The following is a 72089-nucleotide window of genomic DNA, read 5'->3' as shown; positions in this document are numbered from 1 at the left end:
GACGCCCATATACGGGACAGTTTCCCTACAGTGACCACCCTCCCCAGTGTTACTTACTCCCTCACGGAACCGCAATCCCCAGTGTGATCTCTCCCAGTGTTTGTGTCCCTCCCCTGTCCCGCTCTCCCCAGTGTACTCATCCTCCCCAGACTCTCCATCCCCCCCCCTTCCATAATGGTTAGTGCAAGGTAGTGTGTACATCCGTCCCCTGTACCATATGTGTTGAATAAGGTTAGCTAGGACACCATCGAGGCCATTCGGATGTATTATATTATCTCGGAGCTCATACCTGTCATGCGGACACCTAGACTTCGGGGTCAGGATATATAATCTTCCCAGGCGGTACATACCTGTCATACCTAGCGGCAGACATTATATAGCCTCTCCCCTATAAATTGTGTAAGGACTAGGACTAGCTAGGGCCTCGTAACTGTCACGCGGATACATTGTATTAGCTAGGATCTCGTAATTGTGATGCGGATACTTAGGGTTAAGGACCGGAGATACACTGTCATACGCATTAGAGAGAGGATACACTGTGTGTTGTCTGACATCCCTGTGAAGCTTTGCTTGTAACACTATGTATCAGGAAGGTGTAATTCCGTATAAAAGGTAAAGACTTGCTGAACTAGGTAGAGAGTAATTATTGTATCTTATTTTAAGTCATTGCAGTTCCTTTGTTTTAATCATAGAACCTTGTGTGTACTTGCCTTGTGATAATATATAAGTGTGCTTTTGACCCATGGTGTTTGTATTTTCCTTCCTTGCCAACACTGACCCGGTCGGGAATAAAGAACCCAGAGCCACACCATGTCTGGAACCGAGGAGTCGGAACCCAGAACACGCTGCATAACACATAAAAATACACACATACATATATTGCTGATGATTATGATAGAACATTTTTAATGTATAATAACTAGAGGAAAGAAACTGAAATCCAAACCAAGGCATCCCCTATACCGCCTAACAACAAGTATGGATAACATTGTTTTTGCCTGAAAATCCTGTACAAAAGGTGCTAGGTCCTTGAATGTTTTCATTTTCTTTCCCACTACTTCATTTATACAGTATTATAACACTCATCTATGCACGGAGTAAAATGCGGTGCAGTCTCACAGAGGGCAGCCCAACACTCCCAGAAGGAGCCTAGGGAGGGACAAATAGGGCGCGACCTGATTCCGGGTGACAGAGACATAAGTCTGCCTGGGCCACGTGCCCCTATGACCCGCCGCCACCATAGCAGGAAAGCGAGACTACCTTCCTGGCGAGCCGACCACCGACAACCACGGGGTGGGGCTATTACTCTAGCTCCAGTCAGAACCCCTGAGAAGGCCAGTAGCCGCTCAACCCTCCTACAGGAGACGGCCTGCAGCCACTCTGGAGGTAATAAGGAGACGGCCAGTAGCCGCTCCCACCTTCATCAGAAGACGGCCAGTAGCCGCTCCAAAGGTGCCCCTAAAGAGACGGCCTATAGCCGCTCGACCCTCCTACAGGAGACGGCCGGTTGCCGCTCTGGAGGTAATAAGGAGATGGCCAGTAGCTGCTCTGAAGGTGCCCTAACAGAGATAGCCTGTAGCCATTCGACCCTCCTGCAGGAAACAGCCGGTAGCCACTCCGGAGGTAATAAGGAGACGTCCAGTAATCACTCCCACCTTTGTCAGGAGATGGTTGGTAGCCGCTCAGAAGGTCCCCTCAAGTCGGCCTGTAGCCGCTTCCTTCCTCAGGCCACGGCCAGTAGCCAGGCCTTAGCGACAGCCGGTAGCCGCGCCCCTAGAAGGCCACAGCCAGTAGCCAGGCCCTACAGCAGGAGACGGCCGGTAGCCGCTCCTCTGTCAGGTGCTGACTCCTACTCACGAGACTACAACCCAGAGGGAGACCCCAGCCTGGAGGACTACTGGAGAGGCCCTGTAACTACCACTGGGCTCTTCTCACTACAGCTGGTTCCTGAGAGGACTCGCCTGACAGACCCCGACGTAGGCCGACACCACAGCCCACTCCTGACAGCGTCCTAACCGCTGGGGACCTCAGCCCATGGGACCTCCAGACCTCCCCCAGGACCCCCAGGCAGGACATCCCTACACCCCGACCCCGGAGATCTTTGTCGTCTGTCAGGCGCCTGAGCGAGAGGTTCAGGTAGCTGTTCGGCCCCAGCCCCAAGGGCCAGACTCCCGCCCCATGCCCCGAGAGTGTGGGACCCTTCACCACCAGCAGCCCCAGATGAGAGAGGACGCCCCTACGCGTGATCCCGTGGCCCCTGAATACGGAGGCCCCTGGCGGAACTCAGTCCCGTCAGTAGTGAGGCTGAGTCATTCCCACCGCCCTTGTACCTGACCGCCATTACGCCCAGTCCTGAAAGTGAGTGACAGTGAAAGCACAGTGTCAGTGATATAGTGAAACAAGGGTAGAACAGTGAATTATCAGAATATGGGAAGTCAGTGAGAAAAGCATCAGTAGTAATTTAGAAAAGAGGTGGAATAAATAAGATAACCGTGAAACAGTGAATACGGCAGGGCAGTGAAATAAATGTTGGCCTAAGTGAACACACTACCATATAGTGACATAGCCTCACCTTAAGATCATATGGAGGCCCCAGTGTAAGAACAATGATTAATGACACGACAGACAAACCAGTTAGACTGCCAACAGTGAAAACAGTGCCACGAACTCCACCCGATAGACAAAACCTAGACTTTCCCAAGTAATAGTGCTTAGCTTCACTGCCCTAAGACTTCTGATTGTAATGCTATTCACCTTACCGGATCTTGTCCCAAGTAGTATCCAGTGTGATACTAACACCCATAATTTAGACCTAAGGATAATAATTGTTCAGCATAATTACTCTTGTGACATCTACCTGTTCCACTGTAGAATTTAGCAATACACATGTAAGGTTGTTGCCTTGAGTTTTTGTGTCCTGCCTCTCTCTTATTTGTCTAAGCTCCGATCTAGAAAGAGAACCCAGGTACTCACTAGGCGTTAGAGGGACAGGAAGCCGACCCTAAAATACCTAGCATTATACGGAGTAAAAAGATTTATATACAGGACATACTATAACCTACAGCCTTAAAACAGTGTACGTTGAAGAGTTTTTACTTATACTTCTTTACCCCGAGACGTCCCGTCAACGTATTGATATGGTGCAACATTTTGCATTTGCCAGTCCCGTTGACGTACTGGTACGTTTTGCAATTGCGAGTTGCATAATTTCCACAATTTTCAAAATTCGCGCGAGATTTTTGGTACGTAGCATCACACGACCTTCCCCTACCTGCCACCAGGCGGGGACACTCGGCGACCCGCGCTCACCTGCAGCTCGGTCACTCACCTGGTAGCAACGGTCCTGCTCAGACATGGTGCATAGAGGTCTCTCGGAGGAGGAAATTCTAGCCGCCCTGGATGCCTTTACTGGCGATAGTGATTCGCCACTCGATTACGAGGAGATGGACAAAGATTATGTCCAACCAGAGGATGTGGAAAGCAGCAGCAGTGATGAGGAAGTCCCGTCCCCCAGGAAGTGGCGCTACGTGACTTATCGTGCTGCAGGAGAGGGTCAGGCTGCACAAAAACAATGTGCAAGATCCTCTAGCCAGCCCCTACGTGACGTGGAGCCCGATTTCGAGGATGAGGACAGAGCCGTGGGACGTGCTGCCATGTGGTAAGGCCGTGAGGTTATTACTCATCGCGGCCCAGAGTGCACACCACATCGTTCTAACAGGTACGGGCCTAGTGTTTCGTTTGGGGATGGCGGAAGTGGCGTTGAGGGAGTGGGGAGTGAAAGGGAAAGTGTTGGGAGGAGTGTGGAAAGTGAGAGTGGCGGGAGTGAGTCACGTGGTGGTGTGAGGCGGCGGGGCTTATCACTTGGGGCAGTTAGGGTGGGTGGTGAATCACGTGGTGTGGTGATGGAGCAGGGAGGTGAGGAGGAGCCACTCCCCAGCATGTCTTATGCTCCCCAATATTCCCGGGCTTCCTCCCCACAGCCCCAAGGCGTAAGGGTAAGGGAAAGGGGAAGGGTAAAGGCAGAGGGAAGAGGAGTGCGAGTCGGGAAGCCCTACGCACTCCTCCTCCCCAACCTCCCCCGCCATCATCTCCTCCCCACCCTGATGAAGGCGAGGATGGGACTAGTCTTATGCGTTCACAGAAAGTTCTTTTATTTGGGGGGACTTGGATAATTACTCTAAAGTTCATTCTCTGTCCTGCCGACACTGAGTTCTTTTGGACTACTGGTAACTGCACTGTTCTTCACTTAGTCACTGTTCACTGTTCTTTCCCCCGATTTGTTCTCGACACAAGGGGCGTCACTATTTACCTGTATCTCCTGGGTAATGTTCACTCCGTGACAAGGGCGTGAGGGTAGAGCCCTAGGGGGACCCGGCCTGCAGAGGGCAAGGGATTACCTGCAGGGGAGTCACTGCCCGGGTCACACTCGTCGGTGGGGTGCAGGGAGGCCCTCCTGTTTGGGGGCCTCGACCTGAGAGGTGGCCCTCGAGTTGGGGCCTCATCGGTGTGGTGCAGGGAGGCCCTCCTGTCTGGGGGCCTCGACCTGAGAGGTGGCCCTCGAGTTGGGGCCTCGTCTGTGTGGTACAGGGAGGCCCTCCTGTCTGGGGGCCTCGACCTGAGAGGTGGCCCTCGGGACTGGGGCCGAACAGCTGGAGCAGTCGGGCCTGTCGTCTCTGGCTCCGTGGAGTGAGGGAGCCGGGATCGCCTTTGTCAGGAGCCGGTGGGTCTGGCCTGGGTGTCCTGGGACAGCGGGCGCCTAGGGGGAGAGGCGCTGACAGGGCTGGGCTGCGGCAGCTTCTCCTTCGGGACTCCGGCAGGAACAAGGATCTCCCAGGCGTGGGAGGTAGGTCCGATATCGGGCCTTGCCACCACTCTAGTGTCACCTCCGGGGCTATATTCCCGGGTGGTGACAAAGGGCTCCCACAGGGGGAAGAGGCTGGAGAAGGACTCACGTCACTCATGTCCTCTCTGGTACGTCCCGAGGCCGGAGCCTTGGGTCGCCTTACCCTGGTAAGTACGCTGGCTGTGCCCGTGAGCTTACCCGGCATACAAGGAGCAACTGAAGGGCGTACAGGGCCGCTCCTTCCCCGCCACGTATAGGGACCGTCAGCACGGTGTTGCTCCCGTAGTAGGGAAAAGCTACACGTACGATGGCAGGGGCTCTTTACCCTGGTACGTACTCTGGCCGTAGCCGGGACCTAATCATTCCGACCAGAAGCAACTGAAGGGCGTACAGGGCCGCTCCTTCCCTGCCACGTATAGGGACTGTCGGTGCGGTGTTGCTCCTGTAGGGGAGAACAGCTGGAGAGGGATGCACTGGGGCAACTTTCTCTATGGGGTGTACTAAGGCCGGAGCCTTGGGTCACCTTACCCTCATAAACTTTATTAGGCCGTAGCCTTGAGCTTCCTGCCCTTGGGCCTCCTGTCCTAGAGGGTGTAACAATTGCTGTCAATACAGTGTTACTTGGGACTGAAGCTAGTTCAGTCCCACCCCTTTTCTGACGACGGTTGTTCCGCCCGCAAGGTAGTTGCCTTTCCCCGGTCACCTGGTGTTGGGGCAGTTGCGGGCAAAAAGGGCCCGGGACCGTAGTGTCCTGGTGACCCTCCTGATGGGGTCACTAACCCCACCATTGTGTCCTCCTGGGGTGGTGGTGCAGTGGCAGCCTGGTGGTGGGGTGGGGGGTGGTGAGGTGGGAGATCCAGCGGCGGGCATTTTACCACCCTCCGCGTTGTAAAAGTCACGATCCCGTGACTGGAGGTGGTAGGTGGTGGAGGTGGATGTCTGGTGGGCCGGGGTGAGGTGTTGGAGGAGGCTGACCCAGTGGGTGGTGAAGGTGTTAGGCTCCTGATGGGGTTGAGAGTGAGCCGGAGGGAGGATGGATGGTCGGTCCGACGTAGGAGTCGGAGAAGGTGGTGGGTCTCTCGGATTCTGGCATGTGGGCGGTCGTGGAGTAGACAATGTACTCTCGTCACTTTCATCCCAGGGAATGGTGCCTGGTGAGGAGATGAAAGCTGAATGCTGGAGAGTGACAGGAGATTGGTGGTTTTATGGGGGATGGTTCGGTAGAAGGAGCGTTGTAAATGGGGAATTGGGACCTGGGAAGATTCCATCGTGCTTGGTGGAGGGGGAGGGTTATGGGGGAGGTGTTTGGGGTAGGGGGGGTACGTGGTGGTGGTGGGTGGTGGGTTGGGCGTGCGATGGGCGGTGGTGTTGGGGTGTATCTCGAGGGTGGGCATGAGAGGCGTCCTGATCTGGTGGTGGTGGTAGTGAGGGTTGGTGTGGGTGGTGAGGGTGGTTGTGCACGTGGTGGTGGTGGGGGCGTGCGACTGTTAGGGGGGGAGGCGAGTGGGGATGTGGTGTGGCGCGTATAATGAGAATGGTCAAGGGGAAGGGGGGTGGTGGGTGTGCAGGTGGTAGGGTGGTGAGTGATGAGGTCTGCGGAGGTGGTAGCTTTGGGCGGTGGTGGTGATGTGGGCGGTGGGGGCAGTGTGGGTCGGGAGGTGGTGGGTGGACAGGTGGTAGGGAGGTGAGTTGTGAGTTGTGGAGGGGTGGCGGTCTCAGGCGGTGGTGGTGGTGTAGGCGGTGGTGGTGGTGTGTTGGGGGGTGGGCTGGTTGTCGGTGAGCTGGAGGGTGGGGGTGAGAAGGAGTAGGAGTAGGAGTCTGGGGGGTAATTCTCAGAAAGGTCGGTATGGACAGGTGTGCGGGAAGAGGTGCAGGTCGGGCGGGCGCGGGGATGGTCAGTGTTGGGTGGGTGGAAGGGTCGCACGTGGCGATTTCGGTATGTGTGGTGTTGTCCCTGTTGATCGATGATGACTTGGTATGGGTTGGGTACTCGAATAATTTTGAAGGGGCCATTAAATCGGGGGGAGGTTTTGGAGGGGGCAGGCAGGTGTGCAACGACTACGGACTGACCAGGTTTGTATGGGTTGGAGTGATTCGTGTCGGGCGCCAGGTCTTGTTGAGTGTGTAGGTGGTGGAGGTGGCGTTTGAGGTGGTGGAGAGGGTCGGTAGTGGAGGGTGGGGTGGGTGGCTGTAGGTGGTAGCGGAGTGGTAGGAGTAGTGGAGATTCCCCGAAAACCCTTTCATGTGGAGTTATCCCGTCTTCTCGTGGGCATGTGTTTAAACCCCATTGGATAATCTTGACGTGGGCAGGCCAGTCCTCGTTCCCTGTTTGCATAATGCGTGTGCGGACCTGGTTCATGAGGGAGTGATGGCTCCTCTCGCAGATGCTGTTACCTTGGGGCCAGTAGGGGGATGAGTGGGAGATGTGGTATCCAAATATGTTTGCCAGTTCTTCCCAGACCTTGCCAGTAAATTCTGGGGCATTATCTGAGTGCAGTGCTTGGGGAATACCAAAATACGGGAAGACATGGTGGGTGAGGGCGTCGGCGACTGATACTGCACTGTGATCTTTGGCGGGGCATGCGATGATAAACTTTGAATACACATCCATGAATGTGATTATGTATTTGTACCCTGCTTTGGGTGTGAGGGGGCCGACAACGCCTAAGGAAAGTAGTTGCCAGGGTTTCTGCGCTGTCAATTTTCCTGAGGGGCCGGGTGTACAGGTGATGTCCTTTTCTAAAGCACAGGCTCGGCAGGATTGTATGATGTTCTTGGCAATGGTGGATGGGTTAGGTGTCCAGTACATGTCGGTAAAGACTTGTAGGAGTTTTTTAGTTCCCAGGTGGATGCCGTTATGGGCGTGGAGGTGTAGCATAGTGTCGTGGGCGGTGGTGGGGCTTAGGACGATGTGTCCGTTGGGATCGAACAGGTGCTCGCCGTGTGGGTGGAGTTTAGCGAATGAGTTCGGTGGGATCCAGGTAGGGCGTTGTTTGTTGTGCCACATTTGGATTAGGTCTGGCTCTGTTGAGATTGCATTGATTGGTAGACGGGACAGGGCATCGGCGTTTGTGTGGAGTTTGCCTGGTCGGTATGAGATCTCGAAATCATACTCCTCGAGTGTTTCTCCCCATCGTATGAGTTGTGCGTTGGTGGTGTTTGACTGACATAACCATTGTAGGGATTGGTGGTCCGTAATGACTACCACATGGGTGCCTGAGATGTAGGAGCGGAAGTAATCGAGGGACCAGATGATTCCCAGGCACTCTCGTTTGGTGGCCGCGTAGTTTCTTTCTGCAGGATTTAAGGTGCGGCTGGCACAGGCGATGATATGTTCGCGGCCGTTTTGCACTTGTGCAAGGACAGCCCCTATGGCGATGAGTGATACGTCGGTATACAGGCGGAATGGGAGGTTGTAATCTGGGAAAGCGACGACGGGGGCAGAGGTTAGCTTGGACTTGAGGGTGGTGAATGCAGTTTTTCTTGGCTCGGTCCATACGAACGGCTTGCCTTTTTTTGTTAGGTCGTGTAGGGGTTTGGCGATATCTGCAAATCCTTTGACGAACCGCCTGTAGTATGACGTTAGGCCTAGGAAGGCTCTAGTTTCGTGTACGTCACGAGGTAGGGGAATGTCGGCGATCGCACGTAGTTTTTCTGGGTCAGGGGAGATGCCTTCAGCGTTAATCAGATGTCCAAGGAAAGAGACTGATCTCTCGGCCAAGACGCACTTTGTCAGTTTCAGTTTGAGCCCTGCCTGGCGGATATGTTGGAAAACTTGTTTGAGGCGGTGGAGGTGGTCGGCCCAGGTATGACTGAAAACAATGACGTCGTCTAGGTACGCCAAACAAGTCTCCCAGGTTAGCCCGCTGAGAACTGACTCCATCAGGCGGGAGAATGTGGCAGGGCGTTGCAGAGTCCGAAGGGAAGAACGTGGAACTCATAATGCTTCCCATTCGATGTTGAGAAGGAGGTTTTGTGCTTGTCGTCAAGGTGTACAGGGACTTGCCAATAGCCTGATTGCAGGTCTAGGGTGGAGAACCAGGTCAACCCATGTAGGGAGTCAAGCGAGTCATCAATCCTGGGTAGGGGCATAGCGTCTTTGATAGTAACATCGTTGACTCTGCGGTAATCGATGCAAAAGCGCATAGTCCCATCTTTCTTTCGCACGAGTACAACAGGCGAGGACCATGGGCTAGTGGAGTTGGGGATAACGCCGGCATCGAGCATATCCTGGACCTGCCGGTCTTCTTCTGCCCGTTGTTTTGGATTTTTTCGTCGTGATGGTTGGCGAATTGGAGGTCCGGTCATGTGTATCTCGTGGCTGAGATAGGTAGTGTGGCCAAGGTCTGTTGGGCCGGAGGAGAATAGGTCCTGAAAGTCCAGGAGGAGTTGTCGGAGGCTGTTGGTTTGGGAAGCTTATAGATGTGATGGTAGGTCGGGGAGAGTGGGATGGTCGGGGGGTGGTGCTTGGCATGGTTCTGCTTCTTCCGTGTCGCCAATGATGAGTCCTCGTGGTAGGGTTAGTGGGGTTGTGGCGAGGTCAGTGATACAGATTTCATGGGCATGGGGGGGGAGGAAGGTGGGGGATACTAAACAGGAGGAGAGTGGTCCGGTGGGTATGGATGGTGAGAAGAGGACGGAGGTACCTGAAGGTCTGTTAAGTTTTACCCAAGCTTCGTGGTGGGGTGGAATGGTGATTGAGGAGGCGATAGTGGCAGGAAAAGATGGGGAGGGGTCCAGACGATGTGTAGTGGGGGGTGGTGATGGAGGGGGATGAAGTGAGGCGTTGAGTGAGGTTGGGTTGGGGTCAGATGTACAGGTGGGTTGGGGCAGGTGAGTGTTCGGGGATTGTGTGTGTCTGCGTGGTGTGGGGGGGTGGTGTTCTTCTTGTTTCTTCTACCAGGTTTTTTTTTCTTGTTAATTGATGCTTGGTTGGGGCGGGCTGGACTGAAGTGGAGGCGGCGCTGATGGCAGTCAATGGTGGCGTGGAGTTTTTGGAGGAGGTCCAGCCCAAGATATCCATCATATTGATTACATGTCGAATCGAATATGATGAATGGGTGGTTGGTGGATACTCGTTGGTGAGTGTTGGTTTGAAGGGCCCGTGTTTCCCCACGGATAGGCAGGGGGCCATCCCCCACGTCGACGAGGTTGGCTGAAGTGGGGAGAAGGGGGCCGAAGGCAGAGGTGTGGCGGGAGTAGAAGTGGGAGTAGAGGCACGATCTGGCTGCTCCCGTATCTACCAGCAATCGTGCCTTGACCCCGTTCAGCCAAATCTTGTCGTAGACTGGGGGTCTGTAGCTGTGTGAGGTGGCCCCCGCCACCGTGGGGAGGTGCGGGGACGGGTCTAAAAATCCATCTGCTGAGGTTGGGTGTGGTCGTCGTGTTTGTCGTCGTCCGGTCCCGGGTAGAGTATTGGCGGTGCGTCGTTTTCTGGGGCGTCGTCATCTAAGGAGACTTTCTTGTGCCCCTGGTGAAAGTTTCTGCGCCTGCTTGCCTTGAGCTGTTCTCTTATGTTGTGCAGGGGGCAGGTGCGACTGCAGGCCGTGAACTCCCAAGGATTAATGGTAATCAGGTTGCCTTGTTCCTTGGGGTTGAGGCGTTTTTTCTGTGGGTAAGCCCTGGGCACAGTAGGAGTCGGCTCTGTAGGTGGCTGGTGAGGCGGCGGCTTAGGTTTAGGTGGAGGGTTGTGGTTCGTCGGGAATCTTGTCACTGCGTGGAGTGGTTGTGGTATGGGACGGGCGGCGAGGAGACGTCTGACGAGTTGCAGGTCCTGGTCCATGTCCCCTGAGGGATCATAGATCGAGAAGTGCTCCCTGACTGTGCTAGGGAGAATCCTCAGCAGGGCATTAAATGTGTGTATATCTCAGGCATTTGTAGTTGCCTCGGGATAAGCGGCGCTGACGAGGCGCCGAGCCTGGACGAATGTGTCATCTAGGTTACTGTCATAGGTGAGGGCGTCGAGTTGAGAGAGGGCGACAACTCTGCCTATGGGTGGCGTGAAAGCCTGTCTCACGATTTGTGAGAAATGGTCCCATGTCAGTTCTGGGACGATTTTCGGTGCGACAGTGGCAATTATTTTTCCCAGGTTAGGCAATGTGATTGCAATTTTTTCTCTGTCCGAGTCGAACCCTATGTCTAGGAGGGGTTTGACCATATCTAAATACACTTCAATGTCACATTGGTCGGGGTTGAATCTCGGCAATTGGATGTGCGGTTTAGCTGCCATTGTGCAAGTTTCCTTTTATCGTTCCTCCGTGCGTTTACTCGGATCCAGAACCACCGCTTCCCACCAGTGTTATGCTGGTGTTTTTAAAGCGACTTCTCGTCCTAAAAACACGAGCGACTGAAGCGGGGTCATCTTTCTAGACCGGATGTAAAGCACCAACAAAGGAACAGGACATAAAAACCAGGCAGTACACCTTAACACATCTATTACCTTAATTCTAACCGTTACAATACAACACAGAGTGATATTTGAGATACAGGGGAATAGCGACACAGAGTTAACATTCAGCACCACAAGATATAGTTACACTCAGTACACACTACAATGCTCATACAGGGATATCTTGAATTATATATGGTATTGTCTATGTGTCACTTTTAGGCAGGATATACGCTGAACTGATCACAAAGGGGATAAACAAGATTGGGAGTCTGTAGGGGAAATATTACTATAAATAAGATAGGGTGCGGATAGCGACACTTGACACAGTCACCTGGTCACGGCGACACTCATACACAGGCTTTTGACCAGCCCACGCACCCTAGTCTTATGCGTTCACAGAAAGTTCTTTTATTTGGGGGGACTTGGATAATTACTCTAAAGTTCATTCTCTGTCCTGCTGACACTGACTTCTTTTGGACTATTGGTAACTGCACTGTTCTTCACTTAGTCACTGTTCACTGTTCTTTCCCCCGATTTGTTCTCGACACAAGGGGCGTCACTATTTACCTGTATCTCCTGGGTAATGTTCACTCCGTGACAAGGGCGTGAGGGTAGAGCCCTAGGGGGACCCGGCCTGCAGAGGGCAAGGGATTACCCGCAGGGGAGTCACTGCCCGGGTCACACTCGTCGGTGGGGTGCAGGGAGGCCCTCCCATCTGGAGGCCTCGACCTGAGAGGTGGCCCTCGAGTTGGGGCCTCGTCGGTGTGGTACAGGGAGGCCCTCCTGTCTGGGGGCCTCGACCTGAGAGGTGGCCCTCGGGATTGGGGCCGAACAGCTGGAGCAGTCAGGTCTGTCGTCTCTGGCTCCATGGAGTGAGGGAGCTGGGATCGCCTTCGTCGGGAGCCGGTGGGTCTGGCCTGGGTGTCCTGGGACAGTGGGCGCCTAGGGGGAGAGGCGCCGACAGGGCTGGACTGCGGCAGCTTCTCCTTTGGGACTCGGGCAGGAACAAGGATCTCCCAGGCGTGGGAGGTAGGTCCGATATCGGGCCTTGCCACCACTCTAGTGTCACCTCCAGGGCTATATTCCCGGGTGGTGACGAAGGGCTCCCACAGGGGGAAGAGGCTGGAGAAGGACTCACGTCACTCGTGTCCTCTCTGGTACGTCCTGAGGCCGGAGCCTTGGGTCGCCTTACCCTGGTAAGTATGCTGGCTGTGCCCGTGAGCTTACCTGGCATACAAGGAGCAACTGAAGGGCGTACAGGGCCGCTCCTTCCCCGCCACGTATAGGGACCGTCGGCGCAGTGTTGCTCCCATAGTAGGGGACAAGCCGGAGTGAGGGGCACAGAGGCCACACTCTCTCCAGTACATACTGAGGCTATCTTCAGGGGCTTCTCTACCCTGGTACGTGCCACGGCCAGAGCCGGATGCCTACCCGTCTTAGAGCAACTGAAGGGCGTACAGGGCCGCTCCTTCCCCGCCACGTATAGGGACCGTCGGCGCGGTGTTGCTCCCGTAGTAGGGAAAAGCTACAAGTACGATAGCAGGGGCTCTTTACCCTGGTACGTACTCTGGCCGTAGCCGGGACCTGATCTTTCCGACCAGAAGCAACTGAAGGGCGTACAGGGCCGCTCCTTCCCCGCCACGTATAGGGACCGTCGGCGCGGTGTTGCTCCTGTAGGAGAGAACAGCTGGAGAGGGATGCACTGGGGCAACTCTCTCTCCAGGGTGTGCTAAGGCCAGAGCCTTGGGTCGCCTTACCCTCGTACACTTTATTAGGCCGTAGCCTTGGGCCTCCTGCCCTTGGGCCTCCTGTCCTAGAGGGTGTAACAATTGCTGTCAATACAGTGTTACTTGGGACTGAAGCTAGTTCAGTCCCACCCCTTTTCTGACGACGGTTGTTCCGCCCGCAAGGTAGTTGCCTTTCCCCGGTCACCTGGTGTTGGGGCAGTTGCGGGGAACAAGGGCCCAGGGACCGTAGTGTCCTGGTGACCCTCTTGATTGGGGTCACTAACCCCTCCATTGTGTCCTCCTGGGGTGGTGGTGCGGTGGCGGCCCGGTGGTGGGGTGGGGGGTGGTGAGGTGGGAGGTCCGGCGGCGGGCACGGCGGGCATTTTATATAGCAAATAAATTGCTCAGGAAAAGGTACTAAAAATCCTTCCATTTCAACGACATAACGGCTTTATTTTCAACCCCGACTTGGGAGGCTTCGTAAGACCTCTTCCTCAGCGATTTATTGTGCACATTACACCTTTATATTCTATATTATGTAACTGTTGCAACTGTGCCGACATTTAAATTAAGCTGTAATCTCTCATATAGGAGATTTCGTAACATTTCCTTCTCGGCGAACTATTTTGCACACTTGACCTTAATATCCTCTTGTGTGTTTTTGATGCAAGCTATGGCGACATTAGCTAAGTATAAATATCATACAAGCCAACAGAAAGGCCTAATTTGCAAATAAATCGCTAAGGAGAAGTGGTGTGAGGGCCACCATTCCAGCGATATTACGGATTAATTTTGAATTAACTCTGATCATTCCGTAACACTTCTTCTTCAGTGATTTATTTTGCACCATGCACCATAATATTCTCTTCTTTGTTACTCTGACTTGCAATTTTGCCGACATTAATGCTTCAGCCGAAATCTCTCAAATAGGCAGGGCCTTCGAGATTCCGTAATGTCTCTTCCTCGGCGATTGCTTTGCGCATATACCTTAAAATCCTCCGGTATGTTATAAATGGAATCTACGCCGATACTAAAAGTCACAGATTATATGAATAATAATATTAATGTGTATTATGCAAAATAAATTGCCGATGAGGAGGTACTACGAAATCTCGCATATTACGGATGATATTAATTATTTCTGTTTGCTTAATCAGTACAGTAGCCTGAAAAGCAAATCGTTAAGAGGAGGTGTTAGGAAGCGTCCTCACAATTTATTTTTAATTCTGCTCCGTTACTATATTCTTGTGTGTAATTCATGCAATCTATGTCGATATTGACAACAGATAAGAAGCAAACCAGGGGATATTAATGAGCAGTTTGAAAAAAAAAAAAAAAAAAAAAAAAAAAAGTTAAGGAAGAAGTCCTTGGGAATTTCCTTGTCCGACGAGAATGCAGACCAAAGATTGTCATTTCCAGGAGGATGCAGTGCTAACAAACATTCATACGGGTAAGGAGACTCCCTTACACCTCTTCCTTAACGATTTATTTCCCAAACTACTCGCTAATATCTGACACCACCTTAGCATGGGACAATATCACCTTGGAGAAGACGGACAGTTCGTAATGACGGCACTCCACGCTGCTGGATCTCTGGCAGCCTCCCTATTCAGTCCCTTACCCCTGAGGTCACACTCTATGACCTCGTCCCAAGTCTTTCTCGGTCTGCCTCTCACACCCCTACCGCCAGCGTTTACACTTCCCATCTTCCGCACCCACTTGTCATCCTCCATCCTCTCCACATGCCCAAACCATCCCAGTCTACCTCTCCACACCCAGATGGAATCCTCCATCCTCTCCATATGCCCAGACCATCTCAGTTTACCCCTTCAGACCAAACTGTCATCCTCCATCCTCTCTACATGCCCAAACCATCTCAATCTGTCCCCTCTCATCATACACACCATTACACTCCAGTCCCATCCTTCCTCCCAAACCATCTCAATCTACCCCTCCTCATCACAACACCAATACACTCTAGTCCCATCCTTCTGCCCAAACCATCTCTATCTACCCCTCCTCATCACAACACCAGTACACTCCAGTCCCATCCTTCCTCTCAATCCATCTCAACCTACCCTTCCTCATCGCAGTACCAATACATTCCAGTCTCATCCTTCCTCCCAAACCATGTAACTCCAGTCCATCCTTCCTCTCAAACCATCCCAATCTACCCCTCTTCATCACAACACCAATACACTCCAATTCCATCCTTCCTCTCAAACCATCTCAAGCTACCCCTCTTCATCGCAACACCAGTACAGTCCAATAGCATCCTTTCACTCAACTCTTCATTCACACCTCTCACTCTCCACACCCAGTTGTCTTCCTCCATCCTCTCCACATGCCCAGACCATCTCAGTCTACCCCTCCTCATCACAGTACCAATACACTCCAGTCCGTTCGTGATGCTTAAGATGTGACTTTTCACCCGGGAAACGATGTCAGCGAGTTACGTTGCGGATGTTGCGATCAATTGTATCACTGGAGCCATGGAAGACAGTACCCAGTGGTCCTGTGAGGGGGTGGAGGAAGAAGAAGAGCTATTATTGCTTAGTTTAGCCATTTCCGCTAAAATTAGAATGGAATGGGTACATGAGACAAATGTGAAAAGACCAAAAACTTTCAGGTGATGTGGAAAAGTTCATACGATATTTTAGACTGTGCCACTCAATTTAAAGAAGCCTGACTGAACAAGACATCCATAACAAGATACAAACTACAGGCAGCCCGTAAGTGCCAAGGACAGGCTGGCCAGTACCGTTAGACAGATTAAAATACAAACATACACTTGTAGGAAAACTTTATATAAAAAGGAACAAGCGACTGTGTATGTCCATATGGGAAGGGTACCGGAGAGAGTGTGTAAGTTGCTAGGAAGGGTGTGTAAGGTGCCGGGATGGGTGTGTAAGATGCTGGGAAGGGTGTGTAAGGTGCTGGGAAGAGTGTGTAAGGTGCTGGGAAGAGTGTGTTAGGTGCTAGGAAGGGTGTGTAAAATGCTGGGAAGTGTGTGTAAGGTGCTGGGAACGGTGTGTAAGGTGCTGGGAAAGGTGTGTAAGGTGCTAGGATGGGTTTGTAAGGTGCTGGGAAGGGTGTGTATGGTGCTGGGAAGGGTGTGTATGGTGCTGGGAAGGGTGTGTATGGTTCTGGGAAGGGTGTGTAAGTGCTGGGAAGGGTGTGTATGGTGCTGGGAAGGGTGTGTAAGTGCTGGAAAGGGTGTGTAAGATCGACAGCGACCTATTAGACAACCCATCAAGACACAAGCATAAGTATATAATTTGTGTATTCTTTAAAAATCTCGCTATCTAACTACACATGCTATTTATTACTGCATCGCGGTATATCTGTCACAGTACATTATATTCGTCTGAGGGACGCAAAAGAAAATTGTACCGTGATTTCTCTTCAAGTCTCTAAAAAGGTAACATTTAGTACTGCTGAGGTTTAAACTAATTTTAGGGAGAGAATTTGAAACTAGGAAAGGAGTGCCAGATGTGGGAATTTTGTTCGTAGTTATTGACCTTAGCTTCATGTTATCCAATAGCCATAGAATACAATGTCTACTCACGGGCCGCCCGGGAGCGAAAGAACACGCGCCTGCTCCTGGATGATGACGTCATACTCTCTTCTCGTCTCTCGCGTCCCAGTTCATACCTTACATTGTTACACAGTAATTTTTTTTTTCCGTCATATCTTAACATGTGGTTCCATATTATGTCAGAAAAGAGGCAAATAAATAACATTAATCTCTAGCCAAACTCTTTATTTAGTCACACCTTGCTCATATTATAAGCTTTGAAACAGTGTTTAATCATATGGACTTGAAAATTATCTCGTCGTACTTAAAGTTCATCGAACATGTCCATGAATCTCTCTCTCTCTCTCTCTCTCTCTCTCTCTCTCTCTCTCTCTCTCTCTCTCCTAATATTTGTCCTGTAGTAGCCCTTTTTTACCAAAAAATTCAGGAGACTTTGATGTGGTTTCTAATAAGAGTAGTCTGGCTAATTTCACATTCATCTGCTGAACTTCACTGACACGCTTCTCATAAAGTTTGTGTGCAGTTCTTAAGTCACTAATACTTCTCATTAAGAGCTCTCGGACTGGTCCACTATGAACAAACATCCCTTCACCTAGGACAAGCCAAGAATCAAGGAAGTTATTTCTGATAAGCTTTATGAGATGCGGTGCATCGGCAAAAACATAAATCTCCCTATCTTGAGCTGCTGGGTTTGTAAATGATGATTTGTCCATTCTTACATCTAATGAATTCCACAGCCTCACATTCGTTGGACCTAGATCATTCACCATACCCACTACAGGAAAACCAATAGCCTCTAGCCTCACAGTTAAATCAAACAGAATTTACTTTGTCATGTTACAGTCAAAATCATAATAGATGAGCTGTTTCCATGAATTTCTCAGACCTCTGGCCATTGCACATTGGACTTTGCTTTTCGGTTCATATAGAGTATCATTTCCCTTATCATAAGTCCATTCCTTTGCAATGTTACATTCATCAAATGAGATGATGCATACACGATCACATTCTCACATTGACTGCTTGATGCTGCAGAATATTTAATACTGAATGTAAAGTTCCAGGCTCGACACTGACCAGTGTAACCCAGCGATTTAAGGTTGAGGGAGATGACGATGGAAATCTGCACTCTTCTCGCAAATACTTACAAGCTCTGGGACTTAAACTACGTAGACTTACTTCTCGACTGACGTCATCTTCACTCCAATGAGAAACAGGCTTTCCAGTCTAAAGAAACTCCACCTAAGAAGCTGAAAAATATTGGCCAAGATTATCCCTTACAGTAGTTGTGGTAGAAGCATGTGCATCATCCAGTTGATGAAGCACTGCAGTTCTCTCATTCTCCCAGTTTCTCTTTTCGTTAACTCACTTTGCTTTTTCGTTCTCGCACATCATCTTTTCTTTCACTGTGTTTTCAACCTCTCTTTGATTTTTCTGACATAACATGCAACCACATGTTAAGATAGGATGGGAAAAAAAGACAAATTTTACTGTGTAGGTAATGTATGAACTGGGACGCGGGAGACGAGAGAGGAGGGTACATCATTCAGGAGCGGGCGCGTTTTCTTTCGCTCCCGGGTGGTCCGTGAGTAGACTTTGTATTCTATGGATATTGATGTTATCGTCAGCAAACCCAAAAACATCCCGTAAGAGGGAAGTATCCATGCAAATACTGTGGCATATAAATCTTATACACGGCTAACTCGATCATAAATGCAGCGATACTAGCATATAAATAAGCGAATTGATCAGAACTATAACACCATTTTGAACCTCGCAGGCATCACATCTTCGACTATCTTACTTCTACGATGGAACATAGTCTGTCCATTTCTCCTTTCTCTGAAATCTCCATTCTTGGAGATTTCAATGTTCACCACCACCTTTGGCTCTCCTCGCCTTTCACGGATCCACCTGGTGAACAAGCCTACATCTTTTCTATCCTTAATGACCTAGAGCAGCTTGTACAGCACCCTACCCGTATCCCTGACCGCCTTGGAGAGAGCTCCAACATACTTGACCTCTTCCTCACAACTAATCCTTCTGCTTACTCTGTTAATCTTTTCTCTCCGTTGGGCTCCTCCGATCACAACCTTATTACCTTAACCTGTCCTATCACTCCGGTACGGCCTGTGGACCCTCCAGGGAAACGTCGTCTGTGGCATTTTGGAGCCGCGGACTGGGAGGCCCTCAGGCAGTACTTCTTTGATTTTCCCTGGAATGATTATTGCTTCCATGGCCGTGTGCCATCTGAGTGTGCCTTGCGCATTACGGAGGTTATTCTCTCGGGCATGGAAGCATACATTCCTTTCTCATATCCTTTGACTAATGCAAGAAAGCCTTGGTTTAATCACGCTTGTTCTAATGCTGTCCGCTACAAGGAGAAGGCCTACAAAAGGTACCGGAGCCAACCCGCCCCTGAATCACATCATCTTTACGTTTCTGCCCGGAATCGTGCTAAGTCTGTTCTTCGCTCTACTAAAAATAATTTCATCCATACTAAATGCTCTCAACTCTCCAACTCGAATTCTTCCTGCTCCTTCTGGCACCTTGCCAAAAATCTTTCTAACAACTTTACCTCATCATCCTTCCCTCCTCTTTTCTACTCTGATGATTCTGTAGCTATTTCTTCTACTGATAAAGCAGAACTCTTCGCACAGACTTTCTCCTCCAATTCCACCTTAGATGATTCCGGTGCTTTTCCTCCATCACTTCCCCCCTCTGACTTCCTCATGGCTGACATTAAAATTTCTTCATTGGATGTATTTTCTGCCATCACTGACCTCTGTACTAACAAGGTATATGGGCCTGATGGGGTCCCTCCTGTTGTTCTCAAGAACTGTACTTCTGTGCTTACACCCTGCCTAGGCAAACTCTTTCGTCTTTGTCTGTCAACTTGTACCTTTCTTTCTTGCTGGAAGTTTGCTCTCATTCAGCCAGTCCCAAAGAAGGGTGGCCACTCCCAACCCTCCAACTATCGTCCAATTGCTTGAACGTCCTGTATTTCAAAAGTTTTCGAGTCAATTCTTAATAGAAAAATTTTAAGGCATCTTTCCTATAACAACTTTCTTTCCGATCGTCAGTATGGGTTCCGTCAGGGACGCTCCACTGGCGATCTTCTCACCTACCTTTCAGACTCCTGGTCATCCTCCTTTCGGGACTTTGGTGAAAGCTTTGCCATTGCACTTGATATCTCAAAGGCTTTCGATCGAGTCTGGCATAAATCTTTAATTTCCAAACTGCCCTACGGTTTCTATCCTTCTCTCTGTGCCTTCATCTCTAGCTTCCTTTCTGGTCGTTCTATAGCCGCTGTTGTAGACGGCCATCGTTCTTCTCCTAGATCTATCAACAGTGGTGTTCCTCAGGGCTCTGTCCTATCACCAACTCTCTTCCTTTTATTCATCAATGATCTTCTAAGCTGTACATCTAACCCTATCCACTCATACACTGATGACTCCACCATTCACCTTTCCATTCGGTTCCCGCAACGTCCATCTCAACAGTTACTTCAACAAACAAGGGATGAGGCTATGGCACACCTAATGTCTGACTTGGCTCGTATCTCTGACTGGGGTAAAAATAATATGGTTGTCTTTAATGCATCTAAGACTCAGTTCTTACACCTATCAACCCGACAAAATCTTCCACAGGTATACCCACTAATGTTTAATAATATTCAGCTTAATCCTGCATCATCCTTGAACATGCTTGGGGTTTCATTTACTCGGGACTTGTCTTGGAAAGATCATATTACATCTCTTGTAAAATCTGCTTCCAAGAGATTGGGTGTGCTAAGCCGACTCCGCTCTTTCTTTACCCCTGCACAATTGTTGACTCTATACAGGGGTTTTATCCACCCCTGTGTAGAGTACAACTCTCATGTGTGGGGAGGCTCCCCACATACAGCTCTTCTCAATAGGGTGGAGTCAAAGGCTTTTCGTCTCATTAACTCTCCTCCTCTTACTGACTCCCTTCAACCTCTGTCTCTTCGCCGCACTGTTGCATCTTTATCTCTTTTCTATCGCTACTTTAATGGTCACTGCTCCTCTGAACTGTCTGCTTGCATTCCTCCACCTCTACGACGGGCGCGTAGCACCCGTCTGGCAGCAAACTCTCATCCCTTTTCTGTCCAACTCTCTAATGCAAGAGTTAACCGTTACTCCCAGTCTTTCATTTATGCAGCAGGTCAACTCTGGAACTGTCTCCCTCTGTCTGTATTTCCTGCTGCCTATGATCTCCAGTCTTTCAAACGCAGTGTGTCCAGGCATCTCAAAATGATCGGATCTTGAATTTGGCTCTCTATTGTATTTTGTTTTTCTCTTGGAGGGAACTGTTACTGCGGGCTCATGGCGTTTGGTTCCTTCTTCCTCGCATAAAAAAAAAAAAAAAAAAGCCCCGGTTCCAAAATTATAAAGGTACTGAGCGTCCGGTTCTTGTGTATAAAATTGCTTGTTTATTTTTTATTTTTTCACGCAGCCAAGCCAAACAAATATAAAACCGAAATAATCGACCAAACAAAATTCGTTCTAATGCTTTTAAAATACCTTGAATACTTTTTCAATCTCGGAACTTGGTTTAAGATCTTTATGAATACTTCCGAGGTTGGCGTTGGGTGTGTAAGTGTAACCGACGCCATGTTTCAAGAGGACATTTAGAAGTGATGTGGTGAGTATCCTGCCTTGATTCCACTTTTCAACCAGTTCCAGTTAATTTACTTGTATTATTCTGCATGTGAAAATTAGATATGGCAATGGAGATAGCTTAGAGGTGAGCGTTTCTAGTGAGTATTCGTGTTACATGATCAGAAAGAGCGACAAAGTCCGAGCAGATGCTCAAGAAAGCCGGTTTCGTGAGTATCCTGGTCCACTTCTATAATTTTACTATCTGATTTACGTGCATAAATCCGCTTGTTAATATTAAACGAGTTAATGAAGGTTACTAGGGTATAAGTATGTGATGGAAATATGCTTGTTTTGAGATAGATTGTGGAATGGTGGTGTAAATGGAAGAACAGACGCCGAAGAAGGCCAGCTTAGGTATCCTGCTTTTATTCGTTTTCCGGCAGCTTCCATCTAATTTACTTACACAGTTTTACACACTATTGTTAGATAGAGATTATTAGGGTGTACGTTTGTGAGGGAAAGTGGGTGTATTGAGATATCTGGCATTTTTGTTAGAGCAGACGTTGAAGATGGCCGGCTTAAGTATCCTGCTCAGTCCCCACGTTATCCTTACAAAATTTCCCACTTAATTCTGTTTACTGTAGTTATGCAAGGTAATGGAGATAAATGAGTTTGGTGGGAGAATATTGTTGTCTGGAGATATTTAAAGGATCAGTTTTTTTTTCGTATCATTGCCGAAATTTTGTAAACATTCTGCCCCCGAAATTTTTAGAATGTTTGTATATTATTTACTTCCGTCGATTTATTGGTTATTGTCGGTTTATTATTATTATTATTATTATTATTATTATTATTACTATTATTTTGAAGAGGATTCTCTTCAAGCCGGTGACGTGTTGGAGAGGGATGCCTGCAGGTGGTGGCACTGCTATAACCACTCCAGTACTACTATTAATATACAGTATGCGTTCCTCAGTCCCCATTCCAGAAAAGCAGGATGAGGCACTGCAGAAAGGTAACTTCATCCTGCAATCGACCGGGTTCACATTTAGATGAGCTGGGAGTCACTTTTACTACCGCTGTCTATTGACGCTTTTATCTCTGTACGTTTAGACCAACATGGAGGACTCGCAGCAACACTATACTACTGCTACCCGCTAACGATTTTAACTTTATTTTTAACTTTATTAAAGACGGGTGTTCGAACGGAAAGGGTTAGATACAGCCTTTATGCACCCCCACGCTACCATGGAGTCTCATAAGCGGAATAAAATCGGTTAGTGATAGAAAGAATAAAGCCAGAATTTGTACTCTAACTTGGACCAGACTCTTGTCCTTTTGAAGCTTATTTCACAGCTCAGTCGCAGAAAAAGGCAGTACTGCGGCTCGACATCATATCCATAGCACTTCTTCGTGACTAGCATCGTATTCTAATGCTAATCTGTACAATTGCGGCCCTACAGCATCCTTTTCATAGCACTTCCCCGTGACTAGTATCGTGTTTTGATGTTAATCTCTTTACAACTCACAGTTCACGAGGAAGAGATAGCAGTTATAGGCCAAGCTAGTGAAACCAGTATAATTATGAGATCAGATTAAAGAAGTACATAACATAATGATTAAATCTTAAAAAAAATCAATCTTTTGGAGTATTTCCTTAGACGATTTTTTTGTTTCATTCTTGCCACCTCGAGACAGTTTTTTGTAGATATGAGGGAAATAGGTGATAAGGGGGTAATGGAGACCCATGATGCTAGCATGAATAAATTGAAATATGTCACGTTCTTGAAGGGGTGAAGGGAACCTGACAGGTAAACATGGTAACTGCAGGAAAGTTACCTGGTCTGGTATTTATAATCTTAGCACCGTATCGTCAGTTTAGCAGACTCCCTTAGCGAATTAGTTTGTATATTGCACTTCACTACCGGGTATAGTGTTTTATGTTAATCATGCCTTTCGTTATCCACATAAGCTGCAAAAACAACACGCAAAGAGGCAGCTTAGTAGCCATGTTTGCTTATACTGTATTTAGGAGGAGGGGGATCAGAGGTTGGGGCGGGTTTTGGCCCGGGGGTTTTTAGGGTTTGTGGTATTGCTCATACCAGTTTTGTGTGAAGGAGACCTGCTCATAATGAGGCTTCACTATATTTTCCCACGGATTTGTAGTCTCCCCCAATATGAACTGTTTCGTCAGGAGACGGAGAGAGAGAGAGAGAGAGAGAGAGAGAGAGAGAGAGAGAGAGGAACTTAAGGGGGTGTAACAGGGGATGATGATAAGCATTGATAGGACATAAAGGGAACTGTGGGCTTAAAGTTGGATGAGGATAATACTTTCTGGTATTCACAAAAAGTCTTGTACAGTAATTAGGCAAATTGCTTTCAGTACTGTTCAGTTAGGGCAGAAATTGCAAAGTATGGGCAATGTGACTGTGTACTCTAATATTTCATTAAAGTTGTGTGGCCTGTGTGAAAATAGTGTGGTCCATTTATAACACTGCTCTTCTATTCCACCTGGCTATTTCTTGTGTGTTGCAAGGACGGCTCAGTGTTGCCAGTGTCAGTTCTGTATCATGTACTGCGTATTCATCTCCTACTGCTTCACACACACACACACACACACACACACACCAATATATTATGTACTGCGTATTCCTTTCCTACTCCCACTGCCACACCCACGCACACCATCACACTGAGCTGTCCCCACAAAACAGAAGATACTGCAGGTGAGAGTCTTGTGAAGCTCTGTTTACATACTGTCTTGTACAGCAATTCTGGCCCCTCTTGGACTCTTCATGGGGTAGATGTTCAACATGTGGGTATAGTTTCTTTGATGATAACAAGAATAATATTGTTCGCTTTCTCCCCCCACCTCCAGCTAATTTTTCCTTTCACTTGCAGGTACGATGTTACATGTTAACAGTGCGTTACTTGGGTTACTTGAAAGATCGAAATACAGAGTCAGGGAGCTACGTGCCAGCCTAAAACTATCTCTTATAACTATCATTAGTGTTGTCCCTCTGGGTTCCGTCCTTTCACCTACTCTCTTCCTTCTGTTCATCACTGACCTGAGCTGTATATCTACTATAAACCTATTCACTCATATGCCGTTGGTTTCACTCTTCTCCTTCCCACCCACCTCTCATAGCATCCATCACAACACGTGCAACAACAGTCACGGATTAGGTTTTGTCACATCTACTGACTGATTTATCCCTTATTTCTACTGTGGGCAAAAGCAACCTTGTTACTTTTAATGCCTCAAAAAAAAAAAAAAAAAAAAAAAAATCTTTCACCTTTCAACTCAACACAGTATACCACATGACTATACACAATCTACCATGTGACTATTCCTATACCTTCAATAACACACAGCTCATTCCTTTTAATATTATCTCATTTTCCTGCAGATTATTTTGGAAGGATTACACAGTTTCGTTAGCATAAACAGCGTAGAAGAGGTCAGATGTTATGAATCGACTGAGTGCTTTTTATTTTTATTTCTTGTACCTCACTTAACTGATGACCTTGTACAGGGCCTTATTCACCCGTAGAGCATGGGTGCATGTGTAGGGCTTATAACATACAACACCTCAAAATATGGTGAAATCAGTGCCTTTCCATCGCATCAACTCTCCTCCTCTCGTGACTCCCTACAGCCTCCCTCTCTCTGTCGTCGTTGCAATGTTGCATCTCCCTCTCTTCTGGTCACTTACAGTTCCAAACTCCGTGTTTGCATTAGTCTTCCACTACGGCGTGCTTGCAGCATCAAACTACACACTCTCACCCCGTTTCTGTCCAGCTTACTAATGCAAGAGTTAACCAGTATTCTCAGTATCTCATGTGTGTAACTGGTGAACCCTGGAACGTTCTTCCATAGTCTGTCTTTCCCAGTGCCTATAATCTCCAGTTTGTTAAATGCAGCGTGCCCAGACATCTCCAAGTGATTGAATCTTGAATTTGACTTTCTCTTTGTTCAGTTTTCTTATCATTGTTGGGTTCTTAACTTTCTGCAATAAAAAATATATCACTGACTATTCCGAAGTCCCTCCTTCTTTGATAAGAGGAACTGGTAGTATTCCCGTCTTAGCGTGGTGTCCTTGGGTCCCCACTGGTCCGTGGGCTTGAATACGTCGAGAAGGGCGTGTTTAAGCTTGGGTGAGGTGGTGGTGTAGATCTTGTGAAGCTCCACCACGAACATCACAGGCACCATCAGCGCCGCAACCACCGTCAGTCCAATACCCACACCTGAAATATACAGGGTTATAACACTCAGGCTCGTGTGACTAATTCTTATCATAATATAATTGTCTGGCATTACCCCGATCACCTATATTACTGACGTTTCATATGCACGTATAAAAGAAAAAACAATCCGATCCCAGAGAAACTTTCGTATCGAAACTCTTCATACATAATCACTGTGGGTCCAGCTGCTGACGGTTTGAGATTAATCCTTTAGATGCTTTGTGATTTAGCGGATTACAGCAGTCAGGTTAACTGCAGCAACCCGCTGGGAGGTAGTCATTCAGAATGTAAATGACCTGGTGGATCAAAGTTGTTAGACTGGTTGCGGTAGTTCAGCGCTCTGCTGTCCGACTATATCAAGGGGTTGATGCAACTGTGAGTCACCTACAGGAGAAATGTTGACATTTATAGGTCTGCTGATTCTTGGCTTTGTTTGACCTCTTGCAGACCACAGGACCACTTAGTCCCACTGTGTTCTCGTGGCAGACCCGGCACTGCTTCATCAAAGCAGTATTAATGTCAAATGGAGATACTGGAAAATACTTGGGAAGGCTGCAGCTAGGTGAGTTCCTGCCTGGTTAAGTGCTGGTTCCTGCTGCTGCCTAATCTAGGTCTGCCAATGGTGGAAGATGAAGGGGAGACGGACAGTACTGTAGAGTCGTGGGGGTCATCGTCATCCAAACACCGACTGGCTGAAGACAAAAATTACACCCATTATATGATTTGAAGAGTATGACTGAGTGACGCTGTTGATGGAGAATGGGCCTGTGAGGAATAACCTGGCAGTTCATGCATTGGAAAATTTAGGACTGTTTTAGACGTGCTTTAATAACTAATTTGTTCTTAGGTCCGTGGTGTGTCTAGTTTCATTATAACCGTAACATCGTCATCGTTATCATCGTCGCCCATTGGTAGGTTCACTGTTTGCCCAAGATCTGTGAGAAATTTGAATATCAGTGATAGAAAATACACCTTATGTGTCGTGATTTCACTTTGCGATAAACTGTTTAAGTGAGAGAATTGTACTAAGAATATATCCATGTACTGAAATTGTGTATAATTGTGAAGACAGCAGTTTCGGGCGTGACTTGAACTTCCTGCTTACTGTAGCGTGTATAACCTGAGAAAGATCCCTAACCCTTTCTGGCTTTTGATGGTTATATGTAGTCTGAGTGGAAGGTGGATTCGCCTAGTAACACAGGAAAGTCATTCTTACCTTATAACTAAGGTTCATCGAATTCCATGCAGTCACGGCTTAGCATTCGAGTTGTATAAGTGGCCCAGTTCCCTCAAATGAACACAAACCTACTATTCTGTCTGCTTACCAGTGGCAACATTATCGAAGACGTAGCTGCCGTAGGTGAGTGGAGAGGCGATGACGCGGCTGTAAATGAACACCACGATAAGGAATATTGGGTTGAATATTCCCCAGCACACTTTCCAGTATAGGCCGGTCTCACGACTTAACATGAACTGGATGTCCAGAATAAAACGTCTCAGCCCGTACACCCATACCACTCCCACCAACTCCAGCACCATCAGCAGGATAATGGACACACCCTGTATAAGGCACACTGCATTACTTATTGGTGATAGGTGTTGTAACACACACACACACACACACACACACACGCACCATATTACTAATTACTGATAAATGCTTCATTGTAACACACGCTGCACAATACACGCCACATTACTGATAGATGATCAATGATGAAGTATATAAATTGCATTATTTTTGAAGGTTCAAGTAACACTTCGAGAGGTTACACAATTTACTGATAGCTTATTTTCACACAGCAAGTTTATAGTTTGTAGCAGTAAGGGCGGATAGACTCTCCAAAGGAAGGGTCATTTGCTTCAGTTTTATATATATATATATATATATATATATATATATATATATATATATATATATGTATAATAGGCTGTGTCTGTGCCTTGCGTTTCTTCGTTTCTTTCACGAGAACGGAAATAGATATCAACATAATTCTCTTTGTATTAAGTCGGGGTAAGTCCAAGGAGTGTCAGAAAAATATTAAACAAATATTTTGGCGATCGCGAGCGACGCGACGGCAAGAAATAGTCGGAGATCGTGACACGTGAAAGTATGCGTAAATAATTTTTTCGACTTACTGGTCAAAATTGGTTATTCTGGGTTCAGTAACGGTAAGGAAACAACGATAATGGTATTTGCAAACATTTTGTGATTGAAGGATTTTAGTCCCACACATTTTTGCGGGCAAACTCTAATCCATTATCTGTCTACCTACCTACCTATCTATCTATCTATCTATCATCTATCTATCTATCTATCTATCTATCTATATATATATATATATATATATATATATATATATATATATATATATATATATATATATATATATATATATGTTTGCCTGGGGTTGCAGCTGTTACTACTGCACAAGGAACAGCTCGTGATGACACCATTGCACAGTCTACACCATTGCACAGTTTATAAAAGATTTAGAACATCAACAACAGGTCTTTATTTAGTGTGATTCTTTGACCACGACGTTCCCCCGGTCATGGGTAGGGGTGATGAGTGGGCAGCATTTATCGCTCACAACTGCGCTTGTAGGGAGAACGTGAGATGAAGCTGTCCATTGTTGGTTGGTAGTAGTAGTAGTAGTAGCAGTAGCAGTAGCAGTAGTAGTAGTAGTAGTAGTAATAGTAGTAGGTGCAACGCCAGGCTTATTTGAATGTGAACCTAGTGGACTGGAAACTGTTGACTTCTTTTGCAGCTCGTCCGCCTCCTTTCGTGGGACAGGGAGGGAGTTGAGGGGCGTTTGTTTAACCGGGCAGTGGAGCAGCTCAGTTATATGGGTGTCACCACATGAAGGCGTCCCTCTCCAGCACCGTCTATTGGGTGAGTGTTCAGATGTGATTCAGTAAACAGTGAGTTGGTGGGGGAGTTTGGTGGCAATGGGGATGGGGCAATGGAAGGACAGGACTTAATATTGTGGAGGGGCGAGTGCAGTGGGGTACGGATGGAAGACAGCACTAATCTCTAAGTCATCGCATGATTGGAGTGGCGCATGCTTGGTTGCTGAGGAAGAGGCTGTGGGATTGGGACTTAGTGGAATGAAGGGACATGGCACTGTTTTTTGTTGATAGGGAAATAGGTTCAGGAAGGCAATATGTGAAAGGGTCTAGTGTAATGGGCCTTGAGTTTTTCATTGTGTATCTGAACCCAGTTGATCTTAGCCATCTATTATTCATCTTAATTTTACCAGGCTCCTATGATGCAGTCTCAGATGAGTAGAGTAGTTTGGGGTTAATTGATATACAGTAGAATAATAAGAGTTGTCCCGACCATGAGAGGATGTATGGTACAAGCTTTAACACACAGGCCCATATGACTTACTCGCTGCTCAATTAAATCGCTTGTCATTAGCCAGTATGTAATAATGAAATTTCCCTCGCCATGAGAAGGCCAAAATCCTTATATGTGCGTCCTTAGATCTGTGTCATTACGAGGAGGAAAGAATTTAACACTAGAATACGATGCTTGTAACGAAGAAGTGATATGAAAGGAGGTGGAGCCATAGTATTATCTTTTTCTGCCACTGACCTACGTGAAACAGGGTAAGAAAGGACAGAAATCTGAGCCAAGTTAGCGTGAAGGATCTATAACCTTGCGGAACTAACACAGACATCACAGAATGTGGCGATGAAAGACAGAACAGCATAGTAATTGATGACTGGGAAAAAATACTGACCAAGAGGACCAAAAAAAAAAAAAAAAAAAAAGTTACTATACTTTTTTTGCTCTAGCTTGGCCCAGTTTTCCGTCCTTTTGCACTTTATGTCATATAGCTGAGTGGCAGAATGAAATAAAGGGGAGGTTCTGCATTCATTTTATGGCTCTACTTCGTGACTGGCATTATATTCTAGTGTTAATCTAATAATACAACTGAGCATTCAAGACAGAGACATGGCAATTTTAGGCCAGCTCAGAGTAAACAGAGAATGGATTGAAGCAGTTACTTACACCGGCATAGTAATTTACAAGTGTGAGGATGTACTGTCCCTGTGGAGTGGTGTACACAAGGCCAACTGTACAGCTGATGACGCACACACCCAGCGTCACCCACCACTTCGATGTACTGGGGAACTGGTCGCAGATCGCCGTGATGATGACGCCAATGTACGGCACAGCGCTACCCAGGCCCAGTGTAAACATCATCAGGAAGAACATCACTGAAAAGAACTGTAAATAATGATAATAATGATAATAATAGTAGTAGTAGTAGTAGTAGTAGTAGTAAACATTAAATTATTGCTAGACATAATTCAAGTCGTTGCTGGTCAGGACGAAAAAAAACGCCATCGCACCATCAAAGTCTGTGTGTTTCAGGGTAATGAACAATTCCCTCTCCCATTTTCTTATCTCACAGGGACTATAGGCTCTCTCTAACCTCACCAAATATTGTGTGTGTGTGTATGTGTGTGTGTGTGTGTGTGTGTGTGTGTGTGTGTGTGTGTGTGTGTGTGTGTGTGTGTGTGTGTGTGTGTGTGTGTGTGTGTGTTTTGGAGGGTCTGTTGGCATACATATTATAGGTTTGAGGTCAGTGGAAACAGTATTACATGGTTTAGAAAGAGAATGCCGCTAATTAATGGCAAATAATATGCCACCAACACGACTGTACTCATTTTACTTTAATTTGGTATAGATTTTCGTCCCTTTTTTAAGCTCATTTTACGTAATTTAATGGTAGAGAAAGACCTTGCTACTGCATCACAACCTTTATGCAGCCGTTCTTCATTACTAGTATGCTCTGCTAGTTAATATGTTGTTACAAATGGCGTTCAAGATGGATGGATGGTAGTTTTAGGGTACGGTACGTTAGAATGAAAAGGGTAAAGGCGTGAGAGTGATATCATTGTGCGCTATATATTTTCATCAGAAATTCCTTGTTCTTTTATTTTGTAATGCAAGACCACATTGGAGGTCATAAGCTCTTGAGATAACAGAAAATTGATCACCAAAGTAACAACAGGCGGGTTCTGGGACTCGCTGCTGAGAATTAAATAGCCAGGTGGCTCCTGAGATCATGCTTAGACATGATCTCAGGAGCCAGGGCTGGTTTTCATCATGTCATGTGGCAGACTGCATTTTTCCTTTTCTGAAATGGTCAGATTCATCACACATAATAAGAGCGTACAGTTTCTTACCTTGTATACTGTAGACGTTTTCATGGATGTTTGGGCACTTTTAACATTTCCAGGTAAAGTTGCGAAAAGTGCATATTCATGGACCATAAACTGCAGCCATAGTTCACCACAAGTATTGTTTAAAAATACTGGTAATAATTACCTAAACACGAAAAAAATAGGACAATTGAATATATTTAGACATTAACACTTTCAGGGCTAAAGTTAGCAGTTACAGGTGGGGGAATGTGTGACACAACTTCCTATGGCAAGGGCTGATGCAGCATGTGGGACATGGGGCCAGCGGACACTCCTAGGCAGCTTGAGGACACCTACCATCTTGCCGTCCCACAGATGCACAAGTATATTTACGCTGTGCTGCAAAACCCAGATGGGTACTCTCTATCGATCCTGGCATTTGTCAGTTAAGGTCATTATTTTCAGGCTGTTTGGGACAATTTTAGTAATGGAAAAACTTTTGCCACCTATGGGATGTAAATTTATAAATAAGCGTTCGACCAGCAGCTTAATTATTCTGAAGTTCAGATCTTGTGAAGTGAGATTTCAACTCTTTTGGATATTACTGAATAGTTTAGATAGGTCTCATTAGATTATGAGATCTTTTATACCTCACGGTCTCTGAACTAATGAGGAGGGATCCCAGTTGCATTTGATCCTTGTAGAATAATTTAAGAGAATCTTATTACATTTTCATGTCTTTCACTTTTGGTGAGGTCACACAAGTTAAGCAAATTATAAACTCAATTATTACTGATACAGAGTTCAGCAAGATACCATTAGTTTCTGGGAGCTACAGTAACTCGAGAGTTAGAGTTCTATTCTTGCAGTGCATGTACAGTACCTGGAGTCAAGAATTCATAACCCAGTAGCATGGCAGACAGTTAAATTGGATGTTGGTAGTACAGCATGGCCTTTTATATGCTTCAAGTATTTGCAGTACCATTTCTACCAATGACATACAGACTGTACCAAAACAACTTAGCCATTACGACACTGAGCTTCACCTGCAACACTTTCCATAACAGACACTCTGCCATTCATACTTGGCCAGCGTGAGGGAGGGTCTGGTCCTACAGTGGACCTGACATGGACTGTTAGTTACAGTTACCAATAATTTTTGATCCAGCCTCCCCTTCTTGCCATCCATACCTCTCGTCTCTTTACGTATGGTGAGTGGAAGAGGGTACATCTGTCATAAACAAAACACAGGCAGGGAACTGTTGGTAAGCTTTTGATCATAACAGTACCTGTGGTGCAACCTGGAACCTTCCCAGGACATCTGGGTAGCTGATAAAAGCAAGTGCCGTGCCACCGCCCTGCACCACATCCTCCACCCCAACCCCCAGCAGATTCGCTAGATGGCCTAGGATGGCAAAGGTGATGAAGCCAGCCAGGAGGCAGGTGAGACTGTCGATAGCAGTGATGAGGGTGGCATCAAGGTACACATTGTTGTGGAAGCGGTTGTATGATGCCAGCATTATAATGTTCCCAAATCCAATGGACAGGCTGAAGAAGGCTTGCTCCACCGCAGCATACCACACCTGCAACACAGTGCACGGAATAATGGATGGTTAACTTACATAACCGGCTTTAAAGGATAGTGTTGCAGCACATCACGGGCAAGGTTGACACACCAAACTATTTAGTTCACTGCATGTTCCATTTGAGCATGTATGGTACATTCATTTGCATTCTGCATGATTAGATAAGCTTTGACATTTATTGTGTAAATCAGACTTACTGAGAAGATTTCTGTGCCCTATGAAAGAGACTTATCCCATACATTGTCTTACATTTGCATTTTCCTGTAGATAACATCAAGAAGCAGGAACAAAAATGCACCAGCCTCTGGGAATCATCCAGTGGTTATAAAAGGTCCAAGTTTTCTCTGTCTTTTATAAGACCAGGTGAAGAAAAGGGAAAAAGCAGTTAGTGAAAGAGGTGGGACGAGGGCAAAACATCTCCAGTCAAGTTTACCTAGCTTAAACAAACTGCTCGCATTTCCTGCACCGTTTAACGCATTCTAGTCGAATTAATTTACTTCAGACGACTATTACATTTTAGAGGACAGTGGCAACAGACACAACATATTCTGTACCAGAGAAGGCGAGTCATCAGTGTCATTGTCTCATTTGCATATATGACACGCTCATGAGTCATATTCTAGTTTGGACCAACTTGCCCACCGACGAAAGAAGAAGAAACAAAAAGCACGTGCAGTCCTTAAATGTCCACTACAAGCCTGGAACTCTTCATTTTGGAGGAGTGTAGCTCGGAAACCTTCCCACGATGGTTTAGATCGAGTTAGGAAGGGATGTGTAGGGAAGGGATATGATGCATGTGGGGTAGCTGATGTCTTACGCTTGTATGTGTCGGGAATCTTTAGTTTCTTTCTCCAGAATGTGACCTACTCAGACGATTTATATCTTAGCGCATACTTGCACTAGGTTAACAGGGACATGGGAGCATAGGAAAGTGTCCAGCAATTCCACCAGCCCAGGAATTGAATCCGGCTCCTCTCATTTGCAAAACCGGTGCTTAAAATAATAATAATAACAATAAAAAAATGGAAGAGTGACTTCTTTACGCAAACATTAATGACATATATGAACTAGAATCTATCATGAGAAATGTATAATTAATTTTCCATATTCAAAAGGATAAGGATATAATGAGTAATTAAATATCTGTACCAGAATTAATAAAGAGTGATTTGGGAAAGAAGTAGAGGTCACAGTCCTACCAAGCCGTGATTTTGTTGAACATGGCTGCCTTGAAAAACATCATTATCCACCATCATTCCCACTGTCGTAGAACTCTTAGAGCCCTCTGATGTGATCAAAGATGTATGTATTTTTATTTCACGCCTAATTTTGTTCACCTTTGGCTCATAGTTTTTGTTTTCCCATCAGGAACCTGAATTAAAGTCGCAAAATACTTGTAGTGCTTGTAGCATAGTGATAGTAGTAGCAGTTGCAACTGCAGCCTCATTTGAATCTGAATCCACCAAGTTGAAATTACCCTTGTCCAGCAGTCCACCATCCTCCTTTTGCATGACAGGGAGGGGACAGAGGGATGTTTGTATGCCCAGGCAGCGGAGCCACCCGGTCATATCGATGTCACCAAGTGAGGGCGTCCCTCTCCAGCATCGCTTGTAATATACTTATTAATATAAATATGTATAGAAGTAATCTTAATTGACATGTACAACTTATACTAATCAGTGTAACCCATTACCATTCATACACAAAGGGTAGAGAGAATCCAAAACATTGCTCGTTCAGGCTCTTTGGAGACACTTTTAGATGAAAAATGAAACTATAGATGCTAGCTTGCCCAAAATGTGATGGGTTTTGGAGTTACTACATCATCATATCTGCATGAAGATTAGTGGCTCCATCCACAGTTTCAATCCTTTTTATTCAACATATATGACATGTAGATAACATCATGAGTAGTGTTCTTTCTCTTTTCCGGGGACAAGCGTATCCACAAGGTCTTTATAGAAAACTGTGCCATAATGACGCAGGAATTCAAATTTTTGGAAGGAAACGAAAATCTGCAATGATGTCAGTCAAAAGGTAGCACTCAACAAGTTACCTGAGGCTTTATATACTGCTATTTTTGACGTTGAGTTTGCATGTATTTATGAATGTACAGCAAAACTCTGAACCCTGACATGTTTAAACAATCTTTTGCACACGCTGCAACCATTGGGGCTTCAGCATCTGGCATTCAAAGTTTGGTCCATATTTATGCCGTCTGAGGGGATGTTTTGGACACTGCTCCTGGCCATTGCAGGTGTCAGTGAAGCCACCATACCCGTGGCAGGGTAGGCGGCAGCAAGTGTAAGGAGTGTGGTGTTTGTAAGAATCATTGCACTTACTCCTGGGTCCAGCAGCTTCTCCCACCGTGGTGTGATGAAGTAGAGGACTCCCACCCCAGCGCCGGGCAGAGTGACACCGCGTATCAACATGATAAATAGCACTAAGTACGGAAACAGTGCCGTGAAGTAGGCTACCTTGCCGGAGCTCCTCACACCTTTGGCCTGCACCACGAAAACCGTTATCCAGCAGAACAGCAGACACAACACCAGCCGCCAGTCAGGCATCCCCAGGCCATTCTTGAACCCGTTGTAGTCTATGTGGAGAACTTCATTCCTGTTGGCACACAGAGACTGAGGCACGGGGAAAAGAGAGACCTTTTGCCTGCACTATAGAAACCACTGGCTAGGAAAACAGCACATTCAGCCCCAGCCATTCTTGGACCCATCATAAGCTAAGTGGAACGCCTCATTTCTACAATAGTGTGAAAACCTGGGTCTCTAGTCTCCTCATTTTAGGTGGCTCACTAACGCCTCTTCCTGGTTAGTCTTTCTGGATATTGCACGTCAGCACTCTCTTGTGTGTCATTTATGCAGGCTGTGTTGATATTAGAAGATAGATATAACTTACAAGAAAACAGAATGGTGTAATATGCACAGGTAGTTGCTATGCGAAAGTTGGTAGAAATTCTTGTAAGCTGACTACAGTGCAGCTCTTAATCACAATGCAGCAATTAACATAAATGGCCATAATTTTAAATCCTTGAAGTTCGATATTCTTGGGTCAAGCCTCTCCCTGAGGCCTATAGCTGTACAGGTACTATTACGGACACTGATATCGACCCACTTCAGTACGATAAATAACGGGAAAGCGAACAGTAACTTTTGAAACCCCGTGATGCTTTCTTAGGAACACAGCAAATTTTTCAGGATAATGTGTAAGCGTTCCATAATTGTTCGTCCTAAAGTGGAGCGATATTCCTGACAGTAACTGTACATACTACTTTGCCGATACAGATATATGGCTAGAAACCGGCCTATCGAAACCAGGCAGACAGGATAATACGGAAATATTAAGGTGGGTTTGCACTATCAGCAGTATTCCTGTATGAGATATAAAAAATGCTAAATTTTTCTGGGTGTAGTGTAGTTTAGGATCTTATGTAACACCCCGTCCATTTCCTGTGCCCACGATATCTACATATTATGCAACCATTCCTTCAAATAGATTTTTACTCTCGATCCTGCGGTTTGTAGCCATTCAAGATGTCGTAGAAGTACAGCCATTGCAGAGAAGATTTTGCTCTCTCTCTCTCTCTCTCTCTCTTGCAATTTACTGTACACTAACTTACAGAACCGATCATCTTACATGAAGTATTCTTCTGCTGCAGAGGTCTTGCTTGATGTGCTGTTGGTAACATGGAAAGTGGTGTTGCCTGTGTCGAAAGTAGTGTTGGCAGTGCTGGAAGCGTTATTGGCTGCATCGACACAAGCCGGACCAGCCCATTCGCCACACACTGACCAGGGCAACGCACTGCTGAAGGAGGCGAAGAAGTAGAAGACGCATAGGGCCATCAGCATCACATAAAACGTTGATACAGCCCAGGTGCAGAACACCTGACCGAGCCCAACACCTGCGAAAGAAAGGAGTAGGAGTGATGGCTGTATTTATGCCTGGAATTATGTTCATAAATGGAAATGCTGAGAATATAGGCTTATTACCGCATAATTAGGCAATCAATTCGATGTTCGTTGATGGGAATTCCTAAGCCATAATGCGTTTGTTTTTCTATCTGTCTGTCTATTGCCAGACACCTTAATCCCGTAAGGGGTGGCCACAAACGAATCGCCTCCATGTCACCCGGTCCCCGGCCATTTCACTGTCCTGCTTCCAGCTCACACCTCGCTCTCTCATATACTTCGCCACTCCATCCCACCATCTCATCCTTGGCCTCCCCCTCCCACTTCCTCCATCTCACTCACATACATTCTTCTCTTTAGTTTCTCGCTCTCCATCCTCTCCACATAAATATTCTTTTTCTTTTATAAAGGGAATCGAACAAAGCCAGTATACTTAATACCGACAAGAACAGGTAACTCATTTACGTGTTAGAAATCCCGAGAAATTATTTGGACATCTGGAGAGAATGGAGACTGAGAGACTGACCAGGAGAGTGTATATGAGTTAGGTGTACGGGGAAAGGGAGAAAGGGAGACCAATGAAGAGGCCGCGAGGCAGGGTGGAGAGGTATCTGAATGAGGGTAGTATGTGAACTGGAGGCAAGGCAGCCTGAAGGCGAAGCACAGGTTGATATGGAGGCAAATTGTGGCCACCCCCTGTAGGATTAAGTGTCTAGCTATAGTTAGAGAGAAGGAGCATTTGCTGGTCTTTAAACGCAGGTGATAGTTCCCACACTTTAACTATAGTTAGACAGATAGGTGCTAATTCCCACACTTTAGCTATAGTTAGACAGACAGAGCAGTACCTCACCTCTAAATGCAGGTACTAATTCCCACATTTTAGCTATAGTTAGAGAGATAGAGCAGTTCCTCACCTCTAAATGCAGGTGATAGTTCCCACACTTTAACGGAGCCGAAGGAGGGAAACTGGCCCATGCAGAACTCGAGGTAATACATTGGTTTCCCGATGAAGATGAGGACGAGGAGGTACGGGATGAGGAAGGCCCCACCACCATTCTCCAACGCCACGAAGGGAAATCGCCACACGTTACCCACCCCGACGGCCATCGATATACAGGACAGCAGGAATTCGCGTTTGTTGGCCCACTGCTCCCGCTCCGGACGTTCACTTTCCTGCATTTTTTTAAATGCAAGAAAGAAGGAACCAAAGGCCAATTACGCCATATACTAATTCGGGTGTAATTAATTTGCTTACAGAAAAAATTACAACCTTGGAAATACTCGAAACCAGGAATTGCCAGCTTTTGGGGCTACTGCTTTCTCTCTCTCTCTCTCTCTCTCTCTCTCTCTCTCAGCAAACGGCATCTTGTTTAACGCGTGCACTCTAATCCCAAGCCCCTCTGCCTTGGTTGGTGGCTGTGTTTGGTCAGACTGGAGAATCGATGTGACAATACTCCTTTTACTCTAACCTGGCTTAAAACTGTTATTCCATATACAATACTGAGTTGTACCAATAGATTAACGCTAGAGTATAATGCTAGTCACAGGAGCGCTATGGAAAGGATGCGGACCCGAGGCGTTGTCATTCTCTGCCAATCTGCTGTGTGAAAGAAGCCGCAAAAGGACGATAATCTGCCCCAAGGCAGTAAAACAGCTATGGACCCCAGAAGACTCATTCCTAGCTCATAAAAGACTTACTGAATTTTACGTAACCAAGACTAAGTACAGGATTAAAGTTACGGGAATGGCCTTGGTTCTGTGAGGTGAAAGCAAACGGATTTTTTGTAACCAAGGAGACTCATTCTTACCTTACAGAGAAGGGGTTTAGGAGTTGTGCAGTGTGTGTGTGTGTGTGTGTGTGTGTGTGTGTGTGTGTGTGTGTGTGTGTGTGTGTGTGTGTGTGTGTGTGTGTGTGTGTGTGTGTGTGTGTGTGTGTGTGTGTGTGTGTGTGTGTGTGTGTGTGTGTGTGTGTGTGTGTGTGTGAGAGAGAGAGAGAGAGAGAAAAAAAAAAAACACTAACCATAGCGGGGATACTGGGTGGCTGAGCTGCATCGTTGTCAGGCTTGTGGCTCTGTTGCTGAATTTCTCCCAAACCATTCCCCAGTCCGTCTTTCAGCTCCGTCGAGTCGAAGGCGGGGTTGTCCATTCCCTGTTTACAATTTACACATTAATATGGACTTGGAGGCATCAACTGTTTCATCATCATCATCATCATCGTCATCATCATCATCATCATCATCATCATCATCATCATCATCATCATCATCATCATCATCATTCCTTGCTTACAGTCATCATCATCATCATCATCATTCCTTGCTTACAGTCATCATCATCATCATCATCATTTTTTGTTTACAGTCATCATCATCATCATCATCATCATTCCATGTTTACAGTCATCATCATCGTCGTTCCCTGTTGACTATTATCATCACCATCATCATCATCATCATTCCCTGTTTACTATCATCATCATCATCATCACCATCATCATTCCCTTTTGCAGTTTACATGTTAGTATAGACTCAGAGGCATGAACTGTTTCATTATCATCATCATCATCATCAATCCCTGTTTACAATTTACATGTTTGTACAGACTCAGAGGCATAAACTGTTTCATTATCATCATCATCATCACCACCATCCTAGCCCTAATTCCCACTTAAAGTATATTGTGATGTAGGAGTCAGAAGCCAAAAAAGAGAAATCAAAACAGCAACACAAAAATTTGCAGCATCTCAACTTTCAAAATGCATCATCATCATCATCATCTGGGCCTCCTTTCCCATCCTAGGGCAGGGTGAGGAGCAGCAACGTCCAGACAGCCCAACTTTACCCAGTCCAATGGGCCACGCTTCCATTCACTCATCATTCAAGCCCCCGGAATCCTGGCTCTATGTGATACGCCAAAAACATTCACTACATTCAGAAGCTTCACATAAACGTATCCAGTAGTCAATCCCATCGCTGTCACGTTAAAAAGCGGTGCCAAATCCCTGATCATGCACTTCTCACAATATTCATCCAGCCAGCTCAATCTCTTGTCAGTTCCCTAGCTTCACCGACTTCCATACCTCTTCCTCACACACTCATCCACCATATCCCTCCATCTTTGGCCTACCTCGCCTCCTACCTCCTTCATATTCGCTCAGATATACTCTTTTCACCACTCTATTGTTATCCATTCTTCCACATGACCATACTATCTCGGTACACTCTCTTCGATTCTGGTGTCCACAGACTTCCCCACTCCACATCTTTCACGAATCACATTATTTCGTATCCTACCAGTCTCTTTACTCCACATACATTCCTCAGCAGTCCCATCTCCACTACTTTCAATCCTGAATTTTCATTTTCATGCCGCATCATAGAGTCACACTCATATGTTAAAGTTGGCACTAACACTCCTTCATGTAAGCCTCGTGCAGCTGCTACACTCAAGCCTCTGTTTCATATCAAGGCATTCGTTGCACCAGCTACATTCTTTCCTTGTATCACTCTATTTTCCACTTCTTTTGCACATTTTCCTCTCTTTCCTGTCACTGTACCCAGGTATTTGAACTCTCTCACATGTTCCAGTCTCTCTCCATCCACTGTTGCATCACACTGGGGGTCACCTTCACTCTCAGTAACCATCACTTCACTCTTTTCTACATTTACTTTCAAGGCACGACGCTCACAGATATCAGCAAAGCTCTTCACTAGATTAGTCTACCAAGTTCTTGTCCGGTATTTGCAAGCAGCACTGCATCATCAGCATACAACAAATTTGAGATATTCCATCCATCACCATTCATTACCAACGCCATCCGTCTCTCTATTTCTCGTATTTTTATTTCTTTCATCACCCCATCCATATATATATTGAACAACCATGGGGACATCACACAACCCTGTTGCACGCCCACACCGATCGTGAACCATTCACTTAGACGCCCATTTACCCTCACACATGCTTCACTACCATCATAAAAACTCTTGACGGCACCTAGCAGCTCACCATCTGCATCGTACATGCGTAAAACTTTCCACATTCCTCCTCTGTCTACTTTCTCGTATGCTTTTTCCAGATCCATGAATGCCATAAACACTTTATGGTCTTTCTCACAAGCCTTCTCCACTGTCTGTTTTACTGCAAATATTTGATCCACACATCCTCTGCCACTCTTAAAACCACCCTGTTCATCACTCACTAGGACTTCTGATATCTCTCTTACTTTCTCAATAATAATTCTTCCATATACCTTCCCTACCACACTGAGTAAACTAATGCCACGATAATTCTTGCATTCACTTCGCTCACCTTTATTTTTGTACATGGGTACAATCACAGCCTTTTTCCACTTTGCTGGCACAGTTTCACTCATCCATACCTTCATACATATCTCCAACAAGCATTTCATTCCGCTCTCTCCATTAGACTTAATCATCTCTGCATACACCTCATTAACTCCAGCTGCTTTCCCATATTTCAGCCGCTTCACAGCATTCTTTACCTGTGCAAGTGTCACGTTTCCTGGCACTGCATTCCTTATCTGCACACCCTTAAAACCAATCATGTTTACAGAGGCCCTGCTCCCTCTATTCCCATTCATCAGGCTTTCAAAAGATTCTTTTCATCTGGTCCTTACTTCATCTCCATGGGTTAATAATCTACCACCTGCATCTTTCACACATTCACATTTCTTTCCGCTGTCACCTCTACATTTCCGCACCTCTTTCCAGAATAACTTCTTATTTTCAGAGTAATTTGCATTCCTTTTTCTTCCTAGATCATCATTTACCTCCTCCTTTTTTCTATTCACTAGTCTCTTTACGTGCTTCTTGCTCTCAGTATATTCAGTTGAACCCCTGTCCTGGAACCACTCCAGCCTCTTCATCTTCTTTTCCCCCACTGTTCTCTTAACTTCTTCATCCCACCATGCCGTACCTTCTTCTTTGTTGTTTCTCTTGCCACACCACACATCGTTTTAACATTCCTAACTAAGGAATCCCTATATGCATTCCACAGGCTGTCCAGATCCATTTCATTCAAATTCACTGATTCTAACTCCTCCCCTATTTTGGTCCTGGATCCATCTGCCATTTCTTTGATCCTCAGCTTCTCAACTTTCAGTCTGTCTGTCTGACTGCTCCTCTCTTTCCTCTAGCATACCACAATCATATGATCTGACAGATCTCCACATCGTCCTCTCACGGCCCTCGTATCAGCAACCATTCCCAGCATAGACCTCTCCACGAGCACGTAATCAATCAGGCTCCTTTCAACACGATCCCCGTTCCCTCTATATCATGCATATTTATGTGCATCTTTGTTTGAAAGACGAGTTACAAATGCACAACCTTCTTTCCTAACACATATCCTTCAGTCGCTTCCCATTATCATTTTCTTCTGGTACTCCATTACAACTCATTATGTCATCCTCCGGACCAGTGCCTACTCTTCCATTCACATCGCCCATTGCGATCACTTTATAGCTCCTGGGTATTTCTCTCACTGCTCCATCCAGCTCATTGCAAAACCTCTCTCTCTCTCTCTCTCTCTCTCTCTCTCTCTCTCTCTCTCTCTCTCTCTCTCTCTCTCTCTCTCTCTCTCTCTCTCTCTCTCTCTCTCTCTCTCCTGTCATCACACGGTGCATACGCTACAATTACAGCCACTTTCACCTTCTCAAACTTGAACTTGACATACATTCATCTCGAGCTGACACATTTGTAATCTCTCATTCCACTGGGGCACACCTCACTCATCAGCAGAGCAACTCCTTCCTTGCATCTTCCTCGCCCATTCATGCCCGATCTTACACATTTCACACTCTCCCACTCCTCCACTTTACACCCTTTTATCTTTGTTTCACACATTGCCATATCTCACACTCTTGAACACATTCACAACTTCCACCCTCTTGGTCCCCTCATTCACAACTCTCACATTCCACATGACCATGCGAATCTGCCCATATGGCTTGGGTCCTGGGCAGGCATTGAACCCTCCGAGGCTCTCATAAACACTTGATTTTAGATTGGGGAATCTGAGGGACACTTAACCCGCCCAAAAACCCCGGTTATATGGTTACCACCCACCGTTGTATATGGTTTCCTGGGTACAGGAAACCATTTGGAAAGTCACTCAGTGTAGAGACCATAAGGCAACCCTAATGTACATTGAGTGACTGGAAGATGGGCGCCCCCATCTACCACATAATCCTAAAAAAAAAAAAAAAATAAAAAAAAAAAATAAATAAAATACAAGTCTTGATATTTCACCTTTTTTGACATGCTGTTTTGTTGTTAGGTTCACAGTACACTAAATTACAGAATAATAATTTACTGGAACTCTATTGCTACCTTTAAAACTAATTTCATTTCCACCAATTTACAGTACCAAATGTTGATATAAGCAGTCCTTACGTTAAGTAAGGGTTGTGTTCCAAGATATCACAACTCTTCCAAGCAACTGTTCGTGCCAGTTGGAAGAAAATGGCATATCAACTTTATTGGGTAATCATCATCAACGCCCTGCCTCTTTTTCCCACCTCACAACTTGGGTCAGGTAGGGGGAGAGAGAAAATTTTAAGCAAAAAAAAAAGTAGCAGAACTAATCAGCAGTACATCCAGTGAAATTCATGGCTATACCATCATTTAGTTCCGCAATTCACGGTGGACCCAGTAACAAAAAGGATTATATATACTGTATATAACAGGTGACACAAAAGGGACTTACAGTATTTTGGAAGAAACCCGTGCCTCTTAATGTGGGTAATGTGAGTACTTTCTGGCTTATTACTAATAGGCCTTGGTCGTCTTGAGCATGGGGTACCCAACATTGATGCGGAGCCTAACTTTTATTCTGAAGGTGTTACGTAGCTCCTGCTCTGCCTCCCTGGCCACTCACCCCACAGAACCATCCCCTATCACCAGCCGCTGCAATCCTCGCTTCCTGCACCCCACAGGCACCACCAAGTTCACCACCTTTGACGGTGAGAGGTCCCAGTACTCAATGGAATAGTAAAGGGTGTAAGGCATCTCTTTTGCGAAAACATCCAGGAACTTCTCTCGTACTGTTATCAGGGCAAACTGCTGAGGGTTCTGATCTGTAACTACCTTTCGGTTGAAGATCCAGGGTCCAGGGCAAGCTGAGGACAGGAGAAAATCTCGAACATCATCCACCCCCAAGCCACCCAAGGCTGAAATCATGAACACATCACGGAATCCCGACCACGACTTTCGATTTGCCAAGCTACCCTGCAATTTCTGCTCCATTAATGGTGTTTGTCTCTCCAACAATGCACCCTTGTTGGCAACACAGTCCCTTGTACTGATATTACATGTGCTGTCCCCACTCACTCCAGCATCTCTCATTTCGTTAACAACATCACTCAACCCAGTGTCACCCTCTCCTGTCATGTTATCGGTGGCACTTTTTCTAATGTCAGTTTCCCAGTTCTCCATTTCTCCAATTCTGTCTTCACAGCCAGCATTCTCCGCCAAACTATGATGAATATTTACAAACATATTGTTTCGTTCCATTTTCTGGTCCAACAATAGTGCTTTTCTAGGTAGTGATTCTTTACTTAACTTTTCAATTTTTTTAGTTTGTGAGATTTCTTTCCTCCAACCATGCCTTCAGTTAAATTTCGTGTTATGTCTAACAAGATTTGCGTAGACTTCGTCTTGTCATCTTTATTAAGCAGGAGGATGCTGGGTATGAATGGATAGATCGTAAGGAGACGAATCACTCTGGGGTGGAGGTAGCTGCGTGTGAAGTGGTTTGAGGCGTCATATATACTGGCCACCATGTCAGACTCTTGCAGGGACAACTTGGGCTCCTTTAGCAGATTCCGTTTCAACCCGTGTTTAATGATCTCAGGTGCGACGAGGCCGGGAGTATCGAGGAAGACCACCTGCGTGTTGCCATCGTTGAGCCCCGCCCTATCATTCATCCGGGTTGTGTGTACCTTGGATAACACACTCACCACCCTCCAGTTAAGCAGTGTGTTGATGAAAGTATTCTTGCCAGCATTAGGGACACTCACCACTGCCACTTAAAAATTTACGATGCGAGAATTGGGAGGGGTGTTGACCTCTCCTAATAAGGCTCCAAGCTCCTCCATTGTCTGAGGGTACTTCTCGCTGATATGCATCTTCCCAAACATCCCTGTCTTCCTCCTCTTCAGATGCACCGGTAGAAACGGTGCGATGCACTGCCCCCAGCCAGGCACGGTGACCTTACCTGCCTACACATCTTATCAGTGACCACATCATTTCTCGTCAAAATGTGGAGTTACCTTAGTGCATCCTTTGCCAGTGATGCCACAGTAACCACTGAAGCAAATTTCCTCCACCTGTACTGATAATCTTTAATGCGTTCTCACACTTCCCACAGTACTCTTGGTTCTTCTTGGTGTTGAGAAGACTTTCAACTGCAAGGAATTCATACGAGCCCACCCACAGGCACACGAAAGAAATTCCACAGTACTCGAACCAGGACCACCAAGCAGACGAACTTAGTCTAGTGTGTTTACATCAGAATGCAAATAAATAAATAAACAAAGAAAGCTAATAATGTATCTCAGTTAATCTAGCTTCAACTAAACTGTTTTAATACAACTATGTTTAAAAATGTGAATTATTTACCATTTGTCTTTTTCATTCCATCAAAACAATATCATAGTTTTCTTAATGTATTTTCCTTTGTTTGTGCCAAATAGTTATACTTCATCATCATGATCATCATCATCTTCATCTTAACCACCACCACCACCACCATCATCATCATCATCATCATCATCACCATCATCATCATATTACCACCACCACCACCACCACCATCATCATCATCATCTAATTCTAGATCATCATCAAGCAGACCTCTCTTGTCACCAATGGATAGGGTGAGGTAGGATCCAGACCGCAAGCAAAAAAAAAAAAAAAAAAAAAAACGAGAAAACTAGTCAAAAATATATCGAATTAAATGGGCCACACTCTCATCCACTCACTATTCAAGCCCCTGAATTACTGACTCCACCCCACAGGCATTTAAATTTCGTTGCATCATTTGAACCACTTCACCCCACTGGCATATATATATATATATATATATATATATATATATATATATATATATATATATATATATATATATATATATATATATATATATATATATATATATATAATCTTGCCTTCAGACGATTTTGTTCATGGCACCATTTATAGTGACAGGAAAAAAAAAAGGTCTCCACAGCATGATTTTTCTCCCTTAATATAATAATCTGATAATAATGATAATAATAATAATAATAATAATAACAATAATAATAATAATCATCATCATCATCATAACAGTAATAAAAATCATCATCATCATCAGCAGCAGCAGCTTCATCATTGCCATCATCTAATCCTGTGTTGCCCATGAGGAGTGTAGGATACCGGGGCTAGGCAAGTTGATCCTGGCATTTAAGATGAGAATGACCAGCCTCACTCATCCCTGAGTAGCATGACGTGAGCCAAGCATGAGCAATAAACCCCAACCACCCTTTGGATATAATGCTGTACCGGTTCAGTCCGATTGGAGCGCACAATAATAATAATAATAATAATAATAATAATAATAATTCGTAATAAATTCAAATATACCACAGGATTTTCGAAGTTAAATCAGTTATAAACAAATTACTGAGAAAATCACTAAAGCCAAGTTGTAACAATTTATTTTATGTATTTAATTTAACAAAAGGAAATGTAATATCAAAGCAATTTTCATGCAATATTATTCTTTTTTTAACGCAGTCTTTCTTAGTTTTATGAAAGTGATCCATGTCGATACTTTCAACTTTGTAGCCTGAGCAATCATTTAGTTCACTAAGTAAAAATCGTTTAGGTCATCATGGGAGACAGAACCCTATTATTAACACCGAGAACCACCAGTTTTTGACGATAAATTCTGAACCATGTAATAAACGATAGATGTCTGATCTTTCTGCATCGTTGTCGACTGCGCAGTGTAATGTGGGATGCAGGCCAGTGACATTTAACAAGATCAAGCACACACACACACAGCGCATACCTCCCCCAGCTCCTATACCAGACAACTCAGATCACAACCAAAATTTCACAAACTCATCCTTAGCCCATCACCCACAGATCCACAAAATTTACTGAAAGCCATGAGTGACTTTCTGAGAGTAGAAAAAAAGAATCTTGGACAGGGACTCTAACTCCGTTCACCATCAAAATTTAATAAACTCTTCCTTAACCTGTGACCCACACATCCACAAAATTTCACTATAATCCATCTATAACTTTTTGACATATATTGTGGACGGACAAACATACAGACAGACAAACAGGAATGACAACATAATCTCCTCCGACTTCGGTGGCGGAGGTAATTACAGGTGTTCTATAAATGACCATCAAGAACTAGGGGCTTGGCATACACCCAGGCGCACTCAATTTGAATATTATGGGCGAGAGACTCACCCACAGAGGACGCATCCACTTCAGCACGGGGGTGGCGTCCGTGGTGTAATCGGAAACGCACTTGGCTCGCTTCTGAGAGGCTCCGGGTTCGGTTCCCAGGCCAACCTTGAGGTCTTTAGGCATTATTCTCCTTTAGCCCAGCCTGTTCGTACCTAAAAATGAATATTTTAATGCAAAGAAGAAAGAACCAAAGGCCAGACTGTAAATATTGTAAATTGGACGGTGTTTTATTGTAGTCTCGGCTCAGTGGGTATATCTCGTTGCGACGTGGTTAGAGACAATATTAACTCTTGAGAATGTTTTTCCCAGATGTTATTTTCGCAGCTACCAGGTGATATGCATTTCGTTTTTCCTTGGTACGTCCATTCGATTTTTTACAAACCTAGGATTGATCATTTGTATGGAAGGGGTTAATGAAGACTATATTCAGCTTCTCAATTCTTATATTCTCTCCTGAGCAGAAGAAAAGCATCTAAGAGTAGCTTGACTATAGTGAGGAATAAGTCCCTGATAATAAGGGGTTACGGGCATTGTAATTAGTCACTTGCAAGTTTTGAGATATAAGGAAATTGATAATATCGACATTTATAATTTTGGTAGCATTAGCAAAAACAGTTTTTATTGTAAAAAAAATTATCGTGTGATAATAGCTTACATATTATATTGCTTACGTGCTAAACTATGTTGTTTCCATTTTGCCCTAATTAGGAAGTACGATATCGAACACCTTTCATCTGTTCAGTGTTCAAGAAATTGCCCATTATTTTCCGTATTTATGGCTAAATCAAAGCTTAACTTTGTTCAGCAAGTACTTGATATTATGCCAAAGCTATTTTCACATTATATTAAATTTGTCTGTTTCAAACACGATTTATGGCGATACTACCAAGTTTATCAATGTTGATATTTTGAGTTTCTCTAGCCCAAAACTCCTAAGGGGCCAGTTACGCAGGTACGACCGTCTTGGTGTTCAGTGTTTCGAAGCAGATGGCAAGCATGGGATTAGACAGTGTGAAATTCAGAGAAATAAAGTCTGTGAATCGTGAAAGTAGATAAATGTGAAAGTAAAGAAGTGTTACACAAATAACACTGGTTTACAAAAAATTTGAGGCAAGCATGAAATTAGGTGTTCTAACCCAATTTTGGGGTGCTGATTTCAGATTCGAAATCCGTTTTCACTCATCACCTCTAGTTTTTGAGATATACATGTATACATGTATGTACTTGTATACATATAGGCCTAGACTCAAAATATTCGTCAAAAATCCATTTACCGTCCTATTTTCTTGGAACTTGGTTTAAAAAGCGCGCCACAACAAGCTCAAACATGTCAAGCACTACACGCAGAAGGACTGGGGGTCTAGGAGCACTTTCTTGCCTGGGAAACACAGTGCCCAAGAAAATCCTCTGGTGGACATGACCAAGATGCTTCTTCCCCCTCTTCATATCAAGCTTGGCCTTATGAAGAATTTCAAGAAGGCCATGGACAAGGATGGCGCTGCCTTCCAACACCTGTGCACTCTGTTCCCAGGTCTCAGTTCTGCTAGGCTCAAGGAGGGCATTTTCATCGGACCTCAGATCCGGGAGGTGCTGAAGGATGAGGTATTCGAGGGGAAGCTTACCTTGAAGGAATTGAGAGCATGTGATGCATTTAAGGTAGTCTGCCATGGCTTCCTTGGTAATACACGGGCACTAGATTACCAAGAGCGTGTCGAGAAGTTGTTGCAGGCTTATCAGGATATGGGGTGCCGAATGTCTCTCAAGATTCACTTTCTCCACTCCCACCTCAACTTCCCCCAGAACCTTGGAGCAGTAAGTGACGAACATGGGGAAAGGTTCCATCAAGATATTACTAAGATGGAGAGCAACTACCAAGGCAAGTGGAACCCCAGCATGATGGGGGACTTCTGGTGGATGCTCCTGCGCGACATCCAGGAGGCAAAGTACACCAGATCGTCCCAAAAAAACTCACTTCTGACTGTCTGTAGTACTATGGTGTGTATATATGCTTATATCCAAGTAATGGTAATATTTAGTTCTGTCAGTGTTCTGTGTCTGTTTTGTTTCGTTCTGTAATATGCCATTTTAATATACCGTATGAAATAAACTCATAATATTATAAATATATGCATTATAATAAAAAAAGGTATATGTGAAAGCAAAAAAACTAGAGGTGATAGAGCAAAACTGTTTAGAAATTTGAATTAAGCACATCAAAATTAGTCAAAAACACCTATTCATATGCTTGCCTCAGATTTTTTTTTTTTTTTTTTTTTTTTTTTTTTTTTTTTTTGAAAACCAGTGTAATTACCGAGTTCTGACTCTCTTTGGTGAACACTGTTTTGAAGCAGATGGAAATTAGAAGAAACAATGTTTTGAATTATGAAACGAACTTAATTGGAATGAAAATTAGCAATCGGAGCCAGTTTTACATATCTGAAGTAGAACGGAGGGGGTGGCAGTGATATAGCTGTATGCTAAGCCTCACAAATGAATGAATCAAGGGTTCTATTCCACAGACGATCGGATCTTTGGCCAGTGCTGCCGTTAGTATGTGTGTACCAAGAAGTGAGATTATGCTGTTGTGGCCAGGAAACGTTTTAATGCACTCCCATCTAAAGTTGTGTTTCATATGTGTTTACCAGTAAGTGTGTTGAAGGTGTTGTGCCTAGGCAACATTTTATTCACTCGCATCTTAAGTTGTGTTTCATATTTGTGTACCAAGAGATGATCTGATGCTGTTGTGCCCAGGAAAAGTTTTTATACACTCTTATTTAAAGTTGTGTTTCATATATGTTTACCAAGAAGTGAGTTGATGTTGTTGAGGCCAGGAACCGTTTTTATACACTTGCATCTAAAACTGTATTTCAAGTGTGTTTTCCAGTGAGTTCATGCTGTTGTGCCCAGAAAACGTTTGTATGCACTATCTTAAATTGTGTTGCATATTGCTTGTACCGGTATATACGTTCATCTGCAATCACTCAGCTAGCTAACACCTCGCAAGCAAAATGAGTGAATATTAAAGTGATAGAATATGACAAAAGAAACAGTCTTTGATAAAACACATCACTGTTGTGAAGTCGTTAATCCCCCTTGAATCCGGGAGACGTTCTTTTAGTTTTTTCTTGCTGCCACCAGACGATTATATTCAGTTTACAAGAGATTTGTCGCAAGTGTTTAGTAAAGATGTGCCAAACTCCTCCAGCATTTAATGTCCATTCAAAGCTGATTTGTAGGAGATAGCAATGGGAAAGCCAAGATAATCCCCAGACTAAGAGGGTTTAGTTAGTCAGGGTTCTTTATAAATAATCGCCCCAGGAGTTGCTGTCCATCCATATTAATCTAAAATACAAGATTTGGAAAGATTGGAGAAGCTGTAATATATATATATATATATATATATATATATATATATATATATATATATATATATATATATATATATATATATATATATATATATATATTACTGTAGCTTTGAATATGTGTACAATTGCCTGCATAAGAAACGTTCCTCAACCTTTGTCTTGGGGTGGTATTCTCGTAGGTTATGGAAGCTCCCTAACACCTTTTCCTAAGCGATTTAATTTGCTTATAACGCCTTACTATCCTCTTCTGTGTTATATGAATCCTTATCTTATTGCCATACTCTACATAAAAAAGGCGCAAAAGAATATTAACCATCGTAATGCTGATTCGTATCTTAATTCTACCACGTAAAGGAAATTTGCGTCCCTCATTCTTCCTGCAAACACAGATCAACCCGAAACATGTCTGACAATCCCACCATTGATGGTCAGAGACAGTATCACAGATCTGAAGGGCAGCGAGCACCATATTATAACGAAAGATAATTGTTCTCTCTCTCTCTCTCTCTCTCTCTCTCTCTCTCTCTCTCTCTCTCTCTCTCTCTCTCTCTCTCTCTCTCTCTCTCTCTCGGAGTCAGATGCTAACAACCTTCAACATAACTGGGTTCTCTCTCTCTGTCTCTCTCTCTCTCTCTGATCGATTCCATTCACCTTAAGAAATGCCTTTGTTTTCTGAAGGGGGTAATGAAGGCTAAAACTCACCCCTGCTTTTCGAAACGTCTAAATATAAAGAAAATCGTGTGGAAGTAGAGAGTAACAAAAAAATCACCAGAACAAATCGCTGGAAATAAGGCGTCAAGAATGGTTATCTATTTGTCTGTGCTATTAACACTGACAGGATACGTGTTCTGGCATCCGCGAGTGTTGTAAATTACTGTCTTTCGCCCTTGATTTTACACATACACACGTCAAGAAAAACAACACCCGCACTCTGAATCATCTTGGTGAGTCAGTGCCGTAAGCCGGTCTTGTGGTAAAAAGAACAAGAAATGAAGAGAGAGAGAGAGAGAGAGAGAGAGAGTGGCACGGAGGGATGTAGTAAACACGATATTGCGCACAACGCATGTGTGTTGGGTAATCATAACCGCTCTCACCTGTTAACACCTTCCATTCCAGTACATGTTATTTATTTAATTCTTACTGTCTTGTGAAGTTTTTATTCAGTTTAGGGAGATCTTTTCTAGGTTTCCCCTCAATCTCATCTGTGTTCTGTCTCTATACCAGGGATGGGGAACCTTTCTCCTATTAAGGGCCATTAGGATATTTTTAACATCATTCGCGGGCCATACATAATTATCAACTTAAAATCAACTGTAGCCCAGTACATTATATATAAATACATACATACATACATACATACATACTATATATATATATATATATATATATATATATATATATATATATATATATATATATATATATTCGTTCATGAGTCTATGAAACTGCATTTATGAACTGCCTCGCGGGCCTAATCAAATGGTCTTGCGGGCCTTATACGGCCCAGAGGCCAGACGTTCCCCACCTCTGCTCTATACCCTCTCCCTCCCCCCTTCTCTGTCTGTCTGTCTGTCTCTCTCTCTCTCTCTCTCTCTCTCTCTCTCTCTCTCTCTCTCTCTCTCTCTCTCTCTCTCTCTCTCTCTCATTATCTATCTATACATCCACCTATCTATCGTTTTGTGGCTTATTTCGCGTAGCTCAGTGGCAAAGACAATACTAAGGCTCTACATCCATTTCACAGCACTTCTTCGTGACTAGCACCATATTCCAGTGTTTATACATAGCTACAGATCAGCATTCAAGATGGAGGGATGGCAAATTTAGGTCAAGTTACAGATCAGCATTCAAGATGGAGGGATGGCAATTTTAGGCCAAGTTACAGATCAGCATTCAAGATGGAGGGATGACAATTTTAGGCCAAGTTAGCGTACGGATGGGCCTGGAAAACACATCCTCGTCGAGAAGGGGTTGTGTTGAGTGTTTGGAAGGTGTAGATGTTAGTTGAGAGTGTTGGGAATGTGTAAGTGTTAGCTGACTGTGTTTGGAAGGTGTAGATGTTAGTTGAGAATGTTTGGAAGACGTAGATGTTAGCTGAGAGTGTTTGGAATGTGTAGGTGTTAGATGAGAGAGTTTGAAAGGTGTAGGTATTAGTTGATAGTGCATGGAAGGTGTAGGTGTTAACTGAGAGTGTTTGGAAGGAGTGTTAGTTGAGTGTTTGGAAGCTGTAGGTGTTAGCTGTGAGTGTTTGGCAGGTAAAGGCGTTAGTTGTCTGTGTTAATGTTGTACCTTTCCACAGATGCGATGGGATCCAGTGTTAGGCTACGTGGTATGGACATTTAAGGAGAGAACTGACGAGCTGTTCTTCCCTGAGTTGCATTATGTGAGCAGTAAACACCAACCTACCCGTAGATGCAAACACATACAAACCGTATTTGTTGGGGTACGAGGTTAGGGGTGACTTGGCCATTCTCATTTTATGCTAACTTCGTCTAAAATTGCCATGTCTCCATCTAGAATTTGGAGTTGTAGCAGTAAATGAAAACGAGAATATGGTGCTAGTCACGAAGAAGTGCAAGAGAAAGAATGTTGAGGAAAAACAACCGAATGTCTTTTACTCTGACATGGAATAAAATTATCATCTCTTCATCCTGAATTCTGAGGTGTGGCAGTAAGCCAACACTAGAATATGATGCTAGTCACGAAGAAGTGCAATGAATACGATGTAGAGCCATTGTATTGTCTTTTTATCTTTTTTCTTGGAATTGAGCTACGTGACATTAGCTACAAAAGGACGCTAATCTGGGTCCAATTAAGGTGAAAAGGGTATGGTTATTTGCCTTTATCATTTATGTGAGGAATATGACCCAACCTACCCTCGGATGCCAGCCCTAGTGTTTAGGGCGCCTGAACCCGCTAAACCACCTTAAAATGATGACGTGTTTCAGTCCCTTTTATATATGTGGTCAGGAATCTTTTTTTTTTTTCTTACTCGAACAATTTTGGAACTCTTACACATTATTCTGAAAAGACAATGAGGTTCAAAGACCATATTGCTGGGTTTCAGAAGTTATCGGTCAGTGTTTCAAATGTCATCGTTCACTGTTTCAAGTCATCACTCACTGTTTCAAAAGTGATCATTCAGTTAAAAAAAAAAAAAAAAAAATCGTCTTTCACTGTTTCAAAAGTCATCGTTCACTGTTTCAAAAGTCATCGTTCACTTCACTGTCTTCGTTTATTGTAAGAATGTGGATCGATACTACAATGGTGAGGTTCCATAATAGTCCCACTATTTTATTTATGAACCATTATAAGTGGAATTTGGTGCTTGTTATCTTCAATTCACTTCAGTTTATGCACAATTACACCACATTTTGAAAGCGTGTTCCTTCAGCGTTTAAACATACTTATTTTTCGGTGCAGCTTCTTCACACGGATGGCTGTAATCTTTCCTAGAGTATGTCTGTTAGATGATTAGACCAGAGAAAAATCTTTGGCTAAATCGCTAGAAATAAAACAACATGGTCTGTTATCGAGTACGACATGATCACTAAAGTTGGTCTGTCTTCATCTGAGGGACTTGGGCCACTCTCTCAGCTTAAATACTTGGTCCTGGTTGCATAAAATTCGATGAGTCCTCGTTATGAGATGGGAGTGAGTCTCCTTGGTTACTGGTCAAATATATCCTCTAGTCTGACTCCAGTTGGCCATCAAGTGAACTGAAAGAGGTTAGGGATTTTTGCCAGACGAGAATAAACAAATGAATGAATGAGAATAAACTCTAGGGCTGAGTGCAAGCAGGGCCAATGTCAAAAATTGCTCATATGGAGATAACGGTACCAGGGAACTTGTAATATAGGTCTTTTAGTGCTCCAAAGGCCGATGTCCCGAGAGCCTTAGGGAGGATGCTATAGCACAACTAGAAGACGGACCACGGAAACTTGCGCCTAAAAAGCTGAAGGACATGATTGATCTCCTTCCTCTGCATTCTGCTGGAAGTAGACATTTCTACAGGAGCCTACTGGCAGCAGATGGTGTAGATGATGATTATTTAGATGAAGACACCAGATTGTAATTTCTCATTAGTCTTTAAATACTGAAAAATGTCTTAAAATTTTTGTAGATGTGGCTAATATTTCAATTCTGGAATGATTTTTATGAAAAAAAAATCCAGTTTTTGTTTATAAACAATGCAAATACTAACTAAGATAAGGTAATTCCACTTAGGTAAATTTAATATTCAGTTAAAAACGTGTAACAATAATTTTATTTTTAAAAATGTGCTAACTTACCGAATAGGAAAAAATTAACAATATCATAGGAAAATACTCTTTACATACATATATATTTTTTCACAGTGCAAAGCAGCTTTTAATTACTGAAAAAGGAATATGTGATTGCTACTTGGCTTAAACAACAGTGAAAAAACTACTTTTATGTCTGTTCTTCTTAGCTGAATTTTAGTAAGTCTGCAAACTTTTAAATGCATTTTTCTCAAAACCTCATTTTTTGACACTTGCCCTTCTTGCACTCAGCCCTAGACACTATGAATCAAAGAATACAGTATTTCCAGTTTGTGTCTTTATTCAAATTTCAGATAACTTTCAAATACAGTATACGACTGATACAGACTGAAGTTTGTATGTCTGTCTACCTGTCTATCTATTATCAGACGCCTTAATGCCTTAAGGGGTGGCCACAGACAAATCGCCTCCATCTCGCCCTGTCCCCCTCCATTTCGCTGCCCTCCCCCCAGCTCACACCCTCCGGAGTTTTATTCATATCTTTTTTTTTTTTAATAGCGAATAAACTGATGTTATTCCGATGTGATTCATCCTGTATATTTATTTTTTCTTAAATTTGCCCAGATTTTTTTTCCTCCTGTAGTTAAATGGAGGAATAAAATGATACTGTGGCTTTATATAAATTTCATAGCGCTTCTTCGTGATTAGTATCGTGTTCTCGTGTTGATCTGTTCCTACGAATCTGTACTGAAGGTGGAGAGATAGCAGTTATTTGATATGGTGATGATGATGATGATTATTTGTTATTATTATTATTAGTATTAGTACCGGTATTAGTATTAGTACATGTGCTCGTGGGCCCTTCGGGCCCCTCGCACTTGCTCCTGCGGAGGGCTCTCGCGTTTATGTGCTGTTCTAGTGTAACGTTGTCTCTTGGATTTTTTGCAGCTAACCAATTGATCGTGTTAGTTGCAGCTTCGTAATGGAACCCAGTTTATTTTAGGTCTACCTCTGGGCAGAAAATTCTACGGAGATCCTTTGCCGGGGTTCGGGACCAGAGTTTTTTTGGTCAAAATGTGATGGCTCCTTAAATATAGTAAAAGTTTTTCAATCGTAATGGGACCAAGTTTTTTTTTCACAGCGAATTTTTTGTGATTTTTGTGCCAATTTTGGTGAGATTTGAATGTGTAGTTTCGGCTGCCCAAAATACACACACACACACACACACACACACACACACGCCTACTGCTATAGTATATTAGATCAGTATTAGTATTAGTATTATTACTGGTGCAGACCAACAGTAGCAAAGTTGATGGCCAAGTGTAGTAGCCAGATACCATACTCCTTTTTACTCTAACGTGATCTAAAATTGCCATCTCTCCATATTGAAAGCTGCGCCGTAGCCATTAACACTAGAATATGGTGCTAGTCAAGAAGAATTGCTGTGGAAAGATGTAGACCCATAGCACTGTATTTTTCTGACACTGAGCTACGTGAAATAAGCTGCAAAATGACGACAATCTAGGCCATGTTAAAGCGAAAGCAGTAAAGGAATAACACGTTCAGATAGCGAAGTATTTTTGTTTTTGTTTTTATACTTGCGACAACCAGACGATTTTTCTCAGCTTGAGGAGGAACCCCCTAGACGCGGAGATCAATAAAGGCTGTATCTAACCCCTCCAGCACGAAAAGTCTCTCTCCTGAGCTGAATAAAATCGTCTGGTGTTAGCAAGAATAAAACACACGTAACGGAAAATAAGTGTATTGATATAAAATAAGGACGTAACAAAGTCATCATCATCATCATTATCATCATAGTCGTCGTCTTCATCATCGTCATTATCATCATCATCATCATCATCATCATCATCATTATTCCATTTCAGTTTTCCTCCCAGCGTTGGGATGATGTACTGTAGAGTCCAGAGAGAGAGAGAGAGAGAGAGAGAGAGAGAGAGACAGCATGATATAGGGGAAACTAAATAACAGCATGCACAGTGGAATGAGCCACACACTCACTCATCATTCAAACCCCTGGAATCCTGACTCCAGCGAACGTAAGGAAGGTAGATAATGTGCAGGTAAAGATTTTATAGCTTATTTTTACCCCTGAGATCGTAAAAAGGAAGGTACAGTAACCTCATAAACTCTGGTGATTATATTGGAACAACTGCGTGGATTTTTTTTTTTTTTTATGCGAGGAAGAAGGAAGGATGATATTTCGCCACCATAACTCTTACGTCACTTCCGGTAACTAGACAGACAAACATTCTTTTTTCTCTACCGTGTGCCCTACAAATTGTAACCCTGCATTCCTCCATTATGGCGGGCACGCAGCACCCGTCTAACGGTGCACTCTCACCTTTTCTCTGTCCATCTCTAATGCAAGAGTTAACCAGTGCTCTCAGTCATTCATGTACGCAACAGGTCATCTCTGAACTGTCTTCCTGAGTCTGCATTTCCCTTTGCCTATGACCTCCAGTCTTTTAAATATAATGTGTCCAGGCATTCTCTCTCTCTCTCTCTCTCTCTCTCTCTCTCTCTCTCTGTGGGAATGACTTAGCGGGCTACCCTCCCTCGAACTCACAGCCTCCTATCTCATACGAGTATATCTCTCCACTCCATTCCTCCATCTCATTCTCCGTCCTTATGACCATCACACCATCTCAAAGCAATCTCTTAACACTTCCAGTTTCATCCACATCAGCACCACAACACTCCTTTACTTCCTCATTCGTGATAAGCCCAAATGATTAATCTATAATCTTCGGAAAGTAGGTATGCCAACAATATATAAAGTGACAAATGGCACCCCAATAAAGTAGGTCTACCAGCGTGGAGTTCAGAAATAGAAATTTTCCAGCAGCCAACGTATGTGGTGTCAGAATATTTCACGACAAGTTTGTACCGCTAATTTTTAAACAACTGCATAGTTGTGGCCGTAGATTTTTATTTGTTTCACCATGATAAATTTAACAGCACATTAATTCGATTTTTGGAATCAGACTTTTTTTAATTTTTTAATTTAGGAGTCTCATAACTTCATGGGAAACGATGGATCGATAGTTTTGCCCGTATTAACAGAGGTTATGTATTCACTGTGATGAATTTAGAAACAGTATTTCGATCTTAGGACTCCACCAAGACAAAATTTTAGAAAACTATTTATAGGTCACACAACTTTGAGAGAAAAGATGGATGGATAGTAGTGCCCGCAACTCCAGTACACAATACTGATCAATAATTACCGGTATCCTTTTACACATCGAAGGTTCCGTGCGTATGGAACGAGACTGCAGCTTATCGTTATGACTTGAATATTATTGGAATTATGAGCTAATGCAGATTACAACCCTCCGACTCGTTTGAATATTAAGGGCTCTGAAGTAATTAGGCAATAGTACAACCCTTACTACCCGTTTTGCGCTGGGATTCCAGATTATTGAAGCGAAATTGCTACTCACTGAAACCGCTTCGGTGTGATAGCATATATTTTTTTATTTTTATGCAAGGAAGAAGGAACCAAAGGCCAGGAACCCGCAAACCGTTCCTTAAAAAAAAAAAAAAAAAAACTACAACAGGGAGCCAAAATCAAGAGCTGTTCATCTCCAGATGCCTGGACACACTGCGTTTGAATGTCTAGGAAGATCTCGGCAGATTTTGACACAGGTGCGAGATAATGTAAAAATCTTGAGAACCCAACCTTGCAGCCAAAGTTAATGATTTCTGTACGTTTATAGGGTTTCAGACTGCTGAAGTAAGATGTCTGTATATACTAGAGTTGTCCTTGTCATTAGAGTTTCAAAAGATCTCGTTGAGCACTGACACATTTTCGGCAGTATAAAAAGAACACTGCGTCACAGGTGTATGATCTCATCCTCCATACTGCTAGCCATTTCAGCCTCATGCGTTAAGGTGCCTCGTCCCAGGAGGATTACTCTTATCGTTCTATCATCCACACCTTTTATGCCTACTGAGGAGTGTAGAGGCCCGGGGTTTCGGCTACTCACTTCCGACATATAAGGCGAAGATATCCAGCCTCCCTCGCCCCTGTGCGGCATTACGAGTATTTGAGCAATAAACCCCAACCTTCCCTTGGGTGTAATCTCATACGGGCTCCACCCGGTTGATGGGCGCCATTTGGTTATATGGTTACCACCCAATTTAGTGGTGGGTTTCCTGGGCTAAAGGAAACCATTTGGCATGTCACTCCGTGCAGTATCTCCTGAAGGTAGCACTACATCAAATGCATGGATGTGAGGCTCCCCACCTATCACGATCTCCGTTCTTTATTTATTTAATCCACTTCGTAAGACGCAGCAGCCTTCCTACATAACATGAACCTTCACATGTCACCATTTCGACCCAAACACCCACCCTCCATATTGAATCATGCTAGGGATGTCTTATTCCGGACTTGTGTTGTGGTATTAGCTTGAGGGGGAGAAGATGCTGACCTGTAACACCACCAAAGGTATGAATTCTTTAAACATGCTGGTCCCCTTCTTGTGGCAGTGAGGGGAAATGATGAACGGGCTTTCCAAGAGTTCAGATGAGTACCGTACGTAGAAATTTAGAGCCTGGGACAAAATAATGGGTTGCATTGTAAGTGGCTTTGGAGATATCCTAACACCTCTTCCCGAGCTATTTATTTTGCACATTACACCTCGAATTTATACAGCTGGGAGTAAGTCATAGAGGCCTAAGAGAGTTAACGCCATTTTGTTTTCTGAAACTTACTCTGGACTTCATAATAAAAAGGAATATTCAAGAAAGTGATTTATAACGAGAAAATACTGTAGTCATACATTCATCAAATTGTACTACGGCACTGCAGTATGTGAAAAGTAGTAGTAGTAGTAGTAAGAGTACTAGTAGTAGTAAGAATACTAGTAGTAGTAGTAGGAATAGTAGTAGTAGGAATAGTAGTAGTAGTAGTAGCAGTAGTAGTAGTAGTAATAGTAGTAATAGCAACAGTAGTAGTAGTAGCAGCAGCAGTAGTAGTAAAGCCCCAGGCCCATCTGAACGTGAACCCGGTGGACTGCGGGCTGAAGTTGCCCTCCTACAAGACACCTTCCTTCATTCAGGGGGATAGGGAGACAGCTTGGGTTTGTTTACATAACTAGGCAGTGGAGTTACCTAGCCATATCTGTGCCACCACGTGAAGGCGTCCCTCTCCAGCATCCGCGAAAAGTAAATGAAGCATACAACTCCACGTCACAAAATACAGTAGGCGGACACAATGCACACCTAGCCAGATTCTTGGATTTGGACACTGTTTTGAAGGTTACGGTTCCAGGTGTGTGTGTGTGTGTGTGTGTGTGTGTCTCCCTGTGTGTGTGTGTGTGTGTGTGTGTGTGTGTGTGTGTATCTCCCTGTGTATGTGTGTGTGTGTGTGTGTGTGTGTGTGTCTCCCTGTGTGTGTGTGTGTGTGTGTGTGTGTGTGTCTCCCTGTGTGTGTGTGTGTGTGTGTGTGTGTGTTCACCGGGTCGGTCAGGATCACTTGATGGTCGTGATCGTCAGCTTTTACTCCTCCCGGAAGGGAGCTGAGAGCTCATATAGTCCGATCTAAGGGCAAGGCTGTGACCTTCACACACCCACACACCCCGTCCCCGTGCTCGAGGGGGACAGTAACCACCCACTTCGTCAGTGAAACTTTTCGCAACCTGAGCGAGGCGCGAACTCCCGCCTACCAGATGGCAAGCGAGAACGTTACCACTGCACCAGCGAGCGGTGTACCTTTTGAACCTTTTGGCTACAAAATGCGAACCTTGCACATAACCCCGTCTCCTTTCCAACGATTTTATCTACCTCAGAGAAATCAACTTTGGCAGATAGATAAAAAGCTACAGGATTTAATTTTGCGACTGGGTGCAAGACAGTTCGCGGCTGAATTTCTACTAGTTTCCTTTGCCTGGTGTTCTGGTGTGTGGTATGAGTGGTATTTGTAGCTGCTGGGGTAAGTTAGAGATCCTGGTGTAACTGCTGATACTTGTTGCTTTAGATGTTCTGTTTGCGTGTTCTTGGTGGTGTGGGAGTGGGGTGTGCATTGGTCTGTGTCTGGTATTGGAGTGGGTGGTGTACTGGGTGCCTGGTGTTGGAGTGGTGGTGTACTGAGTGCCTGGTATTTTTGGTATGCTTCCTATACTCTGTCAATTTTAACATAGCCTAAAAACGCCCGTTCCCCATCTTCTGTGCTGAAAGGGTAACAAAATTTTACACACACAAAAAAAAAAAATGGTGCTACTCACGAATCCGTTATGGGAAGGATGTAGAGGCCTTCGTATTTCGTATTCTGAGCTGTAACAAGAGAATAACACTAGGATGTGGTGCTAGTCACAAAGAACGATGTAGAGCCGTAGTATTGTCTTTTTCTGCCACTGAGATGGTTAAATTAGAAGGAAAGGGGTGACAGTTTCTGACAGGTTATGGTAGAGGTTGAATTATTTGTGTGTGTGTGTGTGTGTGTGTGTTTAAGAGATATTAGTGCTGCGTGCGTGTTTCTGTGTCTCATGTTGCAAGAGCGTGTTAGTGTTGCATACCGGTGTCTGTGTGGTGTTACAAGAGCGTGTTAGTGTTGCATACCGGTGTCTGTGTGGTGTTACAAGAGCGTGTTAGTGTTGCGTGCCAGTGTATGGCGTTGCAAGAGCGTGTTAGTGTTGCGTGCGTGTTTGCGTCTGTGTGTGGTGTTGCAAGAGTGTCCTAGTGGCATGCATTTGTCCGCGTCTGTGAGAGGTGCTGCAAAGAGTGTGGCAGTGTTGCTTGCCGGTGTCTGTGTGGTGTTGCAAGAGGATGTTAGTGCCTGGATCTGCTACTGAATTGGGCCATGTGTTACTACGTGCCTAGGATTTTGAAGTGCTGTGTTGCTGCGTGCTGAGGTGGTAAGCAGTGGTGGTGGCAGTGACAGGTGGTGTACCGCAGTGTATCACCGTTGCAGAACAACTAACTCACCGGCTACCTCCCCTAAACCTTCCACCACACCTCCTCATCTTAACTCACACCTCCCACTCAGTTGCCATCATTCACCAGGTATCATCGCCAGCGAAATTCATGATGGATGTCCTTCATTTCCCTCCATGTTTGAATGAAAGTATTTGGGGATATAATTTGAGATGGTTTTGCCATGTGAAGAGGATGGAGAATGAGAGACGGACTAGAGGGGTGTATGTGTTTTAGCTGGAGAGAGAGATCAAGGATGAGATGGAAGGAAGGAGTGGAGACATACAGTAGATGAGAGAGGAGGGTGTGAGATGGAGGAAGGGCAGTACAGTGGCAGAAGACAAGGCTATGCGGAGGTGGCAGAAGACAGGGCTACTCGGAGGCGATTTATTTGTGGCCTCCTTTTGCAGGATGAAGGCATCTGGTAATGGATAGGTAGGTAGATAGATAGAGATAGAGAGAATAATGAAGAGTATTACCATGAAAAATCTTGTCCCCTTTCCTATTTCTTTCTCCATGGGCAATCGTAATCAAAACTCATGTCGTCTTTCAGTAAACATGCTTGCATCAAATTTCAGGAAAAATCTGACATTCCTCGTCTCAAATTGCAGTCAGTGTCTAACACTGCTTGTCCCAAATTTCACTAAGTATCTAACATTCCTCGTCTCAGATTTCGGTCAAGAACATTACATGTTTCAAATTCCAGTCAAGATCTAATATTGACTGCCTAAAATTTCAGAAAAAAACTAACATTGCCAGCTTCATTTTAGTCAGTATCTAACACTGCTTGGCCAAATTTCAGCAAAGACCTAATATTTTTTACCTCATATTTCAGTAAAAATGCAACATTCCTTGTGCTATATTTAAGCAAAGATCTAGCATTAACTGAATCGTCCAGGGTCAGTGTAATCTAAAATGGTCTTTATTTTCTTTACAAGTGAGTATTCAGATTCACCCGACACATACTTTATAGTTGCATCAGGTAAAGTTTTTCATTTTTATTAGCTATGTTCCTATAAAAACAGAACGTCACTGGTATGCCAATTATTTATCTGTCTTTAAGGGGCACATATAGTATAGAAAATTCGACTCCGGAGTGAAGGAGTTATCTGGATGGGGGGTTTGATTCATTCTGATGCCCTGGGGTTTAGAATGAGTGCCTATCAACTGCATGGGGATCTGTAAGTCAGGCACTCAATTACATCCAAGTCACAATCTTCACCTAGAGCACGACAGCAACAGTCGAATTTACATCCAGGTCCCCTGTAGTGCATGTGGATGAAGAGGAACATTGAGGAAACAAACTTTGCCTGACAGTCTGACAGGCTCCCCAAAAATCTTCACTCACTGCACTTTCTCTCCATTTTCTTCACCGCCAAGTCGAGTGTTGACAGCAATTGCAAGCACTTCACTGTTTGTTGCAGGTGCTGTCCTCATCAAGCCCTCCAGTCCGATGATGCAGTCTGTTATTTTCTCCTTGTTAATTCTTTTACTGATATCTTGCTAATTCTTTTATTACCTTCATGTTGCTGTACTATGAGATGATTTTATAACATAAGGATGGGCGATAGTGTGAAATGTGTAGTTTGTGTGTGTGTGTGTGTGTGTGTGTGTGTGTGTGTGTGTGTGTGTATGTGTGTGTGTGTGTGTGTGTGTGTGTGTGTGTGTGTGTGTGTGTGTGTGTGTGTGTGAGAGAGAGAGAGAGAGAGAGCGTTAATAAAATATACAGATCTGATTCAGGTATAGCGAAACTGCCAAACTTGGCCGGAAGATTGAGGGTCAGAGGTCAGACTAATATTGCAGAGCCAACTGAGTTTTTGTCCGAATTTGGTCAAACTTTATGGAATGGTTCAGGGCAGGACAATGAAGAAAGGATTAAAATTTGAGAACAGTCCGCTAAAGGTCAGGGTCACGGGGCAAGGTCAAATGTTCAACCCTATAACTCAGACAGGTTTGAGTCGAACTGGACCAAACTTGATGGAGGGACTGAGGTTCAGTCAAGGATGAAGAGATTCGATTTTGAGAACAATAGGTCAAAGGTCAAGCTTACAGGGCATGATCAAATATTCGGCTCTTTGATCATTTCTTGTTATACTTAGACGTCGAGAAGTGAAGATATTAATGAATACTTTGTCTATCTCGTACAGTTCGATAAGCTCTCTCCGAATTTTCAAAATGTGTGGGTATCTTTGCCAAATTCACATGCCCTCTGCTTCTCATGATAATGCACCATCATCATCATCATCGTCATTACTATCACAATCACCACCATCACCATGATCCACAGTAATACCATCATCATCATCACCATCATCAAGCCTCCTCCTCCTGATCATCATTATCATCAGTCAGCATTATCATCATTATCATCATCATCACAATGATCCACTACCATCACCATCATCCCACGCTGTACACGGTGGAGGCAGAATAACGAAAACAAAATTAAAAAAAAAAAAAGTAAATACATAAAGCTATCAACAGAAACCTCATTGAAACCACACTCTAATTTACCACGCAAGAAAAACCCATACACATAAAAACAATTAGATAGGCAAAACTAATTATTTTTTCTTGCAAAATTATGGGAATATATTGAAGGCTAATTATTGAGATCAGAGCCGGAGGTGAAATTTTATATATACTTGGGTTGGTCTTCGTAATTACCAAGGTTTATTACTGCTGTCGATAATAATCATGGGAGTGGGTACGTAATATAGATCTGGATCATAACACACACACACACACACACACACACACACACACACACACACACAGAAATGTCGGCGTATTGAAGGGGTTGGCTTCTTCCCTAAGGTGACCCAGTAATTTAGTTCATATTTGGTATCGTCAATTTGGTAGTACTGTGGAAAACATTGAAAGAAATATCTTTTAAGTTCCTCTTCTATAATCGCTGTTTCCAAGGCTAAATGAAAATATGCGTCAAGAACCAAATGTAGATGAGGTTGACATGGGAGAAGGGTTAACTAATGTGCACTCATGTTCGTTCGAATTTCAGTCATGCTTGCTTCATCCTCTTTACACTTGGGCCGCATTCTGAGTGGCATGGAAGGCTCCGTCATGCATCACCTTGTATAATGAAGCACAAAATCTTACCTTGAGAGACACACAGACAGGTGAGGGAGCAAAGGAGCGGTGTGGTAGTGTGGATCTTTTGGAATGCATTAGATGTACCCTGAGATTCCTTGGTCATGAGGAGAGAATAGTGACTGACTAGAGAGACTGAGTAGGACAGTGTGAGTGAGGTGGAAGGGGAGGGGACAGGAAAGACCGAAGATGAGATGGAGAGATGGGGGTGATAGTTGGAGAGAGGGTAGCCTTATCAGATGAAAGGATGGGGCGGAGAGGTGTATAAAGTGATGGGGTGTGAGTTTGAGATGGGACAACTTGATGGCAGAGGACAGAGTGACACGGAGACGATTCATTTGCAACATCTTCCGGGATTAAAGTGTCTGGCGATAGATACATTGATAGATATTATTAATGTCTTTTGGGGATAGCCTTAGTTTGCATCAATAACATAAAAGAGGATACTGGGGTGTAATGTGCAGCAAAAATCGTTAAGGAAGAGGTGTTTCGAAATCTCCTAAACCACTGAGAACATGGCCTTTATTAAAAAGTACATTCAGGTGGTTAGAGAAGTTGCTGGCTGTCCGGGAAGACTCGAGTTCGATTCCAAATTGGGACAGGGAATTGTCTGATTATTGGAATATCGCTAAAACATACGTAACTGATCTCCCACAAGACTCAACGATATGCCATTAAAATAAGTAGATAAAACAAAGATACCAAATAGCAATCCTGAGAGAGAGAGAGAGAGAGAGAGAGAGAGAGAGAGAGAGAGAGAGAGAGAGAGAGAGAGAGAACCTACTGAGTGGAATTAAATCACTTGGCAGCAGGGAACAATACAGTAAAAACGGCTTCCTCGGCGTGAAGAGGTTAAATTCAAGCTGTCTTTACAAAGCTTGATAAAATAGTCTTCTAGGCCAAAAAAGAATCGAAACAAAGACTACAGGAAGCTCACATAAGATTGCTGCAAAGAGGGAAAAGAATAACAGCGAAGGTGATATGGTGATGGAAACAGGAGAGAGAGAGAGAGAGAGAGAGAGAGAGAGAGAGAGGCATACAGACGACGGAGAGGGGTAGCCAGATTGAAACAAATTGAAAAAAGACAGCACACACACACACACACACACACACACACACACACACACACACATCAAACAGATGACCTATTTCATATCCTGCTCTTGGTATAGCTAGACGGTGGCCGAGTGGTTAAGATCGCTTGCTGTGCGTCTGCCTGCTTGATTTTGCCAGGGTTTGAGTCCTTTTATGGGTATATGGCGCCATTGCAGGATTCCACTCACCATTTATGGGTTTGTAAAGTGAGTAGCCTACCTAGAGTAACAACCAGGGGAGGTAACCGTGGTAACCTACATGATGCAGTGGCCTTGTATCCCAGAATATGAATGAATAACCTGCCATAAGCTCAAAGGCCTAAGTTTGGTTTGTCCCCACCTAATACCATATGCGTATAGGCGATTTTCTTTAGTTTAATAGATGCCTTTCAAAGTGGAAGGGTTTGATGCAGCCCTCGCTCAACCCCTTCACAACTAGGCTGCTCCCGTCATCTGAATAAAATCGTCTGGAGGTAACAAGAATAAGCAAAACTTTACCGTCATGACAGTGAAAAGGTTGATGAGGTGCTGGCATACTTCTGGGAGGAAATGATGCCACAAGTGTTCTCTCACAGCCACGCAGAGCAGGGTCGATATTTACTGACGATCTAAACTCAGTTGTGGACATAAGCAATGATTCATTTCATATACAGGGTCGTTCATGCATAACACTCCCCTTCCATTCTGCCGGCCTATTGTTCATGTGTCAGCGTTACCAGTGTGTCTACCGTGTATCATTTATTCATTTACTACTCCCACTGCCACACCCACGCCCACACCTGCAGATTGAGCCGTCCCCACAGCACACAAGATAACGTTAGGTGAATTTCTAGTGTAAGGCTAAATACTGGTTACCCTGCATAACGACACAATGTGCACTGATAGAAAAAAAAAAAAATTGTCGGAAACCATCAAACTTTTCAGAATACTAGCAACATAAGCCCGTCTCCCCCTTAGGAAAACGTGATGTTAAGCCTCCTATGATACTTAAAATACAGGCCTACGAACTGAGCAGCTGTGAGAGGGTATACATTAAGGAATTCTTTGTTTACTTCCAAATTCTAAAACTCATTATTGGCTAAAACAGGTTATCATTCAGTTTTCGTGTAGTAGTGGGAAAAAAAAAAAAAAAAAAAAACTGACATTGGTGTGTGTGTGTGTGTGTGTGTGTGTGTGTGTGTGTGTGTGTGTGTGTGTGTGTGTGTGTGTGTGTGTGTGTAACCCTTATACAGCGTCCTCAAATGCAGGGCTTAGTCACTCAGAATCGGACATAAGGATACAATATTGCCGCTGGCGTAGGAAGCTTCTTAACATTCATTCCTTGGCGGTTTATTTTGCATATTTACATCTTAACATCCTTACTGTGCTGTTTAGATCACTTCAGTATCAGAGTTTGTATAAACGACAAAACAGAGGACAGTGACGTGTAATGTGCGAAATAAATAGCTGAGCAAGAGGCGTTACGAATACAGTCTCTTTTATTATACAAATTGTCCTACTATATTCAAGTTGAAATAAGATATGGCTTCGTGTTCTAAGTGGCTTTGGAGATTTCTCCTAAGCGATTAAACTTCAGTATTCCCTTCTACTATATGTTATAGATGCAAGTTATGTCGGTACTACACATACTTAAATAACCGAGAATATCTAATTTTAGTAGTAGTAGTAGTAATAATAGTAGTAGTTGCATTCCCAGGCTTATCTGAAACGTGAACCCCGTGGACTGCCTATCCTGTCCTCTTCCTGCAATTCACCATCCACTTTTTGGGGGATAGGGGAGTAGGTAAGGGACGTTTGTATAACCAGACAGTGGAGCCAGGTAGTAATATCAGTGTCACCACATGAAGGCGTCCCTCTCCAGCATCCTATCAAGGTGTCATAATTATAAACACTGCTAAGGAAAAGGTTCCACGATGACCGTAATGTGTCGCTTTTCAGAATTATTTTTCTCACTGCTACAGAAACGCTACTATACAGTTTTTACTCTAAAGGCAAAAAATTGCCGTCTTTCGATCTTGAGTGCTAAGTTCTAACACTAGATTAATACTAGAATATGATCCCAGTCATGAAAAAGTGCTAAGGAAAGAATGTAGTCATAGCACTTGTCTTATTTATGCCAATGAGCTATGGGAAATATGCTACAAAGGTCGAAAATCTGGGCCAAGTTAGTGTAAAAGACCTATTTTTTCTGCAGCGGTTTACCAGACTTATGCAGAGTTCCTTTAGCCATTGCCAGGTTGCACATCACAGTCCATTTTGTGATTGTATATGGCTGTGAAAGTTTAGTCGTTTTGCTGTTGCGCGTTTTCCAGCGCTCAATAATCCTCTTTTCATCAACTAATTATAAATGTTGATAGTTCGTACCCAGGATTAAGTCAGTCTTGGATGGTCGTTTACTTTGTTCGAAATGGGATATCGTGCCGGACAGCTCAAATACACCTTCACCTTAACACGACTAATACGTGACTGATGCTGCGGTCTTGCCTGCTCCGCGTTCACACACACACGCATTCAGGGTATATCCGACACCTTTCTCATCGCATTGCCATATCTCGTGCAGTTTACCTACTAGTCAGCAGTCCAGGAACTTTTAGATATTTCTTTGACATTTTATCTATCAGTTTATTAACCTACCTACCTACCTGTCTGTCTGTCTACATCCATTCATCCATACATATATAGTACGTGCAATCGCAGAAAAAAAATTCACATAATCCATCTCTCCTACATCTGATTTTCCTCAGTTGTGAAGACTTGGTATGTTTTCTGCCCATATATGCAGAAGTTCGCCTAAAATTTAACTTCTGCCTCTCACTTCTCTGTGTTGGCTAATATTCCTAAGGAGAGAGAGAGAGATCCACGTGTGTCTGCCCACCGATGATCCTCAGTGATAAGATGCTTGAAGGAGGGAAGTGACTGACATGTCCGAAGCGTGAAGCAGACGCAGTGGAATACTAGAGCAGCTTTTGTTCCCTCCTGTACCCCTCTCATAAAATTCATGGCGTCACAGCACTAAATATTTTGAAACATGAACGAAACATTGTGAGCTCTGGGCCACCGTCTGTGTGACTGGCAATATTGTCCTTGATAATGTAGGCCTCGAGATTTAAAAAAAAAAAAAAAAAAAAAAAAAGACGATACACACTAATTCTTAATCTTACGTGGAAGTTGAACCCCAATTGAACCCCCTCATGGTTGGAAGAATTTTAGAGCTCAGTTCCACCAAACCTCGGACGCTTCTTTTCGCTGAGTGGTCAGAGGAGCCTGAGTGTCAATGCTAAGTCACGAAGGTCTCTCTCTCTCTCTCTCTCTCTCTCTCTCTCTCTCTCTCTCTCTCTCTCTCTCTCTCTCTCTCTTCCTTAGCTACTTATTTTGGATATGGCTGGTTAATATACTTCTCTACGTCATTTATGCAGAGTATGACCATGTTTTAAGGATTTATATAGCACAGAATAGGACAGAATGTTTAATAAGCAAGATAAATCGCTTAGGAAAGGGTGTTAGAGAGCATCTTTAACCAACGAGAATACAGGCCAAACCTAAGGCCGGTGCAGCACTATACTTCTTTCACCTTAACTTGGCCCAGATTTTCGTCCTTTTTAAGCTTCTTTCACGTAGCTCAGTGGAAGAATGAGACAATACTACCACACTAGATCCTTTTTCTTAGTACTTCTTCGTGACTGGCATCATATTTTAGCGTTAATCCAGTGTTGCAACTCAGTATTCAAGATGGAGAGATGACAAATTTAGGCCAGCTTAGAGTAATAGGACTATAGTAAGGAACTACAGATGATATTAAGAAATTGAATCATAGGAGCCTGAGAGTAATATTGTTAAAATTAGTATTGCTCTTCAATACACCTCAGGCCTGTCAGTCCCTTCACTGCGAGAGATCGTCCCTTACTTGTTGAATAATAGAGCATCGGTGTGAAAGGCTTAAGAGTGGTTGTTGACCCGCCAAAGAGGTTCTCTCTCTCTCTCTCTCTCTCTCTCTCTCTCTCTCTCTCTCTCTCTCTCTCTCTGTGTGTTAGAACATCATGGAAAAACAATTGGATGAAAATGCTCCAAATTTAGAGAAAAAATTGACGATCATCTAAAAAAAAAAAAAAAAAACAGTTTTCGTCGAAAAAGGTCAAGGTTAATTTCAAGGTCACGAGAAACATGAGAGGTGTATGGTACTGCTTTAGCGAAGGTATGCGCTCTCTGAAGTGCTTTTGTCTCTGTTGTTGATTATTTTTTTAGCCTTCATGACGAATTATTTTTTCTAAACATACTAAAAGAGTCCGATTGCCCCAAGGATGATATAAAAGAGACATATTTATACGAAAACTTCTGTAATCTTTTCACTTTAACTTGACCTAAAATTGACCACACCATCTTGGATACTCAGTTGTGATAATAGATTACTGTTGGATAAGGTGCTAGTCACAAAGAAGTGCTGTGGAAAGGATGTAGTACCCTAATATTGTTTTATTCCGCTACTGAGCTGTAAGAAGAGATAAGTACAAGAATATGGTGCTAGTCACAAAGAAGTGCAATGGAAAGGGTGTAGAGCAGTAATATTGTCTATCTTCCACTGAGCTGCAACAATAGATTAACAGTAGAATATGGTACTAGTCACGAGAAGTGCTATGGAAAAGGATATAATATAGTACCGTCTTTTTCTGCCACTGAGCTGTAACAATAGATTAACACTAGATCATGATGCTAGTCACGAAGAAGTGCCAATGTAGAGCCGCAGTATTATTTTATCCTACCATTGAGCAACGTGAAGTAAGCCGCAACGGGACGAAAATCTTTACCTGGTTAAGGTGAACGAAATGTAAAGCACACACGTCTTAAAGTTAATCGGCAACCAGGGATGTGACCGAACAAAGGATTAATTGTAATGTAAGACGTAGTGAGTGTATGGATGAGCATTTACTACGTCTTGCACTATATTTGTAGACATGATGTTAGGTCACGTCTCCTGCATCCAATAGCGTTGAGGTCCGTGTGTCAATATACTTTATATATATATATATATATATATATATATATATATATATATATATATATATATATATATATATATATATATATATATATATTGGGAGATACTTTGATCATATTCCCTCTTATTCCTGGTTGTTCAATGGTTAAGCTGTGGCTCTACATCTTTTCTCTTCCACTTCTTCGTGACTGGCACTTTATTCTAGTGTTGATTTCTTGTGACAGATGGGAATGATGGGATATGACATTACTGTGGCTTGGTATCTTTCTCATAAAAATTCCTATTGGACTTGGGTAAATAGATTCTCTCTCTCTCTCTCTCTCTCTCTCTCTCTCTCTCTCTCTCTCTCTCTCTCAACATCACATTTTGAATTTCTCTAACATTACCCTCATTCTCTTTTTCACAGGCCCTTTTTTTTTTTTCTTTTATCGCCCTGTCCATGTGAATCTTCCGATTATAACCAACCACTCTCTGTGTATTATATTTTCCTTACCAATGCAGCAGTTCCACATTTCACTAATATGCGGGAGCTTCAGGGCACTTAGGTTGATGCTTTTCGTTTGGTGTGATGTGGGAGGATGATTTTGTGTGGTGTGGTGTGAGAAGGTGGTGTGGTGTGGTGTGATGTGGGAGGTTAATTTTGTGTGGTGTGGTGTGCAGAGGGTGGTGTTGTGTGGTGTGGTGTAGTGTGGTGGTATGATGTGGTGTGGTGTGTGGTGCGATGTAGTGTCGAGTGCCGTGTGGTGCGATGTAGTGTCGAGTGCCGTGTGGTGTGGTGAAGTGTGGTGTGGTGTGGGAGGTTGATTTTGTGTGGTGTGGTGTGAGAGGGCGGTTTTGTGTGGTGTGGTGTAGTGTAGTATGGTATTGTGTTGTGGTATGATGTGGTGTGGTGAGTGGTGCCGTGTAGTGTGGTGTGGCGTGTAGTGAAATGTGGTGTGGCATGTGGTGTGTAGTGAAATGTGGTGTGATGTGTGAGGGTGATTTTGTGTGGTGTGATGTGGTGTTATGAAGTGTGGTGGGGCATCGCTGATAAGTCACTTAGGTCTACAGGAGTAAAACATCTCGCGTCCGGAAATAGTTAATGAGAGACTGACAGCAAAGTTCCTAAGATGCTCCACACGTACAAAACACACTATAGTTTGGCCAGCACTCAGCACATCCACCACCACCACCTGTACACACCTTACCTGTAATTTAACCCAGGTGTATGTACTAGTCACCATGTGTACAGGCGGAAGTAAAAATTCTTGTACCCATCTCTGCTGGCTGAGGCAATGGAAGCTGTTACATGACCCATTTTTATGTAATAGCAATATGAAGCAGATTACTAAGGATTTTGAGAAGGATGGACACTCTATGTCGTTTGAGGAGGAATGAAGAATAAAGAAATGGGGACACCGTGCTGGCAGGGGATTGTTGGCAAGTTTTGCCCACGACTATACTTATCAATACTACCACCACCACCATCACTCATCACCTCACCTACCTCCACTGCCACCGCTACTACTACCACTTCCACCATCACCACCACTACCACCAACACCACCACCGCTACCACCAACACCACCACCTTTCTACTGTATATCTCGACTGTTATTTATCACTGCCTTAAATGCCTACTACCTCCATTTTCAGTACCACCATCACCACCCCATACACTACCACTGTCGTTACGACCACAACTACCACACATTAACACTACCACCTCTATCACCACCACCACCATCACCATTATCATACCACCACCACCACACCACCACCACCACCACCTCAACCTCCACCTCACTTCTACCTCTTTTACTACCACCAGTA

At 44.2% G+C, this 72089-nt stretch overlaps 1 protein-coding gene and 1 pseudogene across 1 annotated transcript; both read right to left on the bottom strand.

Moving 5' to 3' along the window:
* Positions 1-25148: 25148 nt before the first annotated feature.
* LOC145408980 (sodium-dependent nutrient amino acid transporter 1-like) lies at positions 25149-37217 on the bottom strand. Its single transcript, XM_080279554.1, has 7 exons — positions 36953-37217; positions 35767-36031; positions 34461-34734; positions 31822-32115; positions 29391-29609; positions 26695-26929; positions 25149-25369 (listed from the first exon to the last, which is right to left on the bottom strand). Exons 1-7 carry the CDS (start codon positions 37215-37217, stop codon positions 25149-25151), a joined length of 1773 nt encoding a protein of 590 aa, XP_080135680.1.
* A 295-nt stretch (positions 37218-37512) lies between these two features.
* On the bottom strand, positions 37513-46654 carry LOC145408979 (GTPase Era, mitochondrial-like; annotated as a pseudogene).
* Between the last annotated feature and the right edge of the window lie 25435 nt (positions 46655-72089).

The sequence above is a fragment of the Coenobita brevimanus genome, chromosome 79, assembly GCF_032717465.1.
Source record: "Coenobita brevimanus isolate Jiangsu-jjx chromosome 79, ASM3271746v2, whole genome shotgun sequence".
Lineage (NCBI taxonomy): Eukaryota > Metazoa > Arthropoda > Malacostraca > Decapoda > Coenobitidae > Coenobita > Coenobita brevimanus.
This window is presented reverse-complemented; position numbering and strand designations above follow the sequence as displayed.

Bases quoted from the DNA above. Each gene is read 5' to 3' on its own strand.
- LOC145408980 (XM_080279554.1), bottom strand. From the start codon at position 37,217: ATGCAGGAAAGTGAACGTCCGGAGCGGGAGCAGTGGGCCAACAAACGC. The intron at 29,610-31,821 runs GTACTGTTATGA...CATTATTTACAG, and splicing joins GGTTCCAGGTTGCACCACAG to TTCTTTTCAGTGATGTTCTT. The intron at 25,370-26,694 runs GTAAGCAGACAG...TGTATATTTCAG, and splicing joins CTTCGATAATGTTGCCACTG to GTGTGGGTATTGGACTGACG.